Source organism: Triturus cristatus, chromosome 7, assembly GCF_964204655.1.
Source record: "Triturus cristatus chromosome 7, aTriCri1.1, whole genome shotgun sequence".
Taxonomy (NCBI): Eukaryota; Metazoa; Chordata; class Amphibia; order Caudata; family Salamandridae; genus Triturus; species Triturus cristatus.
In genome coordinates, this window is record NC_140590.1 from 1,391,160,765 (window position 1) to 1,391,232,853 (window position 72,089).

Sequence of the window (72,089 nt, forward strand, 5' to 3'; positions counted from 1 at the left end):
ATGAGTGCAAGTGCCCACCGCCTGCAAACACCAGCACAAATTAAGCACTTCGTGAGCAGTTTAACTCCGGTTGTATTTAATCAGTGTGGATTATGTGAGAAATCAGCCTACCAAAGGTGTTGTTTTCCTATACCTCAATACATTTGAGAGGATTTATGGTTATGCTAAAGTCAAGTTTAAAAGGAGAAAATGATCATAATCCCAAGTGAAAGTTTTTTTCTGGTTTAAATTCTTGCCACTCTAGCTCAAAATGAGTTTTTCACTTAGGGCCTTATTGCGAGTTTGGCAGCTCGTGGACCGCCATCACAGCAGTGGCGGTCTGACGGCTATGAGCCATCCGCCGTATTATGAGTTGGGCAGATTGGCTTTGCAAAGACCGTGGTTGGATCGACGGCACAGCCGAACACTGGGGTCGCAGTTGGGGGAAGGCAGACTGCATTGGATGGTACAGAGCGCAAAACACTGACATCCGTACTACGAGTTTACTGCCTGATGAGCCAGCTGGTGCGGTCAGACAACCGCTTAAAGATCAGCGGATATTAAAAATTTGGAGTGCATATTTGCCCCTTTACAAATCTTCCAAGCAGATTTTGACGTGGCTCCCTTTCTCCAGGTCCCTCCTACACAGGAGCTTATTCACCCTGAGGAAGACAACCCTATCTTCAGCGAAATGCAGATAAGTGCTTTAGTAACATGTACCTATTACTGGGACTGCCCACATATGGGTCGGACTCCAGCAATGAGTAGGTGGTATTTTTACACATATATTATGCACATGTGTGCATTCGACACATATGCAGTCAGAATGTACACACAGGCATCAACATATATGGAAATACATTGCCCATTGCTGCAAGACCACCACGATCACACAGCTGGCCTCTTGGAAAACTCGTAATACGGTGGTCGAAGGCCACAGGTGCAGCGTTCTCCTAGCGGTTGAGGTCCTTCAGCGGTCAGATTGCCGAACTAGTAATAAGGTGCTTAATGTGACTCATTTTAATTCTTTGCTTCTATCAGTTGCCAAAATCTCGTAAAGGTGTCATGGCCTACCTCTAAGCCTTTTGGGAGTATAGTAGTCTTTTTTCTTATCTCCGAGGCTCCCTCCTCACAAAAATGCTGTTGCTAAGATTCCTAGATGTCTCTCTTAGGGAAAGAATAACTTGGCAATGGAAGACCATGGTTAGTACTATAATGGCTGTGAAGTCTTCAGCAGACAATTTTTCTCATAAATTTTTAGTCACTTATATTTAGTGCTCCAGTTTTTATATTCAGGTTTTCTACATTTTCTTCTGTATTTATTCATATGTGTTTTTGCTAATCTTATCATTGTTTAACTATATTTAATTTGTGATTTGAAAAAAGAAGGTCCAGCTAATATACTTCCACACTTATTTAATCTATAATTGCATTCAAACTTGGATGCCTTTTGGGATTTAGCATAGTAATAAGAAGTCAAATAAAATACACTGTTAGATACTCTTTACAAGGATATGGGAAATCATAATTGTCAGGACTGAAAGCCACTCAATAGAAAATCTAGATTCTGTATTTTGTTGCTTGACTAATTATGCATTGAATAAATGAAACACCAATACAATTTGTCAACCTTCAGGAAATTATGCATTGAATAAGTATTACAAATACAAAGCTTATATCCTAGTAGATGATCGAACATTACATAATATAGACTAAAGGTCTCCTGTATGTGGCGAGCATGGCAAAAGCAGAGGGGAAATGGTGTCACTATATGAAGGTATTATAGAGAAAAAAGAAATACTTTTAAAACATTTTTTAGCAAAAATAAATACAGACAGGGAAATACATTGGTTTCCATCTGAATTTTTGTATCAAATTAATAAAGCCCAAAAATTAGAATCTTATTTACATATAATTTACTTGTATTACACTTTAATTTGGGTATAGAATAATCCTCACATTTACTGTCTTGTTTACAGATCATACGGGATGCTAGCCATGAAGAGTGCTTCGCTTTGAATGGGAAGGTCACACAATAAGAGGAATGGTAAATCCATCCAGTTCTAAGGTTCATCTTGTATTGTACTCTGAGATGCAATCAAATAAACAACATTCTACAAACACAAAAGATACACAGCCGACTGATAAAGCGCACATCAATATCAAAGTCCCATATTAGTACGTTTCCTGTGCCAGGCAACTCCGAGATCTGCTGTGTTTGGATCCCACTGGAAAACCAGAGAAAACAAATGGAAAGAAGTGGAGGTGGCACCAGGTATGAAGTCACAGTCACGTGAAAATGGATTGGTTCACTGTGGTACTTTATTCTCCTTCATATAACATGTAAAAACAGCCAACGCGTTTCGTTCCGTTTAAAGGAACTTCATCAGGGCAGAAAGTAAATCCAAAGGTGAACGCTCTGTGTAAGTTTTTTCGTAAATATCTGAAGAAAATAAAGATCCGGAATGGCAAAGGTCCAAAGAAGCTTCTCCTTTGGACTGTGGGTGCCTAATCTGTGATCGTGAGGCGTCAATCGTAACGCCGTCAACATATTAGACTTCGTCAACCTTTGACACTTATTTTTTTCTGGATAACGTACAGAGAAGCTTTCGAACACAAGGTCGCTTTCGGAATTACATTTCTGATTGACCTTTGCCATTCCGGATCTTTATTTTCTTCAGATATTTACGAAAAAACTTACACAGAGCGTTCACCTTTGGATTTACTTTCTGCCCTGATGAAGTTCCTTTAAACGGAACGAAACGCGTTGGCTGTTTTTACATGTTATATGAAGGAGAATAAAGTACCACAGTGAACCAATCCATTTTCACGTGACTGTGACTTCATACCTGGTGCCACCTCCACTTCTTTCCAAATAAACAACATTCTTTGAGCCAAGCCTATATGTATTCTGCACCGTCTGCCACTTCTTCTTTCATGCTGGAGGGGAGGGATTAGCAGAGACTAATTCCCATCGTAATATACAGGTCGGATTCCTTTCCGATTGCCTCATTACTAGGCCTGGGCGAAGCACTACGCTACGCTCGCGTAGTTTGCGAAGTTCGCGCTACTTCGCACTACGCGAACTGCACGTAGCACAGTGCGAACACGCGTAGCGTAGTGTTGCGTAGTGCTGCGGTCATTTTTTGCTTGCTCGCGGTCCTCAACGTCAAGTTGGCGACCGCGAGCAAGCAAAATGACATCCTGGCGAGACTTTTTCCTTGTTCGCGATCGCGAGCATGGAAAATAAACCTCCCGGCGAGATTCCCAACGCGAGAAGGTCAGGTTTCTCATTGCGAGGGGTCGCGTATGCTCGCGACCGCTCGCGATGAGAAACTACCAGTTCGCGTTGAGAAAGCTGCAGCTCGAGGAAAAATCTACTCGAGCAGCAGAAAACTACAGCTCGCACTGTGCAAGATGCCATTTTCAATGATTGCACAGTGCCGGTTGCTTGTCCGCACTGTGCAATCATTGAAAACAACATCTTGCACAGTGCGAACATGTTACTTCGCAGTTCGCGAAGTGCTACGCGTAGCTCGCGTAGTGCGAACTTCACTTTGCGTAGCTTCGCAAAGTGCTACTTCGCGAACTACGCCCACCCTTACTCATTACAATGGAGGGGCTTGGAAAGGAATCTGACCGGTCATTCCGGCTGGCTTCCGACAGGCTTGGAGAGCCTGTCGACCAGTCGGAACGTGGCCTGTAATATCAAGGGTGTCTCTTTCCGCCCTTGGGATTACGATGTCAGGTTTCTGCAGCCTTTCTGTGTCGGCCTGTCCGACACAGAAAGGCTGTCAGAACTCGCATTTGGGGGGCACCAGCAGGGCCCCCTGGGGTGCATGGCCTCCAGTTGGAGGCCGAGGGGGCACCTATGGTGCCCCACTGTTGATCCCTGCACCCATGGTAGGGACATTGAGGTGCCTGCCATGGGGTGCAGGCATGAACTGCACCTTCCATTTTACAATGGGAGCATGCATTCTGGCTGGTTTACGGTCGTAATGCATGCTCCTATTGTAAAAAGTAGGAATGCGACAGAAGAGTGATCAGTCCCATCCTAATAGGCGAGTCAGGATGAGACGATGTCGGGTGGAGACAACTCCGCCCATCATTGTAATCAGCCCCTTTAATGGTACAATAGTCCCCTCTTAAACCCTCCCTTACAAAATTGACTATAGATGGTTAAGCTATTTAATATAATGAATTATGTATGAGGGATCAAGTATTGGGACAGAACTTTATTTGGATAGATGCGCTTTTGGGTTTACAAAAGTAAGGGCTTTAGTCTCGAGTGTGGTCCAAGGAGGCATATTTTTGATGACTAGGCATGCTTTTTAAAGTTTGTCTCAACTTTATAATTGATGATGGACTTTTGAATAGATGCTTAACAGGGTATTGCATAAGTGATACTGGTGAACTTTCCACTTGCACTGCACTATATCATTGTGTATGATATGTATTACGTGAGATATGTATTTGTGCTTTTTATGGTTTTTAACCAATATAAAATCATATCAACTGAAAAAAAATAAGTCCTGTACACTCTTGTCTCTCCTACTTGCAGCATTGTTGCTTTATGTGAAGGTTTACTGTGCTTTGCAAAATGTTGTTTTCTTGATCTCAATATTCTACCCCTATGCTATGTTATGTTAACAACGTGAAACCTTTATGAATTGCAGTTTTCTTAGTACTACAGGTGTGAATTTTGGAAAGGTACTGAGGTTTCAATTTTAGACTGGAATCTGATTTAGCTTTTGATAATGTTTTGTCAGTAGTGTGAATCGGCTTGGCCAATGTGTCAAATTAAATGAGCTGTGGGTGAAGGTTCTTGATGTTTGAAGCGCAAGCCTGGAGGGCTGTAGCAAATCTTTTGCACATCTTCTACGTTTATAGAGCAGACATTGGCCAGAAGGTATATTTGCGTATGTAAAGTTAATGTTGGCGTGATGATGGGTACCATCATAGTCAGTTAGTGACGTATTTCAGTTGTGCCCATGGTGTTTTAATAATTCTGCCACAATGTATTCTGATGTAGAATAGTTTGTGATTTATCGAGGTGGAATGTATTATTTTGAACACAGTGATATCCGACTGTGGGCCTCATTATGATGGTGGTCGGACCAGCGATAGCCCTTCGTTCCGACTGCTGGATTACAATTACGGCGGTCAGATCCACAGTGGTCAGAGGGAAGACTGCTGCCTCCACCAGGATCAGAGATCCTAACGGGGCGACAGTTGGAATCGTATCCCCGAATGGCAGTGGGCCGAAGCAGGCACCGCCTTTGCTATTACGATATCTCTTTACGACAGGCTTTTCATGGCGGGAAGACTGCCATGAAAAGGCCGTAAGAAAGGGATATGGGGCCCCCAATCAGGGCACCTGTCCATCGTGAGCCACTGTAAGATGGCCCTGGGGGCACAAGTAGTTCCCCCACTCATCTCTATGCACAGTGTATTATGCACAACATGGTGCATGGAACACGGTCCATAGACGTACAGGAGGTGCTCCGTACCACGGCAGCATGTGCTGCAGCCGCAGCACAAGCTGCCATGACATGGAGCACTTTTCAACCACCAGCACAGCGGTCATATTGAAATGCGGCTGTCGGACCGCTACCTGCTAGTTAGGCAGTCTACAGACAGCCGTAATAGCAGGTGGTAGTCTGACCGATTGCTATCAAAAGCAGCTACTATGTTGGGTGTGTATCTTGTGGAGAGTGCCTGTGAGTGATCTATGGACTTCTGAGATACCCAGCTATAAGTATGCCACACCAGCGTTGGTGGTATATAGTATGGTATTTGGACAAAATAGGATAACATAGATGAGTAGTGATAGTAGTGTGTTGGAAAAGTTTCCAGGGTAGATTCCGATCCACAGGTAAACTCTTAAGAGCAGATTTAGCAAGGGCAAAGCAGAATATGCAAAGTGCACACTAGCTAGTTTGCGAACCATACTTTGTTTTGATATAAGACTGACGTGTACTCTATGTGATAGCAAAATGGATATTCATAGAGGGTCATAAAAACTAGCCACCTCATGAATATTAATTAGGCAGGTCACTTATTAATACTCTCTATGAATGGCTGAAAATTAAATGAAACTCTCAATGAATGTCTGCAAATGAAGGGATGGAGGCCTGAGAATGACAGCATACCTCCTTCTCTACATTCACTTTTCCAGCATATCAACATTTGTTTTTGCAATCTGCCCATGTCCCTTAAAGGGACAGGTGTTGCTTTACATTTTTTTTGCCATGCTTAGAATGTATTGGGAGTTAGGATGCATTTGTCCCCTGGATCACTAGCTGCTCCCCAGTGGAATCCTGGCAAGATCCTCAGAGGGAAAGCTGTCCTATGAAGACAGCTTTCCCTTTGTTAACTGGTAACCAATACTAATCTGGTGTCAATACCTAATCAATAGATTGCAACTGCATCTGTGGTCATAAACCATTGATACATCTCATTGCAGCTTTCAAATGGAAAATGTAAACACCTTTCATGTCCTCCTACATGCAGTTGAGAAAGGGTTGTAAAACCCATTTTGTGAATCAGGATGACTTACTGACTTACTAAGGAGCTTTCAAAAGGTGTTTTGTAGTTGCAAAACCTGTGGTTTTGTGACTTGCAGGCTTGATGACCACAAAATAACTTTGTACATCCGGCCTTTAGTGCTATTAATGAGTTCTCCCTTAAATGAGGTATATGGAAAGAAGAGTTACTCATTTCCTAGGCATATTATTTGCAGGGCTTCATTCCGGTAAAGTTAGCAGATTACTCAGATATCAAGAAATGCTTTTATCTGAGGATTAACATATGAGTGTATTCCACTCACACTTGATTTTTGAGGAACATAGAGAGAAACTTGCTTCTTATGGAAGTAGAAGTTACTCTTGTCAAGAATGATTTTCAAAGATAATATTAAGTTACTTATTTCTTGGGGAAAGTATTTGTAAAGCATGCCCACATGATAATATCTGTCCCTATCCTGAAGGTTCCTTTCTTTCCCTAGTTCTAGATCCCACTGTCCCTTTTACTTTGGATGGTTTTGATGATCTATGGGCGGTCCTTGAAAATTTGAAAGGCATCTTAAACTCCTTAGGGAAACATGGGCAACTGTATCAGGGAACCAGAGGAGCCAGTGTAATTGGGTTGAAACAAGGGGTCTCAATTTAATTTCACCTGTTGTAGAGAAAATAGAGAACATTCTTAGCATTTTATCCTTGAAAGGTTGTGCTTATCACTCCCTGAACATTACTAGATCCTGTCAAAACCAATCTTCTCTTTAGTTGCATAGCAAGGATGCCATGGATGCCTTACATCCCTGTATGTTCATTCCACTGCAGCTGCTTCCCTATTGATAGCTATAGCCCTGTCTCTTATAGCATAGGAAGACCCAGTTCTGACATTGCAAACCATTCTGTAACAGGGTCGAGTCAAGAGGGCTGGGGTCTCCTGCCAAGGAAGCACAGACAATGGATATCTAGTTGGACTTGACATCTGCTGCAGCTCCCTACGTCTCAGTATGGTGTGCTCTTACTGAGATAAAGGGACTGTACATGCCCCCAAGCTTTGGAAAACATATTTAAAATAGATGCCATCATAGTAAGCCAATAAAATGGTAACAGACCTGCTCCTAGTTAGTGTCCACTTACTGTGTAGACCTGGTGCGGAAAATGAAATAACAGCGGGCACAATGGAGCCGCAGAAAGCATGAGTTGCCCACGTACTAGCAAGAACATTTATTTATTGCATTGCAGCATAGTTAGTTATATAGATGTTGCATGTTAGAGGCCATTTGCACTGTCTTCCCTCTTCCATTGCACATTTAGGGCCTACTTTAGACTTTGGTACATGGTTGTATGTATGTCAGGACCACAAAGAAAAATACCCTGTTGCCCTGACAGACATGCTGTCTACCAAATGTAGAGATGTACACCAGCCATGGGACCATCTCTTAACATTGATAGGAGCTGCTGTGACAGCGGTTCCTGTCAGTGTTGTAAAATGTTTGATGGACGTCTCTGTAATCGGGTGGGCGGATTTTGAGTTTCGCAGAGAGAGTTCTCTGTTGCCACTGCAGTGGAGTACTCTTTCTGCCAAACTCCAAATCAGCCCCTTTGTTGTTTTGCCTCAAGACACTCTCGCATCTTTCTGTGACTACTTTGATTCCTATCTGTTGAATCAAAGTCACTTTCCTCAGCATGACAAACATGCCTAGGAACCTCAAGCTCCTGGTGTGGTTCCTTCCTACACTAGCCCTAGCGTTGTTGGTATTCCTACATTCTTTTTGTGTGTCTCTTTTCCTGGTCTCTCCAATTTACAGCTCGTTTGCTTCTCAAAAGAAAATGCTTTCACTGTGTGCTCAACGGACTGAAAAACTGACTATTTTTCAGATGTAGAAAAACCTGGCAGGTCCACTGTTTCTGTGGGTAGCTCATGTTTAGGTGAGAGATCATCCTTTAGCTCAGAGGTTAAAAAAAGGAAATAATTTGGTATATGTTAGATCAGGCATCTTTGGCATGTTTTTCCCCTGTCTTTTTTTTGCTTCTGACCTCCTGTTGTTGACTGTGGGCTGCATTCCGTCTTTGCTGGTTTTAGATCTCTGCCGAACTTTACCATTGTTGCTTAGTGCTAAAGTGCAGGTGCTTCCTGTGTATTTTGTGATTATGATTGGCTATCCCTGATTGGCATATTTGATTTACTAGTAAGACCCTAGTAAGTGCCCAGGGCCTGCAATTCAAATGCTACTAGTAGCCCTACAGCCCTGATTGTGCCACCCACATGAGTAGCTCTGCATCAATGTCTCAGACCTGCCATTGCAGTGTCTATGTGGGCAGTTTCAAACTGCCATGTTGACCTGGTGCCCAAACCTCCCCTTTTACTACATGTAAGGCATCCCTACGTTAAGCCAAAGGTAGCCCCATGGGCAGGGTGCAGTGTATTTGAAAGGTAGGACATGTATTGGTGTGGTTTACATGCTCTGATAGTGAAATTCTGCTAATTTCATTTGTCCCTATTGCAAGGACTATCTCTCTCATAGATATCACTGGAGTTGCCTTGTAAACTCTTAGAAGTGTAACAAGTAATTGGGAAGAGATAGAGATTTGGAGTGTGTGGTCCCTGAACTCAAACTCACCATTCACAAATACATATTGTAGAGAAGTTGGTTATTAAATTGCATATTTAAAAATGCCACTTTTAGAAAGTTGGCATTTTCTTGCTTTACCACTCTGCCTGCCTGTGGAATCGACATCTGAGGGAAGGTGACAATTGAGTTGTTTCTGCATTCACTCTTGACAGTCACACAAAGGGCGCTGAGGTGTGCCCTGCATATCCTGATGGCCCATCACCAGGTTGATGGGTCTTCCTGAGTTAGAGTGCTGGGAGGATTTGTCACTGACACCTGAATCGGGCTGTTACTGTTCTCACACAAAGCTATCTCAACCCCCCTGTGGTGTGTCTGGAGCCAGGTCAGGGAAAGGCAGGGTCTTGTGCACTACAAAGACTTTCCTTTGAAGTTTGTTTACTTCAAAGGCAGAAACTGGTATAAGTACTAGACCTGTGACACCATACCTTCAAAACACTTCTGGAGTAAAAGAGGATTCTGCCAAGAAGAACAGCTGGAGAAGCGGTAGGAGGAGAACTGCCACTCTGCTTGTTGCCTTGTTGTGCAGGCCTACTGCTTACTGCTTCTGTCTTGGGCAGTGAAAGGTCTGGGCTTTGCTTTCTCTAGTCTGCCTGCCAAAGTTTTCCAAGGGCTTGTGTGTGCTTGGCTCCTGTTAAAAAGTCTCAGGGCCATCAAAAAATTAATCTGCCGCCCCTGAACACCTCTGCTATGAGTTCTGACCTTCCAAGTGCTGCCAATTCCAGTTCTGGCCCCCTGGAGGTAGCTTTGCTGCAAATGACTGAAGAAAATCCATTTATCGACCTTCAGGCCTGTTTTTCCCACCACAGCAAAGCAGTGTTGTTGAGAACCCAATGCATCTCTGCGATGCGACCGAAGAATCGACACAGTGCCTGTTGTGTGGCTAAAAGATTGTCGCAGCCCGAGTCCCAAGCACTGTGTCACGGACTTCTGTGGCACACTCTCTGACTACGACGCAGGCCCTGCTGTGTGGCTGAGGAAATCAACGCATCACTTGCTTGTGGCTGGAAAATTGACGCAGAGCTGTAGTAACGAAGTCCAGATATGTAGCGGATGTTCAGTAGATTAATTGAAGTAGATTACAGGATACACAGCTAAGTCCAGTACAGACCCCACCAGGAGCAGCCAGCATACTTCTCAGCCCTTCTTAAGTGTAGCTTCTGACTCCCAACATTCTGTAATACATCATCCTTGGAACATTCCACTGGCAGAGCATAAGGTGACATGAATAACAATAAAGTCAGGATACAACATATCTCCTTTTCTTCTATATAAAAAAACAATAATGAAGTTGAACAGAAAGAAAAAACAAAATTTAAGATAGACAAAGAGGAAGTCAGAAACATCACAAACCAAAAAGAGAAGAGAGCAACAAAGAGAGAACACGAAGATACATAGGGGAAAAAACAGAGAAGGAACAGGTGAGCAAAACAGATAAATATGAACCATCCTCCCTTCTATAAATAACAATATAATAGAAAAGAGGAACACAGCGAAAGAAAACAACAAGAAAGAGGACAACGCAAAAGCACCAATGACTATCCCCTGAACATGTCACCTGGCCAGGCAGACATGCAAGGAGGTAAGGCATACCAGCACAACAGCACTAGGGTGAAACCAGATTGAGAACAAAGAAAACTGACAGCAAGAGAAAAGTTCAGAATCCACAGATGACAAAAGAGTAATAGACATCAGGAGGAAAACTGAAAAGAAGCAAGAAACAGGGAAGCTAAGAGAAAACAAAATGAGATCACTCAAACTTCTCTGCTAAAGTTGAATTGATCAAATAATGTAAACAATATTGCACAGGAAAAATTGACAGTCTACAGCAATCGGGTATAACGTTGAGAAAAATATCAAGTGGGAATGAGACACAAGCAAAACACCCTATATAAAGGAAAAGGTGTACAGAAATATGCCAATAAGGAACTAAAACCAATAAATGAACTAGAAGGTTGAGTTAATGGAACTGAAACCAATACTGTACACCTCGCGTAGAGGTCACATGTTGTGCACGGTAATGATGGGATTGTAACCCATATGACACACCTCGCGTAAAGGCCACATGTTGTGCACCGTAGCAGTGGGACTATAACCCATGCGACACACCTCGTATAGATGTCAATTGTTGTGCACTGTAGTGATGGGACTGTAACTCATACGACACCACTAGAGTAGAGGTCATTCGCAGTGCACCATAGAGATGGGACTGAAACCCAAACAACACACCTCATGTAGAGATAAAATGTTGTGTACCGTAGAGATGGGACAGACTCACCCTTTGGACCATAACTCGTGTAATGTACTAAACAAAACAGTCCATATAGGGACAACATTGGGCTGTGAAATGTTGTAGTGGGAATAAAACCCAAACTAAACACCCTGTAAAGGGTAAAAACAAAACCAGAATCTACCTCAAAATGTAAGGGAGATTATGTACAGCTATATGAGTATAAACCCTTAACATGCAGATTACTGAGTAGGTTCTGTAAATGAGGAATAAAATAAATATTGTCGAGATGTGTACTGAATGAAACCACCCCTGTATGCCACTCTTCACCCGAGGTGAACAATGTACGAACAACAAATAGCAAATCTACCACATATGCTGTATATCATGAGCAAGACAGATAAGCACAAAATCTGCCACATATTAAAAACAACAGCAGAAAATAAACTTTGCACTGAGGATAGAGACGGACTCCTTGTAAAAGGATAACCAACCAGTGTCCTCAAACTTCGATGCGAAGTGCCTCCAGTCATCAGATATAGTAGTATGACCTCAAAATGCACTCGGGAAGAAGAGGTCGTTAAAACCAGCAGAAACTTGAAAAACAAAAAAAACCTGTGGATACAGTATGAGAGATGTACAATGCGATATTTACAGACTGCAACAGGTTCAGGCCGGTCCCTTCACAACTCCTTTGAATGTCAATAAAACTTTATTGAACTTGCGGTTGGCAAAAGTTAGAAAACTATGCAGATAGAGTTTACAGAGCTCCTCCAAACTAAAGATGGCGTCACGCAAATTGACGTCGTGCCGGACGGCTAGCGGCATAACCATGCACCATAAATGTCCCCACCAGCAGGAGGCCTCAAGAGGGAATACACGTCATAAAGGATCCACTGGATGCATGGCAGAGCAGAAGAAATGCGGTATGGCAGCACACGATCAGTGAGAGCGTGCCGTGCACCACACGTGCCATGATTTGAAAGATGCATGGCGATACAACTGCCACAAAGAAGGCAAAGGTACGCCCAAAAGGTAAACTAAGTCAAAATAGTACTCACTGCTAGTTTTCCGAACAGAACCATAGGTCCCTCTCCTCAGAAACACAGGCAAAGACTCACAGGCACCTGTGTGGAAAGATCTCTGTGAGATCTTCAGGTCTAACCATGGAGGAAACTGTCTCTCAAAGTGGCAGGCCTCTGTGAGCTCTTTAGATTTAAACACGGACGAAACTGTCTCTCGAAGTGGCGGTTTTGTGCGAGCTGTTAAGGCGCACACCTCGGGAGGTTGTCAGGATCCTTTGAAGGTGCAGATGCACCACATGAACAAGATGAGCAAAATACCTGATGATGTGGCTGGAGCAGACTTACATATAACAGTGATACCTTTATAGGAGCAAGTACAGACAAGGGCATAGTTCTTGTAGACTTGTGCCAGAACACTTTGAGTGGAACAGACATCCAGATAGCAGTGACACCTTGGCTGGCACACAGACACAATAGCACACATCTTCCTCAGACAGTGCAGACGTCGATATGTGGCAGGTGAACACAATACATCAGGCTTACCCTCACTTAAAGCGCAGCACTGATAATGTGGTCCAAGGAATAACATTGACAGGAAACCGTTGTTGTTCTTTGCTTGAGTAGGTAATTCCAGTAGATGTGGCCACAAAGAAATAGGACAGCACTTTTGAATGGGGCCTGTCCGATGTATGGACAACTGGTGGGGATACGAGCTGTGCTGTTGGAGTTAGTCTTCTCTTGAGTTTCTGGTTCTTGTTTCTTTTCAAACATCTGTGACCTCTGTGAGAATATCATCTTTGTAGAGCAAGTAGCACGAGGGTCAGTTACCAGATCGTTGCCAATAAAATGTAGTAACGAAGTCCAGACGTGTAGAGGATGTTCAGTAGATTTATTGAAGTAGATTACAGGATACACAGTTAAGTCCAGTACAGACCCAACCAGGAGCAGCCAGCATGCTGCTCAGCCCTTCTCAACTGTTACTTCTGACTCCCAACATTCTGTAATACATCATCCTTGGAACATTCCACTGGCAGAGCATAAGGTGACATCAATAACATTAAAGCCAGGATACAATAAGCGCCTGTTTCGCCTCATCGACCCTGCTCGTCTGCATTTTCGATGCATGACACCTGTGCGCCAAGTTCTTCATTGACTTGACCCAGCCGTAAGGAACTGAGGCAGCGTGTCTGCAAACCGATGCATCACCTCCCCGTACAGTAAGGAACTGGTGCTTCACCTCCCCGGGCACTAAGAAACCGATGCATCGCCTTCCCTGGAAGTAAGGAACCGACGCATTGCTGTGCCTTTCCGGTGCATCACCTTCCCAGCGCCTGATTTCTTCTTTGATTCTGACACATCCCAACTACTTTGTGACACAAGCATTGGCATAGCCAATAGGTCTCGCTTTTGGGACCTTATAAATGTTTAGCCATGCAACGGTTGATGTTGTTGCACCAAGGATATTGTGCTGCATAACTAAATACTTATAAGGTCACAAAAGTGAGACCTATTGGCTATGCCAATGCATAAGGATTCTGTTGCTGGGTGCCTGACTGCTCTTTGCCAGGATAGGCGGGCCATGACAACACCACGAATGATACCTTTTTACAGATTCTTATCATGTTCCCCCCCCAAAAAAAAAATTATGGGAGTTTTCTTCATTCTGCCACACACAAACTTCTCAATGTCAATGCTTGCTCTAAGTCTCTCCTCCCTGCGTTCTTCTGAGCGTGAGTTTACCAAGCATGTGGCTTTTCCAGAGGTTCAGAAGCACTATAGATTCCAGGCAAATGTTTTGAAGGGTAATGAAACCATGGGCGTTGTTTGTAGTCTTTGACTCATAGGGTAATAGATAACAGCTTTACAAAGTACAGCCCACCGAGTAAGGGTTGCTGGTGAATTGTCGATCCTTCACTTAAGTCCATAGGTATCTTGACCCTAAAAAGTCTGTAGACATCTTGAGTAATTCCAGTGTAAAGGAAAATGTAAAACAGTAACAAGTCCTGTTTAAAGATTAGGATAGTGTGTACTCGTAGTCCTCTGAATAATCAAGTGGAACAAAGAAGAATAATTGGCCCGATAGTATAATGTGACAAATTCTGTTGAAAGAACGTGAGAGCGTGGTCTCATTACCCTTAGAATAATGAAATGCAATTAGGAAGAATGATCCATAAATGTGCAACATCTAGAGTAAAGCTTGCTACACCACCATGCAAGTGTTGAATAGAAACACCAATATCAAAGCGTGTGCCTCATTTGTCCGAAGCTCAATCGAAATTAAGCGTGTGAAAGCCATGCGTGAAATTAATATGATATTCAATCGTGTTTTGTGTCATAATACCGTATGCTTACTTTTCTATCCCCTGTGCTCATTATCCAGCTTGCCAAAAGTTTTACATTTTCGGATGTGTAAAATGAGTTCTCTTATGAAGGTTCCTCACTTTTCCCAAAGTAAAACCCATTTAACGCCTGCATTAATTGATGGTCAGTTGTAAATAAATTACACCTTAGGAGCACATTACTTTGTTTCACTGCATACCTGCAAACCAAACTGGTGACAAAAGAGCCATGCTTTTTGATTGTTAATTATTATTTGCGATCATCAATCACTGTAGGCCATTAAACTGGTATCAAACTAAACGAGGAAGGAGCAGTATTTGTTTGAAGCTTGCAGAATTTTCAAGCTGAAGCTTATCAAGCAACAAAAGAGGCCATTTATGAGTCAAGAGCTCAGTCATTTTGTTTGATTCACTGTAAAAGAATCTGACTTCTGCTATCCCACATAATCTCACCCAAACACTTTACCAGGACCGAACTACTTGGGAGTCCAATTGGTTAACCGAGAGAAACTACTGAAACGCTGCTGACATTAATCTTATTTGCTACATGCTAGGCGCTGGCCCAATTAGTCTACCAAACTGGACCGGTGTAGGACCATGCAAGGAAGAAACAAGGCAAACAGCGTACACATGGCACATGAAGGAAAACAAACCCTACCACAAGCATGAACCAGAAAATAAAGCTACGGGAGGAAAGTGCCTGCTTCTCATCTCAGTACATTACAAACAAGCAACTTGCCCCCAGCCTGTTCATCTTCTATTCATATTTATTTTGTACAATCGTGAAGGCAGAGGTCAGTGAAGATAACAAGTCAAGGCTGATTAAACCGTGGAGCAGCTAAGTGACCTGATCCGAGCGACGTAAAGCGCGCTGCAGTCACAGGAAAGGGTGAATAAAGCAAAATACTGAGTGACATAAAGACAGGACTAAATGTTCAGAAGAATGTAGTGTTTTCTGTGTCAGCCATTACAAAAAGGTCTCATTTGGAAAGAAGGCATCCCTGTTTGTCCACCCACGTGGCTTTTCGGTGCCAACATTGAGTTTGCGGTGTACATTTGAAAGGGGTGCTTTGAAACTTGAAAATGTGCAGCCACGTTTCCATAAACCAGTCCCAAAAGTTTAGGAACGAAACCATAGCGTGACTCATGAAAGCCATGTAGCCTTTGACATATGCAAGCTGCAAATGCACGTTGTAGGGAAACCCTTCAAAATCTCATGCATGCTTAATGAGGAAGAGAGGGGAGGCAGGTTGTGTGTGTGGATAACGAGAGAGTTAATGAGCCATGACGAGCAGATGATGGCTGCGCGCGTGCACATGCACGTAACCACAAGCGCTAGGCCAGCAAAATCTGCGGTAGCACTTTTAAAAGCCCACTTCTAAATGTCTCGCAGGGCAGCGCATGCGCTGGCACAGGCGAGACCTAAAAAAGGGACATATCCATAGTTTCCTATGGACTAACCTATTTTGAACCTTTTAAAAGTGATATCTTTGCTTGTCTATGTTGGATTTTTGTTGTTTTTATCTGGTTTTACTCAAATAAATATTGGTTATTTTTGTAAACTCATACAAATGCTTCACACAAGGCCTCTGATATAAGCCTGAGTGCTCATCCCAAGCTACCAAGGGGTGAGCAGGGATATCTGGGGTGTGTAACTCCCTTACCCTGACTAGTATTAAGGTCCTACTTGGACAGGGACTAAGCCACTGCCAACTAGAGACTTCCATTTCTAACAGTAGGTCCATCATAACACAGTACTTGCTCTACATTGTGGGATTCTAAAATATTTTGTGATCTTTTCTCCACTGGCAATAGAACTCAGGAGAATATTTATGATATTGTCAAGCAATATGACTGCCTTGCTGTGTTGTGTAACAGAGAAAGGACAGGAATGTGCCATATTTAAAAGGCTATGGCGCATTCTCCTGCACCTTACCCTGTGGTAGTGCCGTTTTGGCTGCATAGCGTCAATGCAGGCAAGCTAGTACCATGGTGCAAGTGTGCCTGTGTTGCATGTAGGATTGTTTTTGTGCAGGAAGGGGGACTTTTCTGCACAGAAAACATCCTGACAGGCATATTCCTCTATCTATGTGTGCTGCAGAATGCAGCACACATAGACAGAGGAAATAACAAGGAGAAATATAGATATTTCTCCTCGTTGCTCCTCCCCTGGGAAGACGTATCTTTTTGGTGCAGTTCTGGTCAATCTGATAATTCGTCAAAAACCATGGGAGTTGAGTGGGAACACCCACGCAACGCCCATGGAACGCCTCCCTAGCGCAGAGTAAGGCAACGCAGAAATACGCGCTGCTTGCTTTACTCGAGATTGATGAAGCAACTGGGGTCGTAAATATGGCCCCGATGTGCTCTCTTTTAAAGGCTTTTTGATCTTTCTCACAATTATGTTTAGTATTGAATCATTTTTTCATGTCAGAAGTTAGAACATTAGATACTGATAGTATGTTTTACCTCTACAGTGACATTTTTGAATTTAAGAACATAAATGCTGCCTATTCATGTTGATGGTCCAGCATTTCCTTTAGAGCCTACACTGTGCATGGTTTGGTGTTCCAAAGAGTATGAAAATCGTACACGAAGGGACTGATGTCTTACACTTCCCTGCCTTTCCTTTCAGGATTTCTAGGATGTTTCAATATATCTTTACAGCAAGCGACCTGTCTAGTGTTTCATTGTTAAAAGATCTTTTATTACACACCTTCACTTCATAATTCTTTTCTCCTTGTTTGAGTGCTTTGAAGCAACATGTTATGAGGCTTTTGTCTTGCCATAAAACCTATCTTTGCATTTTTAGTGTCAAGAAAACGCTTTAGTTTATTAGAGTGAAGGAGGAAAATATGTTCAATATACTGTTGAAATTGTTTTCTCCATTCATTGTTTTTGTTTCATTACTGTAGCATCTGCATCACCCTCTTCCATATTAAGAAGAGGTTTGGAATTGTGATGTGTCGTTTATTATCCTTTTGGAGTTGCTAGTGGTGTGGCTTTTCATTTTAGGACTTTGCATTCACTTCTTGAAGTGGGCAAACTAGAACTTGCCAGCCGAACAGCAGATTCCTAGAGATGCTGGTGGCTTCTCATTGGTGTTTGAGTCTCCCTTCCCACTGGCATTTTGTCCCGATGGTTCAGCACTTTATTTCACACTAATTAAGAAAGCCAACATTATTTGCTTTTATCATTACAAGCACAATGAATACAAATCTGACCATCACAACAACTGTGCTTCAGAAAAATAATGCAAACTACATATTGATATGCAAGTTATTTGCTTGTACATCACCTTTTTATATGTAACACAGCCTCTGTTCCCACAGAGCCCTTTTAAAAAAAAAAAATAAGTATGATTTATAAAAGTTTCAAAAAGAAAAAAACATCTATTACATCATTAGCCAGACCAAAAATCAGAACAGCAGCAGTGAGAAGTTTGAGGTCTTTCTTTCCTGGCATAAAAGAAGAAGCAGAGGTGAGGCTGAAAATTATGGCGCAATAAGGTGCCCACATACTGGCCAAGAGGCACACATGCACGGTCTGAAATAAGTTGTGTCATCAATACCACCAATTCCTCAGTTTCTTCTTTTGTGCCAGTCGAAAGAGACGTCAAACAAACCTGTTGGTCCTTGGGTTCTTTTCATACCCTGATGCTGCACAAGTTTTCTTTTCTCTTTGAAAGTTGAAGAAAACACCTTCATCGGTCAGGATTCCTTGGCAAGTGCATGCCATATTGGATAGGTGAATAGGAGTCTGTGCTTTATTCCAGCATTCTTATTTCACAATAGAAGGATGGTGGATAAGGAAAGTAAAACCTTGTCATTCGAGGTAAATCTCAAAGAAGTTGATAGCTGAAGGTTTGAGTAAACGTTTGCTGTACAAATGTTATGTTATGTTAATAAAATTTGTAGAGCGCAACGGTTACCCTAGGGTGTCCTGGCGCTATGAATTGCCTAGCCGTAAGAGGGAGGAAATCATTGGGTAAAGAGCCAAGTCTTCAAACCCTTCGTAAAAAAGAGAAGACTGGAAGCATTCCTCAAATAGAAAGGCAGATCATTCCAGGCCAAGAATGCACATGCCGTAAAGCTCCTGCCGCCCCAGCTGGCCTTTTTAACAAAGGGCGTCAGGACTTTTTTCGCTCCAGAGGACCGAAGGGTCCTACTAGGAACATACCATCTGAGTTTGTCCTGCAGGTATTGTGGACCTATCCCATTGAGGGCCTTAAAGACTGTACAAAGGGCCTTAAGCATACCCTATGCTTCACAGGAAGCCAGTGTAGCCTGGTTAATTCTTTTTTTACCGAAACAAATTTCAGAATACCAGATAGCAGCCTATCAGCTGCATTTTGAGCCATCTGCAACCTGTTGACCAGATGTTTACGGGCATTCAAAAGAATGCCATTACAGTAATCCAATCTTGAATTGCTGGCCAGGATACACTGCTTGTGTCGAAAGCTCTGCAAAGATAACAAAAGAACTAGTATTAAGACTACTTTGATGATTGCTCAGAGTGGCTTTAAAGTCTTACGCATCAGTCAAAAGCTTTGTGTGACTCCTCACCCAAACCTTTAAAAAAACGTTTTGAAATATACGGCCTGGCCAGATTCCTGAGGTCTCAATGTGAGCTGATTTTACTTGGAGCACACTCTGCTGAGCCAGAGAAGATGGAAGGAGTTTATTTTTCTATGCGGCTAAGCACTCGATAAGTGTTCAAGTGTAAGTAAGGATACTCAAGGGTCTTAAGAATTACTGTAGGCAGGATTATAATCACCCATTTTTGGAGCTCTTCTGGTTTAAGACTGACGGATGTGTTTGCTGTTACATCACATGGTTTGGTAGCTTTGTGACTTGTATTTTAATAATCAGTGGTGGATCTCCTCCCCTGTTCCTAGTATTCAGTTCAGGACTTTAACTCACCTGACCTGAAGCTGGATCTGGTGGCTTACTGGACTAATGCCTCCACTGAAAGGGCCTGTGTTCGACCTCATGGACACAGGTTCAAATCGTGGTGGGTTCACTCAGCCTTTCATCCTTCTGAGGTTGATCAAATGAGTGCCGTTATGTAAAAATCAACATTTGTTATTCACCACCAAGATACCCACAGGTGAACGTGCTCTTTACAAATACACGTTATGTTATAATCTTTCTTGTCCGGCTTATTTAGTCACTGACCTGAATTCTATTGGAAGAAATGTAAGGTTGGGCAGCTTTTAGCAGTTGCTGTTTGGTTTTGAGTAACTGGGGTAAAGATATTTGGGACTGAGGTGGCAACATGTACAGAGGCTCTGAAATAACATGTATATATTTATTTTCTTTTAGTTCACGGCCACCTTTGTCCTTGCTAGAACCATTACTTGACCTTATTAGCCAATAAAAAAGTTCCATTCTTCTGTATTTCAGAAACACGAAGAAGAATGGCTGTTCATCAGCTCTTGGCAAAGATGGGAAAGCAAAACAAAAGATGAATGCAATGGCCGTGTGGGGCTTCTGTTCTTCAGAGAAATTTTGTGAATTGGGAGTAATCAGGAATTGAGAACATAAACTAGGGTCATTGACTAAAACTCAGATGCATATAGTTTTCTGTGTTACAATACACATGCAATTATGGCCAACATGATAAATCAAGAGCAGAAGGTTTGGGCTAGTTTGATCTTAGATCAGGGGCCTAGCCGTCCCATGAGACGATGGCTTCTCAGCTAAATGTTAGTTTTCCAGCCTCCTCTTTATTTATCAACCTTTTGTCTCCTCATTGCTCCTTCTCCTCTCACTTTTACGGTTGAGGCTGATCCGGGTTCAGTATATTTGAGTGTGGTTGAGGAGTATGTGTGTGTGAATGCAAGTAGTCGTTCACAAGCTTTTCAACTCACATCAGAAACACACGTGGTCAGATCATCTTATTTGTCGACTGCACTTGACAATACACTTTTCTACTTGTGCATAAAGGTTTCATTAGTAGAGCATCATATGTTGATGGTCTGTATCCCTATGTTAAATAATTTGAGTATATGATCTGTGAAGATGGAACTTATATGTGGATGCAGAGTTGACACTAAAACAAGGAGGGCAATGTGATGAAAGGACCTTCCGGGAGACCTGTTTGCAGACTTCTGCAGAAATATTTGAAAAAGGTAAAAAAAAAATATTGCTGGTAGACAAGTTCAGGTGAGAGACAGAGTCAACAGTAGCAGTCCATCATCCACTCAACTTAATATAGAGCAGCCTGAACCGGCGCGGTCAGTTACAGATAACCACATTGTTCCTGATAAGAGCACATTGAGATGACTAGAGATGGTTACCTTATTGAATTCCAAAGAGAAAATTGCAATTCTGAAGGTGGGGCTAAACAAGGAAACGGGTGCCCTCCACACAGAAAGCAGTGCTATACGCAAGTCAATATCATACTAGCGGTTGCTTTAACCAACCTGTCTCAGAGTAATCAAACTCATTCACATCTTCATGGCAGGCAATTTCAGACTCAATGTCCCAATCAGAATGCTGCATTGGAATAATCCCTTTCACTGAGAAAAGCAATGATAAAGACAGCAGGGGGGACCCTCCTCTACAGCAAGGACCATCCCACTGAAATCTTCAGAACAATTGTGGGTGCTAAAAGTGAACAACCATCAGTTCTGTCCTCTGCCTTCTTATGTTAGTAAGAGAAACCCAAATGTGAAGCTTAAAGACCAAATGACAATTATGCAAGACAGCAGAAATCCAGGCATGATCCCGAACAATGGAAAATTGCTGTCCAAAACATCTCCTAATTGACAAAACGGAAACATTGGCACAAATTCGCAAAAGCATACCTGAGGTCTAAGACCTGCAAATCCATAAAAGTCAAGATCAGTGAGTGGTATTGTAGGCAACAGAGGGAGGAGTTCCTATCCTACTTTGGTGACTTTTGTAGTTCACCTTGCAATGATTGTGGTTGTTGCCTGGATGGGGCTCCCACCCCTCCCAACTAACAACCCAATTTCTTAAAGAAAGTACTGGCTCACTAATGACAACGATGACTTAAAGCATTAAGGGTCTCATGTAGGTAACATACTATTTACCGATTCATAAATACCGAATTTTACCGATTCGGTATTTATGAATCGGTAAATAGTATGTAGGTAAATAATCAGTAATTATTACCGATTCGGTAAATATCGGTAATTATGAATCGGTATTTATCGAATCGGTAATAATGCATCCCTTCCCATTCATTCCTATGGGCCTGAAGGCCCATAGGAATGAATGGGAAGCCAGTTACTATTACCGATTCGGTAAATACCGAATCTGTAATAGGGGAGGCATTATCATGGGTGGCAGGGTGTCACATTGACACCCTGTTGCACCCCTGATTCGTGCATGTGTGCACATGTGGCGCACATACATGCCCTAAGGGCATGTATTTCTGCCACATGGCACTTTACAAATAGCACAAAAATGCTTTTTGTAAGGTATTCGTCATTTACCATCAACTTGTAGTTGGTGGTAAATAACGAATCCAGACACCAATAATGCACTCACTTGACTGCCCCCTATATTGCATTTCTGGATTCGGTATTTACCGAATCGGTATTTTACCGATTTCTTAAAATTCCGATTCGGTAAATACCGAATCCAGAAATCAGCCACCTACATCTCAAGTGCCTCAATACCGGTCGGTAACGGGATATTTACCGATTTTTGGCCGTTACCGACCGGTAGTAAGGTACCTACATGAGGCCCTAAGTCACAGACGGACATAGCTAAGGCAGGGCACCATGACCAGTAAGGTGGGTCTGTGGATTTTGATACACCATCGCAAAACATAGAACAGTCAAACTAGATAAACCAGAGGAAGTGGTACAATGGCAATGTGCTTACTGTTGTCCACTATTATGCCGCTATTGGAAGCAGCATGCCATCAAAGTACCAGCAACACATAATAAGCAGCACCACAAAAAAAGCTGCAAACATGACACGCCTGCAAAGAAGGTGAGCTGGTTCAGACAATTCTAAAGTTCCCAGGTGAAAGTAGAGTAGCGAAATCTGGGAGCAAAACCTTCTGGTTTGCTGTAGCTGCTGTCATGCTCATCTGCATAGTTTCATTTTTGTTCTCCCACTTTTGCAGACAGGGTTATTCCGAATCTATTGGTATATGAATTTGTAGTTACATATTCCACAACTATGCTTATTGTTTTTAAAACATCATTGACTGCTTAGTAATGTGCAAAAATGTAAAAAGGTGTTCAAAAGGGGCCTGAATAACACTGGGAAAATATTCTTTTTGCTACTGGAGCCGTGTGTGTACTCGCGTCACACAACAGGAGCTTATCATACATATAACATTGCCAGAAGTCCGAGAAGCTAACATTTAATTTCTCTCTGATGCAAGTCCCATCCCAAGAGGAAGGACTTTTGATAATGGGGATCAATTCTAAGGAGCTGCTGAACTGCAGCTATTTTAAGGCTTTCCTCGCTGCTACTCAGGACAAGGGGCAGCCCTGAAATATGTGGGGAAAAGTCTAGTGGTGGGCGTAACTTGCATAATTTTGGGTAGTATAATTCCACATCATTGCATTCCAAATGTACGCTTATTTGAAAATAAACACTTCTTTTAATGACGGGTGCAATCGAGGAACTTGCCCTTTGTGAAAAAAGGTGAAGATCCCGGACTTCTGAAGAGAAGTTTCACCTTACCTGATCAGTTTCCTGAAACCTGATGCACTACCTGACTTGGTTACGGCATCATCTCTTTCCCTCATTGTTGGAAGAACTTCAATTGGACTTCCAGCTTCTGGGAAATGAGAGATATGCAGCACCACTCAAGAGGCTGCTGAGTGACATGTTTGTAGCCCTGCGCTCAGCAGCAGCAGCAGGAACATTCATGCTCTGCTTATACTCACTTTTTTGCAACATTTTTAAAAAAAAACAACTTTGGTAGGTTCTTCTTCAAAAGCTGGTGATTTTTTTTTAAAAAGTTTGATTTTGCAAGATCTAGTACTTCACAGTTTTGTTATTAATACTCAGCCTCCAGAACACAGGAGACATTATATGACCCCCACATCGCCAAAACCAACCTCCGCGAAGGAATGAAAGCCGCCGCCGAGTGGATGAAGAACAGCCGACTGAAGCTAAACTCGAACAAGACAGAAGTCCTCATCCACGGATCCACCCCCTCTGTCTGGGACGACTCCTGGTGGCCAACGCACTGGGAACAGCTCCAACACCCACCGACCACGCACGCAACCTAGGGTTCATCCTCGACTCTACCCTGTCCATGACACAGCAGGTCAACGCTGTCTCATCCTCTTGCTTCAACACCCTCCGCATGCTCCGTAAGATCTACAGGTGGATCCCCACCGAAACAAGAAGAACGGTCACCCAGGCCCTCGTCAGCAGCAGGTTGGACTACGGAAACGCCCTCTACGCAGGAGCCTCGGCCAAACTCTTGAAACGACTTCAACGCATTCAAAACGCCTCTGCACGCCTGATCCTCGACATCCCTCGCCGCAGCCACATCACACCCAACCTAAGAGACCTGCACTGGCTCCCCGTCAACAAGAGGATCACCTTCAAGTTTCTCACCCACGCACACAAGGCACTCCACAACACCGCACCAGCATACCTCAACAGACGACTCAGCTTCTACACCCCCAACCGCCAGCTCCGCTCCGCCGACCTCACTCTCGCCACAGTCCCCCACATCCGAAGAGCTACCTCCGGTGGCAGATCGTTCTCCCACCTCGCCGCCAAGACCTGGAACACCCTCCCCATCCTCCTATGGCAGACCCAGGACCTGCTGACCTTCAGAAGACTCCTCAAGACCTGGCTATTCAAGCAGTAGCAGCATTCCCCCCCCCCCGCGCCTTGAGACCCTCACGGGTAAGTAGTGCGCCTTACAAATGTTCTGATTGATTGATATGACTTCAAGCATGGTTAGCTTGCATTGTCTTGTGAGAGAGAGACAACGGATTTCTTCTTTCAGCCTGGCATAAACAGTTAATGACTCCAGAGCAAAAACTGTCACGCTATTACAGAAATGAAACATGCTGCAGTGAACCAGAGTGGCTAGACACACAGCTTTATTGGATAGGTAGATATTTTTATTTAAGTGATTTTTTTTTTTTAAACTTGTCTTTATTTGTGACATTGCAGAGATCACATTGCATGTTTGCCATATACATGGTACAGTGTGTCGTTGGCAGACCATTGTTAACAAGTTGCAGCTTGGCAATCCCTTAAGCTTTCCATATGTCCCACTCATTGTTCCATCGCTGGGCATATTATGGCCAACATGGTGCTTAAAAAAAACTCTCTTCCTACCGGATCAATGCGTGCAACAATACTTATCGGTGTTCTTAACAAGAAGAATGGAAAAAAGAATAATAAAAAGCAAGGAACAGAACCTTGGCAGCGACCGGTGACAGAACCCATCTCCTAGGTAGAATATATCAATCATCTAGGGCATGACCATCAAACATATTTGTGTTACAGGACGGTCGGGGGAACACCCACCTCTGTTCTCCAGTAGGTTATTGTTTTTCCCCCATTTTATTTATTTTACACGCAGATTTTAAATGATTTTAAGATTGAGAATCGTCTACCTTTATATAAGAAGGAACGAAAGGAAACAAGTGCCATGGAATGCAGGATTAGTGATCTAAGCTGCTTGACCACACAGGCTTCTCTCTATTGTCTAAGAGAGTCAAGACAGGATTCAACTGTGTTACCATATCTTTCAGAGTTGCCTAACCCTTCCATGCGAAATGTGTTACTATAGCCTTATAGCCCGCTGTAGCGGGCTATACCAGCTATTAACCTCTTGAGTGCCCATGACGAGATGGTCTCGTCATGGGCCGCGGTTGCGCTGTGCCCATGACGAGACTATCTCGTCATGAACCCCGCCCGCTAATGAAAGGGCCGGCACAGGGCGGGGAAAGGGCGGGGCACTCAAGGGGTTAAAGGCCCGCTGCAGCGTTAAAGGCCGAAGGCGAAGGACTTTAACAAGGAAGTGGGACTTTAATAGCCAGTATAGCCCTGCTACGAAGGGCAATAAGGCTATTACAACATTCTGCCACTAGAGGGCAGAATGTTCTAACAAATTAAACAAAGGCTTCAGGTAGCGCGAGAGGATTGAAATCCCCTCAGGCTCCCTGAAACCTTTGTTCACAGCCACAAAGAAGCATTGGAATGTTGGAGCTCCGGGCTTATAGCAGCCATTATAAGCCCGGAGCACTCCACTGTTTTCATTGGAGCTTCCAACATTCCAATGTTCTAATGAAATTTCGAATAGGCTTAAATTCAGTATATGCCACTGAGATAGAAAGCAGGTTCTCCAGAATGGAGACAAGAATTGTGGTTGTGGGCTCAGGGTGTGCTGTTCTAGTGCACATTTGACAATGGGTTGGTTATATTTTATATCACTAAGGCACTAATTTTTAAAACCAGTTCTTGTTAAATTGAGGATGAAGGCCACAATGGATGCAACTAGATTTTTTCAAGCAATGTAATTATTTTAATGTAATATATGAGTTGGGCAGGTTTTTATTGGAGTAATGACATAGGAATATTTATGTGATTTTGTTGTTAATGTAAATTAAATAACATTTTGTTGTTTAAAATACCATGGTTGGGATAAACATATTTTTACTACTAAAGGGCTGATTTCGATCTTGTCCGGAAAGCATTCCGACTGAATTGGTTCCGGAATGCTTTCCGTACTCGTATCGGCGGTGTCCGACTGAGCGATTTGGATGCACTCAGATACGATTCGGTCGGACTCCCATTAACTTCAATGGGAGCCTGTGTTCCGAACGAGAACACATGCTTCCATTGAAGAAAGGGGTGGCTGGGGAAAATCGTGCACCCTGTGGCAGGCCCCCCATGGTGCCTGCCACACACCATGGTCTGAAAGGGGAGCCCCATGGGTAACCCCACTGGCCCCATTCGGAAAGCCCCGGGTGAAGGGTGACCCTGCTTCGGGCCCCAAAGACAGATTCTGACAGCCATTTTGTTCCGGGCAAACCGAATCGGAACAGCTGTCCGAATCGGTCATTGAAATTGGTCGCTCAGAAAACCTGTCCATAGAGCTGTAGGAATTAGCTCCAAAAGGCTCAACCTATATGAATAACTTTCTGAACCGATTCGGTCAGCCCTAACTTTTTATGGGCATCGTAATCGGCTGTTCGGAACTGGGTACGATTCGGTCGGAAACAAGGGCTCTGTGTTGGATTTAGCAAACCTGAATTCGATTCGGAGCCCTTCCCAACGGGATCGGAATCTGTCCCTAAGTCTCAGAGTCGTGTCCCACTGGATGAAGTCGCTCATCTGGACTTCATAGGAAAAGTCTCCCTGATCCTTAGAGTTTAGGAGATAGCAGAGTTTAAAGACTAAACTGGAACTGAAACCGACTGCAAGTTACCCACTGACCAGTGTGAAGTGATTGGTCTAGTGAGTGCCACAGGTCCCATTTGTACATCTGACATCTAAAGATTTGAACCAAGTAAAAGTTATATAGGTCCTTAAAAGTTGGGATTCTTTAGACTACTGCTGTGTGTGCTAGTCTATTTCCAGTTCCAGTAGTCCTTTGTCTGTGTTATGCCTTTGAAGAACAAGTCTCTCATTGAGCTGTGCTTGATCCTCATTTGTCACCAGTGAGTGAAGCTATGGCAGACCTTTTAATTGAACAGGGGAACTTTGACTTCCGCAGTTCCCCTAAGAATCCTAAATTTGTCAATGAAATATACAAATGCTGATACTTATGTGTAGTCACCTGGAGCTTCCCCCTTGATCAGTCAACAGAGATCATCCGAAGGTAACCAAAAAGCTCTTGGATGACAACAAATTAATGTCAGAAAACAAGGCGCCTTTGGTGGTTGGTCCAAAGAACAATGGTAATTGTGGTTGGGGGGTTTTGCCTCAAGGCAACAAAGGGCCTCTGGCACCTTGGTCTTAAGAAGGACTGCAACTGCATCTGGCAGTGTCATCTCCTTTCCTACAAGATTTCCACTGCGATCAGGGTTGTGATCTTTATTTGGGTGGTCAACTTGAGCTTCAAGCAAGATACAATAGAGAAGGCCCTCATTTTCTGGCATGAACAAGCAAAATGCAGTCTCACACTTCCCTCTGACTTTGTGGCCCTACCTTTCCAGATTCAGAAGAGGAGATCTAGGTACAGCAACAGGACCCAAAGATATCAGTGGAGTTAGCAGGGCAGAGGTAGAGTCAAAGCAGTTTTTTAGTCCCTGGATTGTGTATGCTTTGAGGGGCAGAATCCCAGCACTTGGGTGTCAGAAGAAGACAAACCACACCTCTGACTACCTTGCTTTAATGAGACATTGCAGGGACTCTAACAGACAATGGGACACCTGTGAATGTAATCTCGAACCAGCCAGGCCATACCAAAATTGGTGTTAAATGCAGCCTTGCAAAAGTGCCAGGAAATTGTAACCTACCGGTCCCACAGTCAATTTATTATATTTTGCACTGGTTGTCCATTCTTATATCTTTTCCCATGCGATGGAGTATTTTGAGTCTGCTGCACTTCTGGGTTTTACATTGGAATTTTACCCTATTTGCTCCTATCAGTTCTATATTGACCACTGGGTGCCGATACTAATTTTAACACTCTCTTTTTCAGGTTTTTATCAGCGATTCTTCCTTCAACCTCAGATTTGTTACTGTTGACTGATTTTAATATAGCAGCTGATTTCCCATCACATGCAGGGACAGGAGGTTTCTTGTTAACTTGTGAACTAGAGGGCCTTAATCAATTTGTAAAGTAATTCACCATGTTAAAGGTCATACCCCTGACCTTTTATTTTCAAATAGAGCAAACATTGTAATAACTCAATGTCTACCAATGCTCTGAATAGATCATTGCATAATTCAATTTACCTGGGAACTTTGGACTCTATCAATTAGTTAAGCACATGGTCAAACATTTAAAACATGTGCTTGTCATAAGGTTAAGCGTAATTCACTTTCAGCATCCCTAGATGCTGGCACATCTAACTCTGATTTTAATTGGTCTGAAGTGGCTGCACTAAACTAAACAATTGGTAGGGGGATAACCAAAGCCCTTTAATGCTGTAGCTCCACTTACAAGCAGGGTAAGCCATCAGCATTGTGGTTTTCAGACAACCTCCTACAATTAAAAAACAGAATGCATAAAACTTGAATAGTGTGGTGCAAGTAATGTAATGTGGGGACTGTAATGTGGAGAAAAAAGTTCTACATCTAACAGCACTTCGTTCGTATAGAAAACAGATTAGGTGTACCAAAACAAGTTATCTTACTTGTCCAATTCAGGATTGCACAAATTCCACAAAAGATTTTTTTAAATTGTTAATTCGTTTATTACCCCAGTTTTCCAACTTTAAACATTTCCAATCCTCAAGAAAAGTGTAATAATTTAGCCTTATTATTCTACAAGAAAATTGATCAGATCTTTTCTAACTTTGATAAGTCATCTAACCAAGATCTCTCCAAAAGGGAAGGTGGAGATCGTTTTAAATTAACATCTACTGAACTATTATCTAACTTTAAGAACCTCTGCTCTCAGTAATATTCATGTGACTTGTCTGGTGAATATCCTATACTTGGCTGTTGAAAAATTTGTTTTGGCTTTTACCATGCAATGAAATATTTCAGTGACTAAATCGACAGTTCCAACACGTTGGGAAAACACTAACATATCAACAATTTTAAAAAAAACTTTCAGCTGGCCTTTCAGTTCTTGCAAACTTCTCCTAGTATCACTTGTAGATGCCAACCAAGATTTAAAAAAAGAATGTAAATAATATTTTATCCTGCTTTTTAGGATCACAGCTCATCTTCGAACCCAGCTCACCTGCGATTCAGAGTCTTGCACAGCTCTGACTCAGTTCTTGTATCTGTGGTAGACACGATGTGGTGGGTCATTGATCAAGATGGTTGTAAGCCCTTATTCTTTTGGATCTATTGGCTACCTAGATGCTTTTTCTCACTAGGGCCTGTTATCGAAAATGCAGGGGATTGATGACATACATGTTTTTTAACATTGGCTGTCTTCCTGCCTTCATTGCCAAACACAAAGAGCTAAAATGGCCTCATTCTTTTTTGATGTTTTAGCAGTTTAATTTGGAGCTTCTTGGGGTCATCATTAAGCCTGACTTAAAAAAAATATTTATTTAGTTACATAGGCTCTACTCATTTGGTTTTGCGTGTATTTTTTCATGGCATGTGCTGATCATACACATCTCATCATTCATCCGGATGGCAGCCACAGGTAAATGGATGCATAGTAATGCACTGAGATTAAATTCTGATAAACCCGAGGTACTAGTTTTTGGCCACAATGGCAAAATCTGATCTGATACTTTGGACCTACAAATCTTCCCCCTCACCGACCATCACCCACAAAAGAGGTCTAAATGCACGTGTCTATGTGGATGACAGGTTCTCTTTGTCTCATCACAATACTAATACAGTATCCAGATGTTTGCTACAGCTCAAAATGCTAAATAAGATCTCCCCATTTTACTTTGGGAAAACTGCAAGATTACCTCTCATGCTTTAATGCTACCTAGGACTGATTTACGTAATAGCCTATATTTGGGTGTTGCTACGTTTTTAATTGCTAATTGCAATTACTACAAAATATTGCTATTTGTCCATCTCAGAGAATGAACTTATGTCTTTCAAAAGGCGGGTTCTTCAGTGGACCACGTGGGAAGGAGAATTCCCTTTGAATCCACCAGTTTGGTCCACCATGTGGTGTATACGGTGGCTCCTTTATATTTGTGTGCGAAATTTCGGAAATATTCTCCTAATCGCGCTCTTCGGTACATTCAGCGAGACAATCTGATATTTTAAAGTTACAGTTTGTGGAGGTGTGCATTTAGTTACCTGGCAGCCAAACACTGGAATACTCTTACTTATACTGTAACAACCCAATAGAGAGTTACCGTTGGAAGGGAGTCAAAAAAGACATTATTCAGTTCTGGACATTTATAAAATACAGGGCCATATGTACAAGGTATTATGTGGCACAGGGCTTCACAAGGTCACTTGCCTACACGCGTCACTTTGCAAATATGGCGCAACGTGGTGCTAGTTTTGCCTGGTCCATTCTTGAGGGGTGCCAGGGTGTCAGAGCAGTTTGAGATCCATCGGTGGCAGTTGCGCGCTGTGATGTCATCGTCTGTAAGTGTTGGCGGAGTATGATGTACCCAGGGTGTGCGTTCCCACGTGACAAGGCCTCATAGGAGTGGCGCAGTGAAATCCCTCAGATTTCACTGCGACAATAGAAGGACAGCACTTCATCAGTACCTTACGCCTGCCTGAAGGCTGGCGTAAGGGTGACGCAGTGCCACAGGTCTAGGCTGGCCTTATTGCTGGAGTTGCGTCATGCTTGTGACACAACTGCAGCAATGCGTGATTTTAGAGCGCAGACAGATACGTCAGGATTTCAGACGTATCTGTCATTACTTGTGTCATGGAGCGCTGTCCAGTGAATACTGCGCATCCATGGTGTCGCAAGAAGGGCGTAGTGAAAAGTGTTGCAACACTGTCTTGTCGCAGCACTGCAACACTTTTCATGGCTGAGGCCCAGGAATGCGCACTATCTTATTGATGGTACACATTCCTGCCCTGTAGTTTTGTAGCAGGGCAGCGCTGCAACATTACTTGCAGTGCTGTCCAGCACCAAAACCTGCTGGAAAGAGGCCCCAAGTGTAATCTCCATTTGTAAGACCATCTATTTTCTTGTCTTAAAAAACTGCCTCTAACTGCAGTTAGAGCCAGTTTTTTGGGTCCCCCAAAGGTCAGGAATCCCCTTGTAAATATCGCAAAGTGGGGTTAGATTCAGTTTTTGCATGTTTCCCTTGCATGTCATTATCGGTAAAAGAAGTGGTGATCTTTAGGATGGACGTTTTCGCCGGAAAGCTGCTGCTAACAGAGGTTAGCAACAGCTTGTCCATATGGCGATAAAATATCGTCGGAAAAGTGCCGCTAAGGCGGTTTTAGCCCCTTGTACATATGCCCCACAGTACTTTTATTACAAAATATATTTCATTGTTCTCACAAATGTTGCATTTGACTCTACTTTTTTCATAAAAGTATAAAAGAATGAAAAAATGGAAGAGCAAACGACCAGCACGAGTTTCATGTTGTTCTCTCAACCTCTCTTCTTCAGGGCTTCAATTTGATTTTCAGTTTGGTGTTTGTGCTCATTTTTTAAAGGAATCCTGTTTGAAGGTTTGATCCTAACATTTCCACAGTGGAACTAAATTCTATTTTGTGTGGCACCCAACATATTTTGCTTTAAAGTGCTTCATTTACAATCCGCTTTGTTCTGAATTCTTAATAGGCGCCCTTTCAGAATTAAGAACATTTGTGCTTTTATAAGTCCCTTTACCATAAAATGACATCACAGAATGAGTCCACTCTACCTTCAGAAGCCTCTCAGGCACCACATTCTGAGAACAACGCTTCCGTCAAGCACTCCCTTCCTTTCTACAATCGTACTACTACTCTTTTCATAGCTGGACTGTGAAAAGATCATTCTCTGATCTTTGTCCTCAAGGTTGAAGTGTTCTTCTTCTCAGCACATATTCATTTACAAGTCCCCTTCAGTTTAATTGCCACCCGTACACACTCCTGTTCTAAGTTCAGTCTCAGGCCTTAGCATTCTTATTTTGCGTATTTTAGGAAACTAGGTAACAGCGGTCTCCACAGTGATTTGAAATAAATAAATAAAGTAATACATAAACAAACACACAGTAAACAAATGAATGAATAAATAAATAAAGTAATACATAAACAAACGCATACTAAACAAATGAATGAATAAATAATTAAATAAATAAAGTAATACATAAACAAACGCATACTAAACTAATGAATGAATGAATAAATAATTAAAGTAATACATAAACAAACGCATACCAAACAAATGAATGAATAAATAAATACTTAAATAATTAAAGTAATACATAAACAAACACATACTAAAGAAATGAATGACTAAATAAATAAATAAATAAAGTAATACATAAACAAACACATAAACAAATGAATAAATAATTAAACAAATAAATACTGTAATAAATAAACAAACACATACATAAGCAAATGAATAAACAGATAAATACATTTCCGCCAAAGATCTCTGATGCAGTCTTCACAGAAGAAATAGAATGTTAATTTTCTGGTGTACACTTTCTCACTAAACTTTGATGACTTCTGAGACCATTTGCGGCCCTGATCCGAAGAATCTTTATACCGCTGGTCGTGAAGTGCATTTGTGTTTAACGTGGCCGGGCTGGTAGTGGCACGCAGAAAAAAACATACCAAATTTTATGAGGCATTTAAACATGGCAGCACTGTCAAGAGCCCCTTTTATCTTTCCTGATGTGATATGTGAGAGAAAGGCTGAATTCATGTTTTCCAGCATCGTGTTTCTGTATGAAACAAGCTCGAAATAGCTTCCCCTGGCTCACATTGGTAACCACAATATCACATAGTGTCCTTTGCATGACATGCAAAGCCTTACTCCAACAGCGACCAATTGATATATTCTTACACCCATTTACACAGCGAGAGACTAGGCAACTGCACAAGAGCGCTGTACAATAACAACATTAAAAGTAGTGAAAAAAAAGAAGAAAATAGAATTAAAAATATAAACATCAAAATAAATACGAATTAAACGTCCAATATTCGACAAAACAAGAGAATAAAAATAACTTTCAGCTGTTAACTGAACGCCTAGGTCTCATTATACATGCCAATTTACTTCAGACGGCCATTTAATAGTAGTTATTGGCACCATCTCAAATATTTCCATGTCTCCATGTATTGTATTGTATTGTAATTGCATTTATATATTTCTTACTACCCCTGATGTCGTGTTGAAGCGCTTTTTCGGTGTGTAGCACGCTACTTCAGAACATTAAAGGATTAGTGGTGAATTAGTGTAGTAAAAATATGAGAGTAATTTGAGTGGTGGATATGTTAGTCAGTTATTTGGATTATAAAGGATAGCGGAAGGATAAAGAAGGGAAAAAAGGTTTGCGTTTATATAGCGAGTGCTACCCCTGATGGGGGGGTTGAAGTGTTTCTTCGGCGAGTAGCATGTGAAATATTAGGGAAAATTAGGAATTGACAGATGAACCAAGACCATAATCATTAATCCCTGTGGTATCTCCTCATTTCGAAGGGGACTCTCAGTAACGCCCCCTGGTGGTTACTGATTCTCTCAGTATTGGTAGCTCTAGAGAACCTGGTAATGATGATCTCTGGATTTAGCAAGGATACCTGGGGTAACAAATTCCAAAACGTATCCTACCCCGAGGAAACAACTGGGAAAATGTTTTAAGTCCATGGAACAAGGAGACCACAAAACACAGAATAAATTGTCTCAGAGCAGCCCGCATCCCACCATCCTCATAGGCCAATCAATCCAGTTTCAACAAGGCCTGTGCCTAAAAAGAGAGCCAATAGTGTGTGTGCAATAATTTGGTCCCCTGGAATACAGAGCATTTCAGGGTCTCTCTTGACATGGATCAAAATGTGGATCCTTCTTGAAATCCTTTCATTGCAAAATCCCAAAATTCTACCAAAACAATCTCTCATCTTTCGATGAAACTCTGGAAGAAACAGCTAAGAAATATTAGACACCCCTTCTTGGACCATCTCCACTTAATGTAATGTGATGAACCAACTTGGATTTTTTTAATCTTCCCCAACTTGTCGAGCCTTATTTAAAGGTTTTCAGTCCATTCGCGCAACCACCAGTGTAGCAGAGGCCCCACCTGCACCACATTGGAAGTGGATAGGCTTTCATGTGTAGAATTCTCTGCATCGGAAGGAGGACTTTTATCTCCTGACGCAGCATCAGTCTACATGGTGGAATTCACATCAGGGAGGAAATATCTGGGGCGCCTGGCCAACTGTGGTGGCACAGTGGGATTGTCAAGTATATCTGAAAGGTGTGCAGTTCCTAAGTGTAAGTGGGAGTGTTCAAGTCTGTGAAGAAGTGCTCTCACACACCCCGAAGGATGTCATAAATGTGCGTACCAGAATTGAACACCCTAAGTAGTACCCACATCTAAAATATCCATAGTGTACTGGTGTAAAGATTGCTCCTTGTACCGGAGGGACATTTTCAGCTGTTTCTGTATGACACCTCCTTGCACACGGCAGTCTAACGCAGAATCAACACCATGAGAAATAGTGGCAACCTAGCACCTAAATCAGACAGACATCTCGTCAGCAAGTGGCACAGCTGCAATGGTTGTCTTCCTCGTATTAACACCAGGGGTGGCTCCACCACGGGGAACACTGATCGAATCAAGAGGAAGTATGCAGATGGGGGTGGGACAATGTCATCTTTTGGCGCATTTCCTGTTGCTACCCACCTCTAAATCAGGTCCTTGCTTCTCTGTTACCCTTTTCTGATTGGGATGCTATTGGTTCCTGGTGATACCACCATTTTGATGAGTGCCACTAACAGACAGATGCATCGAGGGCATGAAAGTAAGGAAAAAGAAATTCAAACAGCCTTTCTATTCAAATGTTCTTTTGGTCGCATAACTTTTTGCCTTGCTGAATGTATTATTTACTGAAGTGTTTGAAACATTATTGCAAACAGCAATGCCGGATGACTGTAGAACTGTATGGTTTATAAACAAACAGTGGCAGAGCACATTTTTTATTTGCTCGTCTCGCAGTTATGGACTTTGAGATTGCAAAACTTGCAAAACTAATAACTGTGGTCTGTAAGTGTATAAAACAAACTCTAACCCGACTCACTCCTTATTACAAAATACAAAACTGTGCTAATGTTAGGTGTATGGGCCATCATTGCATCATTCCGAGTGTTTTTCTTCTTGCTTGATTTATATCAGTCAACATACCTTTAAAATGATACAAATAGACACATTTTAAGAATGATTTATCTTTTTTACAGAGCAGTGGCATGTCATTAATTCTCTCTCCCTCTTCTGAGTTTCTCTTTCATTCTCTGGTCAAAGCCTGTTGCTAAACAAGCATTGGCAAAGACAATAGATCGCGCTTATACAAGTGCTGTAGGTTTTGCCAATGTGTTCTCAGCCATGTTATACACCAACCTGGATACTGTTCAGTATGGCTAAATGTTAGTGGAATAGAGGAGAGTGGCATGGAGTAGAGTGGAGTGGCCCAGAGTGTTGTGGAGGTGCATAAAGTAGAGTGGATTGTCATGCAGTGAAGTGGAGTGTCGTGGAGTTGCACAGAGTGGAGAAGCATAGAGTGTTGTTTTGAGAAGTTGACCTGGTATATGATGTCCACTAATTAAAGTGGGCACCTTGCACCAGTCCAAACAACCCTTATGGTGATTTAAGAGGTCAAAGATAACATTATGAAAGCTATCCAAGTGGTAGCTGTGGAGAGCAGCCTTCAGGCTTAGTCTTGAAGGAATATTAAGCAGCTTGTTTTACCAGAATGCAATCTTATTGTATTGGTTAAATGAAAGGAGAACCACACAGTGGTTATAAGAATATATATTTATTATTATAACACCTTAAATACCTCACAGTATCTGCTACACACAGATAAACACAAAGCACACAATACTTTAGCACAGAAACAATCGTAAGTAGCACTAATACACAGTGGGCTTCAGGGGGAGACCAAACCATATACTAAAAAGGTGTCATAAGAACCACAACTCAAGTCAAGACAGTGTCTAGAGTGTGTAGATTTGCTGGGACCCCAAGGAACCACCCAAGGTGAGTGAGTAGGGACCCCACAGAGGACGGGTGCAGTGTGAGAACACGACCGAGTGCTACGTATAAGTCAATGGGAGAGCCGCGGTTGTTAAAGGACCCTTCCCAGTGGATTATGAGGAAACCCTTTGGAACATAGAAGGTTGGAGAGCCACCCCACCTGTGGATACCAAAGTACCAGAGTTATCTATCCCAGAGAAGCCGGGTGCATAGGTCTGAAATGGTGTCGGAAACCGCCGTCGTTCTCAATGGGAGTCTTCAAAGAAATGCCACTGCTGGAAAGAGAAAAAGATTCCGGAGGAATCCACAGCTGGATTCTTGGTGGAAGGAACCTGAAAGCAGAGGGGACAGAGTCTGGGTCACTCGGGATGAATGCCCACTGATGTCGGTTGCTTCTGGTGCGAAAAAGGAGACCTTGACTCTTCAGCTGCAGGGAACAGGAGATGTCAAGGATGACCAAGAGCGGGATACAAGCTGTCCCATGAAGGATGTTGAGTGCTCAGGGGCCGGTGTCTGGTGGGAGCACCAACAAGCCTTGGTAAAGGCAACCCACGAAGAAGGTCAAGAAAGGTCACGGTCTGGACCAGCAAGGATCAGGGGACTCACCATAGCAAGTGGAGTCATGGCAGGCATGGAGCAACCAGTGGAGCCTAAGAAAATCAGGATTGTCCCTCAAATGGACCCACAGACCAAAGGAACAGGAGTCGGAAGGGGACCTCTAGCAGTTTCACAAACATCAGATTTCAGGGCCCAGAGCGCAAGGAGGCCAAAGTCCTTGGTAGGAAATGTGCGCAGAGGTTGGGGCTATTGACAGCCCAATGCACAAAGTTGGGAAACACCAACAAGCATATGCAATTGCAAAAATATGTGGTGCACAGGGGTTTGGGTTATGCAGTCCCCACAAAGGATACTGGCCTCCACTTGGTGAGAGGGCTGCTCAACCTCAAGGAACATAGGAACCCACCTCCTGTGTTGCTGGAGCCTTCGGAGTCTGCAGGAGCTCAGGATCAGCAGATCAGTCAGTTGCGTTACGGTGAATCCGAATGCAGGAGAGAGACTCCTTCACCCCAAGGGAGATACTTCAGTTGTCCTTGATGCTCCACAGGTCCTGTACGGAGCCTGTATGATGCACAAGCACAGACAATGCTTTGGATGGAGCAGGAGACGAAGTCGGGCCTAGTTGAAGTCCAGCGAAGTCCAGAGTGTCCAGATGGTCGAAGGTCAGTGGTTTCTTGTTCAGAATCTTGTCCATGTCAAATCTTGGGTCCTACAGCCAGGTAAGCCCTTTTTTACCCACCGGAGCGGGTTGGACAGATTCAGGGGACCCTTCCAGTGGAGGGTCAAGACAAGGGGGTGGTTACACCCATGTCCTTTGTCCAGTTTCGTGCCAGAGCAGGAGCCAACGGCTCCCAGAACTGGTTTGAGCTGGACTATGCACAGGGACACCAAATGTGCCCCTCATGCAGACTTTCAGGCACTTTGGATGTGCACCCACCCAGCTCCAATACACAAAATCCTGTCTGGGAGGTGGTCACACCTTCCTGTGACAGGATGCCTATTGTGCTGCCTTCCCCTGCTCAAGCTGGGCTCAGCAGCGGGAGGGCAGAAATGTGTCTCTCGTCGGCAGCATCCATTTTGTGATATATGGGTCGAGAAGGCTGATGCCAGGAAGACCAGGGATCCACAAAGCTTGCTTCTGAGGGGTGGAATCATACCTCCCACACCTGTTACCACTGTGGAGGTATGATTCTAAGGTGTTTGATACCAAACACGACATGTTTTGTTTGAGCCATGTTTGAGATAGCATTTACCGCAAGGTTATCATGCACCGCTAGCTATATGTCTGGCTGAGTCACAGCCAACCAGAGACAATGGCTTCTGAATGCTGCAGAGGGGCTCTGCTCATGCAGGGGCACCCTCTCACTTTAAACCCAGCACCCTGCCTTCAGGATTGTTAAGGCCTGCTATAGGGGTGACATATAGGTTTTAAAGTGTAGTGACCTATAGATATAGTGAACCTATATCTATCGTAATTGGTGCTAGCACAGGCTGCAATGGTAGATCTGTAGTTCCATTTTACATGGCCTTTCATGGGTGGCTTAATACATGCAGGTGAGTGTCTGAAAAGTTTCAGAGCTCTGTCCATCATCTCATTGTGTTTGCTTTGTTCGCCCTAAGTTGGCAGGGTATGCCCAGACGTGGGTCCCTTGCTCACTTTGTCACTAGATTCACGCTAGCCTGGCTGATGAGGGCTGTTAGCCCAAAACCGGTCCCAGGATGCTTGTTTCCATTCCAGGGAAGACATGGCTTGGTAGTTCAGGCTGGACTGTTCCCATGAGGCACAGGGTCAAGACTGATTTGCATATAGCTGTGTCTGAACTGGGGTGGTGAAGTGAGCTAAAGAACGATGATGGATTCAACCCAGATCTGTGACTGGGGGTGAGTGTCTGAAAAGTTTCAGTACTCCGTCCATCATCTCCTTGTATTTGCTTTGTTCAGTAGTATAATACATGCTTCAGTCCATGGGAGGCCTCTGGGGTACCTATGCCCTGGGTACATGTGTACCATATTCTAGGGACTTATAAGGGTACCCCAGTATCCAATCTGGAGTGTACCTAAGTACATGACATAACACTTTAGGGGGAAAGCAGATAGACTGGGGTCCGGATTAGCAGGAGCCTAGTCAGACTAGTCAAAAACAGGGTAACATGATGAAAAAAGTGGGGGTAACCATATGAAACAGATCCTACTTTCCTACAGTTGTGAAGTGCTGTGGATGGAGTAGAATGTTGTAGAGTGGAAGGGCATAGAGTGGAGAAGAGTGTCATAGAGTTTAGTGGTGTAGAGTGGATTAGAGTGTCATAGACTGGAGTAGAATGTTATAGAGTGGAATGGCATTGAGTGTCGTAGAGTCGAGGGGCATAGATTGTAGTAACATGGAGTGGCATAGAAGGAGTTGCGTAGAGTAGAGTGGCATAGAATAAAGTAGGTTGTCGCAGAGTGGAGTGGCATAGTATGTGGTAGTGTAGTAGACTGGAATGGAGCAGTCTAGAGTGTTGTAGGGTGGAGTAGCGTGTCGCAGATTGCTGTAGAGTGGAGGTGTGTAGGGTGTCATTGAGTGGAGTAGAGTGTTGTAGATTGGAGTGGTTTAGAGTGGAGTGGCGTAATGTGGAATATGCATGGTGTGGTACTGCACTGCCATTACAGACAACACATTTTCAATGGAAATGACCATTACATTTGTACAACAGTTTTACTGCTAAAACTATACAGCATGTAAATGATAATGTGAGGGAATGGCATCACCTAGTGTATTGATTTGTTGTGATTGTATTAATATGTTTGTTTCCACCACACTTCAGAATTGCAAAAAATGTGCTTCATTTATGCTTTCCTACTTGTGATATATTCGAAAAATTGGCACACTTCATTTACCGGCATCTACATTTTGTTGTGTGCTCAAAATAAAGCCTTGCCTTTCACAACCCAGTCAGATTGTTGCATAAATCCCCTCACTTTGAAGTCAGAGAAAGAAGAGTAAACACCATGCTTCCTCTGAAGAGTGGCGTAGAGTGTCATGGACTGGAGTGGCAGAGAGTGGAGTGGAGTGGAGTCGTGTGGCATACAGTTGAGTGCATAGAGGAGAGTGTCATGGAGTGGCATAGAGTGTCATGGATTAGAGTGGAGGGGCGTAGAGTGGACTAGAGTAAAGTGTTGTAGAGAAGAGTAAAGTGTCCTAGAGTGGAGTAGTGTGTCAGAGTGAAGTGAAGTGAAGTGGAGTTTCGTAGAGTGGAGTGGCATAGAGCGGAGTGGCACAGAGTGGCGTAGAGGGGAGTGGAGTAAAGCGTTGTATAGTGGAGTAAAGTGTCATAGTGTGGAGTAGAGTGTTGCAGAGTGTTGCAGAGTGTCGTAGAGTGGAGTGGCTTAAAGTGGAGTGGCACACAGTGGAGTAGCACACAGTGAAGTGGCAGACAGTGTCATGGAGGGTCATAGAGTGAAGTGTGGTGGAGGGTCATAGTGTGTGGTGGATTGGCATGGAGTGGAGTAGAGTAGTGTGGAGTGGTGTAGAGTTGAGTAAAGTGTCATGGAGTGGAGTAGAGTGTTGTAGAGTGGAATAGTGGAATGGTGTAAAGTGGCGTAGAGTGTAGTGTCCTAGAGTGTTGTGTTGTAGAGTGGATGGGCATAGAATGTTGTGTTGTAAAGTCGAGAGGCAGAGAGTAGAGGGGCATAGAGTGCAGGGGGATAGAGTGAAGGGGTGTACATTGGAGTGGCATTGAGTGGAGTGGCGTAAAGTAGAGTAGCATAGAGTGGAGTGATGTAGAGTGGAATGTCATAGAGGGTCATGAGGGGTCACAGAGTGTCTTGGAATGGCATATAGTGGAGTGGAGTGGTGCAGAATTGAGTTGAGAGTCGCGGAGGGAAGTCGAGTGCTGTAGAGTGGAGTGGCATAAAGTGTCATGTCATAGAGTTGAGGGTCATAGAGTGGAGTAGAGTGGCATAAAGTGGAGTAGAGTGGCATAGAATGGAGTAGAGTGGCATAGAGTGGAGTGGCGTAGAGTGGAGTAGAGTGTCAGAGTGGAGTGATGTAGAGTGGAGAAGTGTAGAGCCTCGTAGAATAGAGTGGAGTAAAGTGCAGTAGAGTGGAGTGCTGTAGAGCGTAGCGGAATGCCATGGAGTAGAGTGGAGTAGTGTAGCATAGAGTGAATTACCATGTCATAGAGTGGAGTGTCAAAGCGTGGAGTGGCATAGAGTGGAGTAGATTGGCAGAGAGTGTCATAGATTGGAGTGGCGTAGAGTTGCATGGTGTTGTAGAGTGGAGTGTCGTAGAGTGGATGGGTATAGAATGTTTTGTCATCAAGTGGAGGGGCATGGAGTGGAGTGGCATAGAGTACATGGGGCTAGAGTGAAGGGGCATAGATTAGAAGGGGCATAGAGTGGAGTGGCGCAAAGTAGTGTAGCATAGAGTGGAGTGACATAGATTGGAATGGCGTAGAGTGTCATGAAGGGTCATAGAGTGTCTTGGAATGGCATATAGTGGAGTGGTGCAGAGTTGAGTAGAGTGTCATGGAGTGAAGTAGAGTGCTGTAGGGTGGAGTGGCATAAAGTGTCATGTCATAGAGTGGTGGGACAAAGAGTGGAGTAGAGTGGCATAAAGTGGAGGACAGTGACATAGAATGGAGTAGAGTGACATTTTATGGAGTAGAGTGTCAGAGTGGAGTGATGTAGAGTGGAGGAGCGTAGAGTGGCGTAGCATAGAGTGGAGTAAAGTGCCATAGAGTGTAGTGCTATAGAATGTAGTGGAATGTCGTGGAGTAGAGTGGAGAACTGTAGCATAGAGTGAATTACCGTGTCATAGAGTGGAGTGGCAAAGCGTGGAGTGGCATAGAGTGGAGTAGATTGGCAGAGAGTGTCATAGATTGGAGTGGCGTAGAGCTGCATGGTGTTGTAGAGTGGAGTGTCAGAAAGTGAAAAGGCATAGTTCTGTGGAGTGTTGTAGAGTAAAATGGACTGTCATGGGGGGATGTAGAGTAGAGGTTTGTGGAGTGGAGTACAGTGGCCTAGAGTGATGTGGCACAGAGTGGAGGGCGTAGAGTGGAGTAAAGTGGAATAGAGTTTAATGGAATCCAGCATCATGAATTGTAGTGTCATCGGGTGAAGTGTCAAGTGGAGTATAGTGGCATAGAGTGAAGTGACGTAGAGTGCAGTGCCACAGAGTGTTGCAGAGTAGAGTATAGTGGCGTAGAGTGCAGTGGTGCAGAGTAGACTGGCTTAGAGTGCAGTGGTGTAGAGTGCATTTGTTTTGAGTAAAGAGGTGTAGAATGCATTGGCATAGAGTGCAGTGACACAGAGTGTTGTGACGTAGAGTGCAGTGGCGTAGAATTCAGTGGCATAGAGTAGAGTGGTGCAGAATAGAGTGGCATTGGTGTAGAGTAGAATGGCATAGAGTGCTGTGCCAGAGGATCAAGTGGTGCAGAGTAGATTAGAGTGGATTGGTCTAGAGTGCTGTGGCGTAGAGTACAGTGGTATAGAGTGGAGTGATGCAGAGTAGGTTGGCATAGAGTGTAGTGGCGTACAGTGCATTGGTGTAGAGTGTAGTAGAGTGGTGTAGAGTAGTGCTGAGTAGAGTGCAGTGGCATAGAGTACAGTGGCATAGAGTACAGTGGTATAGAGTGCAGTGGAGTAGGATAGAGTTCAGTGGCTGAGAGTGCAGGGTTGAAGAGTAGCTTGTTGTAGAGTGAAGTGGTGTAGAGTAGAGTGGCATAGCATTCACAGGCATAACATATAGTGTCATAGAGTAGAGTGGCATCGAGAGAGGTACATAGAGTGCAGTGGTTCAGAGTAGAATAGAGTGGTGCAAAGTGCTGTGACGTAGAGTGCAATAGTGTACAGTAGAGTGGCATAGTGTGAAATGGCATAGAGTACAGTGGTGCATAGTAGAATAGAGTGGCGCAGAGTGTAATGGTGTTGAGTGTTATGGTGTAGAGTGGCATAGATTTCAGTGGTGAAGAGTAGAGTGCTGCAGAGTAGAATACAGTAGTGTAGAGTGCATTGGTGCAGAGTAGATTGCCATAGTGTGCAGTGGGGTAGAGTGCATTGATTTTGGCTAAAAGTGGTGTAGAGTGCATTGGCGTAGAGTACAGTGGCATAAAGCTCAGTGTTTATAGCAGAGTGGTGTACAGTGCAATGGTGTAGAGTAGAGTAGTGCAGTGTAGAGTGGAGAAGAGAGGAGTGGTGCACCATTGATTCCAGTGGCATAGAGTGGAGTGGCACCGAGTAGAGTAGAGTGGCATAGAGGGTGGTTGCATAGAGTGTGTAGCCTAAAATAGAATGTTTCAGAGTAGAGTGAAGCGACGTAGAGTAGAGTAGAGTGGTGCAGGGTAGAATGGAATGGGGCAGAGTAAATTGCAGTGCGTAGAGTGGCAAAGAGTGCAGTCTCATAGAGTGACATAGAGTGCAGTGGCATAGAGTAGAGTGGCATAGAGTAGAGAAGTGTAGACTGCAATGGTGCAGAGTAGATTGTCGTAGTGTGTAGTAGCTTAACGTACATTGATTTCGACTAAAAGAATCATAGAGTGCATTGGCGTAGAGTGCATTGGCGTAGAGTGCAGTGGCATAGAGCACAGTGGTTAGAGTAGATTTGCATAGAGTGCAGTGCAGTGGCAGCCACCATAAACAAAGGGTGGTGGGGCAGGTGGAAGGAATGTGGAGGGGGACCACAGGGGGGTGTTAGTAATAATATATATATAAAAAAAGAACTTAGCTGAAGCCACCGTCCGACTCCCGTGTCTGTGGGGTTTCTCCAGCATGTCTGTTCAATGCAGCCGGGCTGGAGAAACTTTAGTTTGCATGTGTGTTTGGTCAGCCTAAGAAGGCTTGCCAAACACATATGTGCACTTAGGAAGTGCACATAACATTCCTCCCCTGTTTGGCCGGCTTGAGAAGGCTGGCCAAACACATATGTGCACATAACATTCCTCTCCCCATCCCATGCCTCGGCCGCCCCTCCCTACAGAACTGGCTCAGAGCCAGCAAATGAAAAATAAATAAAATGATGCTAGAACATCGTTTTATTTTTAATTTGCTGGCTCTGACCACATTCTAAGCCACTCTTCTCTACACCACTCTACTCTACACCACCGCACATTAGCGGCTGAGCCGCTAATGTGCAGTGGTGTAGAGTAGAGTGGTGTAGAGGAGAGTAGAGTGGTTTAGAGTGTAGTGGCATAGAGTGCAGTGGCGCAAAGTAGATTGTTTCAGAGTAGAGCGAAGTGGCGTAGGGTGGAGTGGTGCAGGGTAGAGTGCAGTGCATAGAGAGGCTTAGAGGTCCGTGGCTTAGAATGGCATAGAATGCAGTGGCATAGAGTAGAGTGGCATAGACTGCAGTGGCACAAAGTAGATTGGTAAAGTGTGCAGTGGCTTAGAGTACATTGATGTTGACTTAAAGTGGTGCAGAGTTCATTGGCATAGAGTGCAGTGTCATAGAGCACAGTGGTTAGAGTAAAGTGGTGCAGTGTGCAATGGTGTAGAGTACAGTGGTGCAGATGAGAGTAGTGTGGCATAGAGTGGAGTGCCAGAGAGTGGAGTAGAGTGGTTACGAGTGTGGTGGCATAGAGTGCAGTGGTGTAAAGTAGATTGCTTCAGAGTAGAGTGGAGTAGTGCTGGTAGGACGGAGTGATGTAGAGAGTCTTAGAGTGCAGTGGCATATAGTGCAGTGGCATAAGTTAGAGTGGTGTAGAGTGGATTGGCATAGAGTGCAGTGCCACAGAATGCATTGTTGCATAGTAGAGCAGAGAGGCATAGGCTGCATTAGCATAGAGTAGCACAATGCAAAGTAGAGTAGAGAGTTGCAGAGTGCAGTAGCATACAGTGGAGTGGTACAGTGTAGAGTGCAGTGACGCACACTAGAGTGGCATGGAGTACAGTAGTGCAAAGTAGAGTGCAGTGGGGTGGAGTGGCGCAGAGTAGAATGGAGTGGGGTAAAGTGGATAATGCATGGTGTGGTAGCACCCTGCCATTACAGACAATGTTTTCTCAGTTGAAATGACCATTACATTTTCACAGGCATACAGTTTCACTGATCAATCCATACAGCACACAAATGATAATGTGTGGAAATGTCATCGCCTAATGTATTGATATGTTTAGATCGTTTTAAAATATTTGTTTCCTCCACACTTAAGAATAACCAGACAATACACTTCATTTGTGCTTTCCATTATCAAATATCCACACAGCTCTCTTACAGACATTTAAATGTTGTTGTACACTAGAAAATAATATTGTAAAGACTTCCTCCAGCATGCCCCTAGTACCCAGCAGGGTTGTCACATAAATCCTCTCATTTTGAAGTCAGAGAAAGAAAAGTAAACAAAAAGCTCTCTGAGAAGACAGAGCCTGACATTTGACCTCTGTCTCTGAATGCACAGCAAGTGTGACATGATAAGAACAAGATTTAAAGACCTGCTTACAGAAAGGAACACTGGTGGAAAAATACAGGGGCCATAGTAAACAGGTTATATTCCACGGGAGGGACAAACTCAAGCTGGACACCCTAAAACAAATAAAGCCAGCAAATAGAAAGCAGGCAAATGTGAGTTGCGAACTACAAAACCAATGGTAAGCAATGTGTGGAGTGCATTGCCAGGGAAGCTTTCCAAATCTACCCAAAATGCACTAGGCAAACCAGACAGCTCCACTGTCTGATAGGTTTCAACCTTAAAATAAGTATGGTTCCCAAAAACCGAATGCTGGCGCCCAGCGCTTGCATTCATCAGCATAGATCACATATTATTATGGTACAAATGTTCTTTTACAGCGTGCACTATGCAGCAAGACCCACAAAAATATTTATTCTCCTGGAGTTTATTGCACGGTGAGAAATAAACATTGTGTAATCATCTAATGCATTTTAAGACTCATAAAAGTATTAACATATGGGTTGTTTCGTCTCTGATCTATTGCACAAGTTTTGAAACATGTGCTCAACATAGACATTTCCCGAATGGGACTCGTGGCTCATGCACGCTGTCTTGGGCTGCCTTCACATCAGCCTGAAACACCCAGGGAATTAATGAATAATACACACCCCAGAATGACCTCAGAAGAGATTATGAAATCAGATGTGGAAGAGAGAAGGAAGGGGCCCAGAGATACCACAAAAGAGGGTTGAGCAAACCCAAGGAACAGCCAATTTCATCTTTTGACCTTTCCCAGCAGTGCCGCTGCTTTATGTACATGGAACTAGAGAGAAATGGAGACACACTGGAAAAGGAGATTGTTTTCATGGCCATCACAAACATCACACAAGGCAAGAAATAGGCCTCCGGCTGTGAAATATGCCTATTGCCCAGAATATAGATATATTATTTAAAGTGAGTTGTTGTACTAGCACAAAGAATGCCATATGAAAGACAGATGAGACACAGCATGCAATTTTACTACATTATGCTGGATAGGGTACAGCCTGTGACACTGCGATCAGATTCCATCAGAATACCGTCTTACGTAAGATCTCATGGCATTGAGGGCTAAAATATCAACACGGTGAATATATATAGGGAAGCATAGGTTTACATTACTTGACTCCATGTGTATGTACCTTGATGATATATAAACTTCCAGGTACGTGGTTGAGAAGTTCCGAATAGTACAACAATACTTACCGATATATACTTACCTTCTCGATATTTTGGTCCTCATTAGTTTGCCCACAATATTATAGTAGCACGCGGTTCCTGCAGTCGATATTCTGACATACTAACATAGCTTCGGGTGTTTCATTTTTTGCCTGATGCTCTTGTAGTTCCATCGGGTATTGCACTGTCTTGTGTTCCTTGATGGCCACCAAGCCCACTCTAAATCTACACTGAGCCAATGTTTATGGTTCCATCAGAAGGCTGATGTCTGTCAAATCTACTTTTCAGTTATGGAAGGACATGACACTGTCATCCGTAACACATCCGAGTACCTAACTGAAGATGCACAATGGAAGATGCACAATGGGGAAACCAAAACTTGCTCAATTGAATCCTTGAAAAGCCTTTGGTTATGAATGCATTGCTGGAATGGTGGCTAAGATTATGCAGTAAACTGGAATGAGAACGGAAAGGGTATATGTACCATTTTAGGAGATGTAGGTGCAACAAAAAGGTCACACATTCGAATTCCAGTTGACTCGCCAATTCCTCCAGAGGACGTCCACAACTGAAGGTCCAGTGATTTGAATCAAAGTCTCCTCTGCTATCAGCAACTGAGGAAGATTCCTTGTGTGATATGTGCCATACAAAAGTCATAATCTAATGACCTTGCAGAAGACTGGGATTGCACTGGATTTGGGAATGCTGTCAGATTTTAATCTCAATGACTCTAATCTTCAAATCTGCAAGAATGGCTCCCTCTTGTATATTCCGTGTCTCTCTTAGATTCACTTAAAAGGTTGAATTAGCACCAGGGTCCAGATGCACAAAATTTGGGGATAGCGATTCCCAAATTGTGATTTTCTGCTAATCGTATAACTGTTCAGTCTCAATTAGCAATTCCTAGTGGGCTGCAAATCGACTAACCTCACGAATATTAATGAGGTAGAGTGCAGTTTGGACCTATTAGGAACCACAGCAATCACAGGTCAGCAGACTACCCTACCTGTGATTGCTTTTTAGTAAAGAAAACTTTTTTATTTGAAATGCAGCCTGTTTTCCGTAAAGGAAAATAGGATGCGCTTCATAACAAAAAATTTAAATTTTAAGTGTCATTTTATGAGAGCCAGTAGTGGTCTCTGGAACCACTGCCTGCTCTAAAAAAATAAAAATGTTAACATTCTCTTTTGGGAATGGTTACCATTTCCTTTGAACTGTGTAAAAAGTTAATGTTTTGCAACCGTAATTCAGTCACAAAACATTAACACATAACACTGCAAATCGGTATTTGGAATTGGACTCCCTAAATACGCCACTTCCAAATACTGAATTGAAAACCCAAATTGTGATTCGGTAATAAGACACCGAATCACAATTTGGCTTTTGTACATGAAAACATGCTTTTATGCTTTCACAAATGGCTTGATGTGCACCAAACTGCCCGATTCACAGAAATGGGCAGTTTTTGACCTCTAGAAAAGTTTGTGCATGAGACACCAGATTCGGAGAAGTGGAAGACCGAGGCGTTAGCCTCCTTGGCTTAACAACACGGTCCACCACTTCTGAAACGCAAGGCTGCACCATATTTACAAGAATGTGGTGCAGCCTTGCATTTCCCCCTGCGATGGCGCTAAGTTAAGCAACTTAGCCCCAACACAGGCACCCTTGCACGGGTGTCTGCGTGCAGGGGGGTGTTGTTTTTGTGTAGGAAAGTGTCCCTTCCAGCACATAAACAGTCCTAAAATGCCATTTTGTCACTTTCATGTGTGCTGCTTCATGCAGCACACATGAAAGTGGCAAAATGGCATTTTATAAAGGTTTGTTTATGTGCAGGAAGGGATGCCTTCCTGCACATACACAAACCATGACATTTAGCATTTTCCATATGTGCTGCACAAGGCAGCACACATGGAAAAAGCAAAAACGCAGAGAATTAATGCATTTCTCCTCGTTTCGTCAACTTAAGAGCAGGTTTTCCCCGGCCTTAATTTTGGCGCTGCCCTTGTACATAAGGGGCTGTGTCCAAATGAATGAGTGTTGCGGTGGAACGCCCACCGCAACACCCACTGCCCAGCCCTGTCATGCTAACCATAGCTTGAAAGGGGGCCTTATGTACAAGGCAGCGTTAAGCAACGTCAAGTGGCCTAACGCTGCCTTGTACATGAGGCGCAGCTCCTATCGCCACCACAACGTCGGTAAAAGTGACGTTGTGGTGGCGATAGGGGCTTGTACATATGCCCCAGAGAGTGCAGTAAATTGCTTGAAGTCAGGTGTTTTCATCAGTTTCTCCCCATCCTTTAGCAGGGCTGTTGGAGCATTCACAAAGTTCTGCTGCCATCGCCTTCAGGCCCCTGCTCACTGGTGTCTCCATTCCATTGAGAAATCCCTTGACATCACCCACTGTGTCATCCTTCTATACACCACATATACCTGATGAAATGGTAAATATGTTTTATAACTTTTTGCTTTGAATGTGTGACTTTCTTTTGTGAAGTGTTACTAGCCTTTAAAAGTACACTTTCCAAGATCAAATGAATCACCTGATGGAACGGTTGACACAAAGGATTCTCAAGGGTTGCCAGAAAAAATGTGGTTCAATGTTTATCAGCCACTCAGCTCCAAGTCTGAGTTTGATCTGTCACAGCAGACAGAGCTAAATTAAAATACTATTGTTTGCTTAACCAAAGTGATTTTCGGAACCTTACCAGACGATTTTCTTGGGATCCATCTTTTTGATTTAAGATAAAACCGCATCTAGAGAACTATTGTTCTGTTGCATTGTTTGTTCCCATTTCTGGGGCAGATTTATGTTCCCTGGCGCATCCCTGCAAATCAGCATGGATGCGCCAGGGAAGATGCGTCACGCAAGTTTGCCCTTGCGCCACCGCAGATGCGCTGCATTTACAATGCAGCGCATCGTGGCGCAAGGACAAGCAGATGCGTGACGCATCTGATGGCGGAAGGTTGGCGCATTGCTGGAGTTGCGTCGCAAGCGCGACGCAGCTCCAGCAAGGCTCGGGGGTGCCCTATTGTTACAATGCTGCGTCAATTCTTACGCCTGCTTCAAGCAGGCGCAGGGTTTTGACGCAGCATGGCCGGAAAAGTGACTGAGTGAAATCTTGTAGATTCCACTCAGACACTTTTCGGAGGCATTCCTGCGCCGGAACGCCCCCCCCTGTGCAGGTACGCCCACATGTGGCGCAAGCTTTACAACGTGACTCATCTCCCTAGATGCGTCACGTTGTAAATGGGGCGCAACATGGCGCAGGGTTTACGCCGCCGCTGCATCACAAAAGTGATGCAACGGCGGCGTAAAAGTGGCGCAAGTCCGTTATAAATCTGCCCCTTAGTCTTTAGCAAAACAAGAACCCCTAGTTTATCTTCGGAATAAGTCCTACTTTAATGGCTTGATTACAAAATAATCTATAACTTCTGGTCCTTGCATGAAATTAAGTTTTCACAGACATCGAGATTACGAGTAGTGTGATAAATTATTGAACTGTCATAGATTCCCTTTGATATTTTTTGCCAGGAACAACCTGAATAGCATTGGAAAAGTCAAAATGTGGGTACAAAAAATGTTGTTTCTGCATGTTATGCCTCATTCCCAGGGCTGAAACCATTAGGTGATAAATAGAGCACCTGGTAAATTTCTCACCATGGGGTGACGGTATTTACCAGATGCTGTTCAATCTACCCTAGGGGCATATTATCAAGACAGGCGATAAAATTATCGCCGCTTTAGCGGCAGAAAACTGCCGCTAAAATGGCGATAATGGGCTTGATAATATGCTCTATGGAATTCCAATTGAAGCCCATGTTAGATGTGAAGGACACCTTCAGCCAGCCGCGTCTCGCGCTCGTTTGCTTTGGGCACAGGCTCCCAGAATGCCTTGAAGCCAATCCTGAAGCTGCTCTCACATGAGAGCAGCTTTAGGATTGGCCTGAGTACCCTCAATCAGCACTCCGGGACAGACTGGGAGTCTGTGCCTGCTCTCTCTAACCCTAGCAATGCAGCTGGGATTGAAGAGAGGTTCACGGCGCATGATGATTTGGTTAAAATTCATAACTAACCATGAGCGGCTCCTCCTTAATGGCGGAGGAGCGTTGCCTTATTGGTCAGTCAGTCAGCGGTCTAGTTAAAAATAAAATGGCTGGTGACTGTTAGAAATGGGGGTCTCTTATTGGCAACGGTTTGCACTTTTGTCCAAATAGGGACCCTTCTTCCTAGTCAGGAAAAGGGAGCTACACTCCTAAAATAACCACTGCTACCGCCCTTGGTAGCTTGGCACGAGCAGTCAGGCTTATCTTAGGGGCAGTGTGTAAAGCATTTGTGCATAACCAACAGTAATACAGTGTAAGCACTACAAAAGGACACCACACCAGTTAAGAAAAATATCCAATATTTTTTTATACTTAAGAGAAGACCAAAAACGATAAAAATCTACAATACAGTACTTAAAAATCTTCAGTTATCAAAATATGCTTGAAAAACAGTTCCTTGATGTCGATAGCTCCGTCCGGGGCTATCACGGCGTCGTGAGCAAACAAATCCAAACAGTTCTGGCTGACCGTGGCGTTGCGGGCCAGCTACGGTGTCGGGAAGACCCGCAAATAGTACCTTTTAGAAATGCAGGGCGTCAGTGACCTCTCGTTGAGCTTCTGAAAGCACAGCGTCCGTGCGTGTCGGTTCCGGAGGTGAGGCAGGAGTTGTCGGGGCACTTGAAGTCACACGCGTTGCAGGTAGCACTCCTCTCTGTTGAAGTCAGGAGCGCTAGTGTTGGCAGGCGTCGGCAGGTGTCGGGTGCTGCAGTGCGAGGTGCAGCAGTGCGGCGTGCAGAGCCCTCAGGTCACAGTGTGAGAAGCGGTTCGTGGTGGTGTCAGATGGCGTCGTCAGTGAACCAGGGTCGCGGTGCAAAGTGAATGCGGTCTTCGTCACGGTGCTGGCAGGTCGCGGTGCAAGCAGCGGCGTCATCGTTGCTGAAGCGCTGTCGTCGGCTGATGAACTGGAGTCGATAGCGCTGGCATCGGTAGGCCAAGGCTGCGGTGCGGGATGAGAGCGATGCGTTGTGTAACTTTACGAGCGGGGCCCTCAAACCACAGTGCAAGCAGCGGCGTAGATTTCGACGTGGAGCGACGTTGACGGGGATACCAAGGCGTTGTCGTGAAGTGAGGTGGTGCAGAGTGCGGTGCCCACAGGTTGAAGTGCAAGCAGTGGCTTTGCGTTGCGGCGGTACCCTCTGTGGTGCCGTCAGGACACGGAGTCGGCAGCGGCGTTGTCAATGTCGTCTGGTTGCTTTTTCTTCTGTTGCAGCACAAAACACACATTTACCAGTGCTGAGGGGAGAAGAGCTTGAAGTCTTTGTTGTTCCTGAGACTTCTTGAACAGGGGGCAAGCTCTACCTCAAGCCCTTGGAAAAACTCACAAAAGTAGATTGCTGAAAGTTCAGTCTAGTCCTTTCACTGCCCAAGACAGAAGCAGCCACTGCAAATGCAGACACAGCAAAGCACTCAGCAAAGTGGTAGTTCCTCCTCATAGCTTCTCCTGCTCTTCTTCTTGGCACTCTTCTTGGTCCAAAAAGAGTTCTAAAGTTCAGGGGTCTAGGCCCCAATATTTAAATCCCAAAATCCTTTGATCTCTTAGGCAGAGAGTATCTGTGCCCAGCAGAACCAGTTCTTCCTTCTCTGGTGTGGCTCCCTGGCAGGATGTGGAGATGGCATTATCAGAGGCAGACCAGGCTCATTCAGGTGCAAGGAAATCTCCGCCCCCTACTCTAAATGCAGCCCAGGTCTATTCAGCCCTTTCCTGACCCACCTAGACTATACGGGGCGACTTCTGCTCCCCAGCCCCTGTCATCCAAAACCCGGACAGTCAATCCACAAACCCAGCAGAGGCACACTGGCTGGTTAGGCAAGAAAATACCTACTTTCTAAAAGTGGTATTCTTAAACACAGAATGTAAAAATCACCTTTACTAAAAGATGCATATTTAGATTCTGAGTTCAGGCATACTAAACTTTATTTTCCCACCTAGTTCCCAGGGCCAGTTATGTTTATAAGATGTTATAAACAAACTCCTCATTCTGTCTTATGGGGAACAGGTAGCATTGCAATAGTGAACAATGAAATTGGAAGTAAATCACTATCAGGACATGCCACACACACCAGGGCATGTCCTACCTTTCACATACTCTGCACCCTGCCCACAAAGGGTACCTTGGGCCTACCTTAGGGGTGACTGACAAGTAAGAAAAGGGAAGGTTAGGGCCTGGAAAGTGGGTGCACTTGCCAAGATGACATGGCAGTACCAGACTGCACACAGGCTCTGCAATGGCAGGCTGGAGTTACATTTATGGGCTGTTTGGGTGGGTGGCACAATACAGCGCTGCAGCCCACCAACAGCATTTGATTTACAGGCCCTGGCCCACGCACTGTACTTTACTAGGGACTGACATATAAATCAAACAGGCCAATCATGGAAACACCAATCCACAACATAGTTTATCACAGGAGCACTTGCACTTTACCACTGATCAGCAGTGAGAAAAGTGCACAGAAACACAAAGCCAGCCCAAACAGAGTCAAAACCGGGAGGTCAGGAAGCAAAAACTCAGGGGAAACACGCCAAAAGATGTAAAGTCAAACAGCGGCTGATTGAGCCAATGCCAGCAGTGCAGAGAGGGTGGGGATGGGCATAGCAGGGGGAATTCGTAGGCGCACTGTAAGTGCGCACGTCTGTTAGGCCGGTTGTCTTAGGCTGGCCAAACAGACATGGGCACTTAGGTTTCTTCAGCCCACCTCTGTTGCACAGCCAGGTGGGAGAAAGGTCACAGGAGCCTACGCAATGTCTTAGCGGCAAAACACGCCACTCAAACCAATCCTGGTGATGCTCTCATAGCATGAGAGCAGGGTCTGGGTTGGGTGGGGGACCTGTGCCCCAGTGCATGCTGGGACTCGAGGTGAGACGGAAAAAAGGACCGAGGCGGCCGCGTACTCAGGTAAGTTTATTAAAATTATTATTCCCCCGTCACCAACCCCACTTCAGTATTGTAGCAGCTGCCACAGTACCTAACTTGAAATTGCAAGATACATCACATCTACAAAATTAAAACACATTTATCTTTTAACATTGCGAAATGCTGCAAGAATGTGCGATTCAGGAAAAGCCCTGTACCTCCAAGGAATCTGAGGGGATTGATTGCAGGGTCACCTTTTTTAATTTGTTTATTTTATTTTATTTTATGCGTTTTTATATAGCGTGGACTTTACCCGAAGGTGTCAGAGCGCTTCACAATAACAGGACACGTTACATGAGGAGAAAATTACAAGAGGGCATGTTACAAAAGCAAACGTTACGTTACGTTACATGAGGCAAAAGTGACAATTGTGCAAATAACAAAAGCAAACAAGGTACAAGAAGAGGAGCACACGATACGTTACAAGAGGAAAAAGTGACAAGTGTGCATGTTACATAAGCATGCAAGATACAAGTGGAGGTATAATACTGCAATAAGTGGCAGTCACTCAAAACACAAGAACACACTAGGAAGGCACTTCTATAGGCATGGAGTACAGAATTTCCTATAGTGAAAGAACTTCCTTGAGGGAATAGAGAGGGCGCGAATTTCGCCTGATCCTTTATATGAGTAACACATAACGGGAAACAGCAGAGACCAAACTTTGCCTCACATCAGATTTTAAAATTCGAAGGGCCTCTGCATGTTGCCTGACACCTCTATGTAATTTCCCTACCTCAAAACAACTAGGAGTGCTCCAATAATCCTGTGCTGATCAATTACCATACACCACAGCATTTCTAATTCCAGAGACATGATTACCAATGTTGTGTTCATGCACCTCAAATCAAGAAGGCTGTTGCAGCATTCGTTTTGAGTTTTGTTCACAGCTTTAGGGCTCACGAGTGCTGGTGGCTCATAATGCTTGGATTAACTGCCCCATTCAGAGGTAGCGGTGCAACCAAACATTATTTTAACTTTGACCAGAAGATTGAGACATGGGAGAAGACGATGCTGTGATCAGGAGGTGTTGGTCAATACTGTCTTTACAGTAGATTCGATTCACTTTGACATTTGTATTGTTTAAGTGACTTAAATGGCCTCACATCAGTCTACTTTTCACCAGTGTTTCCCCTTTCCTGTTCAAATATTTTATTATATTTCACTTTATTTTTCTTTTAGAGTGCAATGACACACACTAACTAGAAACATGTTAACTGATATTTGGGAAGAGGTCATTCACTGGATAACGTAACAAATCTGATTGTGCAGCATTGGTTGAAGCTTATCACGTCCATTGCAACTCCCGGTCCCGCAGAGTGTCAGTGTCCTGATTGGGGCTCTAAACGCCAACCACAAGTGGTGTAGGGTGGAGCTTTGTACTACTACCCATGGAGTCGAAGCAGCAACAGCTGTAAGCCCATTGCACATGTTGATCTCTAAGGACTGAATATTACCAACATTTTGAACCCACTACCCCTTGGAGGCCAACGAGCACATCCAGAGGGGTGAGTTTCTGAGACCGTGTGTACTTGTTGGATTAAAGGGAGAGGAGTACACTTAGGGCCAAATGTACGACGTGCAAAATAGCGCTTCGCAAATTGCGAGTCTTTTGCGACTCGCAATTTGCGAGGCGCTATTTGGCATGTACAACAGTGTGTTTACACTGTTTGTGATTCCCAATGGGGTCGCAAATTGCAAGGCTCATGAATATTAATGAGCCTCTCGCAATTTGCAAGCCCATTGGGAATGACAGGCCATCCCAGGGATGGTGGCCTGATGGGCTCAGCAGACCACCATGTCTGGAACTGCTTTTAAATAAAGCAGCTTTTATTTTTTAATGCAGCCCGTTTTCCTTAAAGGAAAAAGGGATGCATTAAAAAAAAAAGAAAAGTTTTCGTTTATTTTTTTAAGGGCAGGTAATGGCCCCTGAGAACACTGCCTGGCCAAAAAAAATATTTTTGGAGCCAGTCCCCTGGGGACCCCTTCCCAATTGCGACTCCATTACCATCCTCTTGAAGAGGGCGGTAATTTGCAAGTGTTTTGCGACCGCAATTGGGGTCGCAAAACATTCATACATGGCTCTGCGGTCGCCATTAGGAAGGGAATGCCCCTTCCTAATAGCGAGTCGCAAAACCTATTTAGCGAGTCGCAAATTATTTGCAACTTGCTAAATAGGCTTTGACATGGCCCGCAGTGATTTTGCATGCTCAAACAAGTTGCAAACCCGTGTGCGCATGCAAAATCACGTCGTACACCTGGCTCTTAGTTTTTCCCTCTCATAACAGGTACACAGATAAAGTTTGAAAAGCTGGTGGATTGGTAAATACATGTAACAGATGCAGCAACTGCATAGAGTAGTATCTATACACATGTAGGGATGCAGATAGTAACTGGCAATCTCATCATTTTGCAGATGATCCTTGAACAAAAACTCCTTCCGAGCTCGGAGGAGTTAATAGATTCCATCTTGTGAATTCCCACCCACCAAGGATGAGTACCCCAAGAGTTTGGCGGCTCACACATTGTACATTTTTTGTTCCACACCATACTAATAGGGATTTATTTTTCCTTTGAATAGGCTGTCGCACTTCCTTCTTTTGTCCTGAAGAAGACCCTACTTGATGTATCTACAAACACATATATACAGGGTCAAAATGTCAACGTACAACCATCTCATGTCCTGACTCACTATAGCAATTATTTAAAAAAAATAGGACTAGCTAATGTGAAAGACCTGAAAAGGACAGAGAATTTATGTTATTGTCTTACTAAGTGTTTGAATTTGAAAAGTCACCCATTTGCACTATATGTCACAACAGTCACCCATTGAATTGTTTGTGTATTTGTTATTGTGTTTTCTTTGTCAGACAGCCCCCATTGGTATTATCATTTTGTATAAAATTGTTTACACAATAAGTGAGAAAAATAGAGAAACAAAACAAATAATCTAAGAAATATATATATTTTTGATAAAAACTTACTGAGGTGTGGTACATTTATAAAAGTCTAGAGACAAAATCACTATTGATTGTGAAAGAAATAATCAGGTTCTGAACCAGTAACCCGTGGTACTTTCCCAACTGAACCACTTTTAGCTTTATAATCTCAATAACCAACCTTTATCAACTGGGTTAACCACTAACCTTGGGTTCCGGAGTAGCATGCTACTCTCTGTAAAGTGCTTCAGTGCCTCAGCAGGGGCAGTAAGCACTAAATGCAATTACAAACACAATTACAACACCCTGTAGCCTCTGCCACTGAACCCCTGCTAACCCCACTAGCTATGGCCTCCTGCTATAACAGCCACCACTCAGGGAAAGATTCACCCCTGCACCACTCTGCATTCTTAAAGGAGTTCCTGAGAACTTGGATCTCAAGTGTTTAGCTTTGTGATGGTTACAGATCACCCGTTACTCACCACCCTTGCCAAATAGGTACAATGTTGTGATTCAATGGAGTGCTCCTAAGCTAGAGAGGCCATGGGGGATCTAAGATGAGGCAAGAGTGATGGTTTATGATCAGGCAAAATGAACTACATATTATGCTTAGGGGAATATTTATTATAGGTTTTATGGCAACGTGAACCACGCAGGGCAACGCAGGGCAGCACACAACCTACAATGAGATCTATCAAGCCATGCAAGGGCAGCCTGTGTGGCTTGGTCAATCTAGTACAATGCAAGGCAGCACAAGTCGTTGCTTTGCGTTACACTGTGTAGTATGGGCATTACATGGGTGGAGTGTGGGTGTTCCCATGCATCCACCAGTGTATTGTGACGAATTCCCAGATTTACCAAGAGTGGTAGGCCTGGGTATGAGTCAGAATTGTAAGCCTCCCCACCAGAGGTGCAATGAAAAGACATTTTCTTATTTCTCCTCAGTTTCCTCTTCCCAGGTGTGATGTATTCTGCAGCATACTTAGAAAGATTAAAATGGCTCTTAGGATTATTATTTTTCAGGAAGGTGCCCCTTCATGCGCAAAAACATACTTAAAACGCAGACACCATTGCACAATGGTGCAAGGGTGCCTCTGTTGGTGCTAGGCAGCACATTGTGCTCTAGAGCAGGGAACAGACAGCAATGTGCAGTACAATGTTAAATACAGCACATTCCTTCCCTTTCCCTTTCACACAGCACAGCAAAGTGGCATGCTGCACTGCATTGCGTGATTTGTTAATATATATGCCCCTGAGTGTCTTAACTTTATGGTGCAGCTCTGCACACATAGCAATGCATTGTGAAAAGCATTCCCATTTTTGAGTCATTGAATTAGCAAATTCAACTCAAGGTCTAACTTCAGGTCACCCCAAACATTGCTCAAAGCTCTACCCTGGAACATCTTGCAGCTGGCTTAAGTATTGAAGTCATATTTGCGAGAGAGATTGGTAAGTAGCTTAAAGGTTTGCTTCCTTTGCCAACTAGGGGCCTGATTATGATGTCAGCAGATCGCCGCGGTTTTGGGACCGACGACTTCTGGTTGGTGGTCCCGACACCACTATTACAATGTGACCACACGTGGTGCTGTTGCATACTAAATGGGAGCTTGTGCTGTGGCCATAAACTGGCTGTAGCACAAGCTCCCATAGAGAAATGGGAAATTCTGGCAATCCCTGTAGCGTGTGGTACAGTGAAGAGATTCACAGGGGGGCACCAGCGGGCCTTCAACCGGAGGCAGTGGAGGAATGGGGGCCCTGCTAGAGGCCCTCAAAATCGCTTGCTAAAAGCCAATCCATGATGGAAAGGCCGACATGGATTGGTTGTCGGAAAAAAAGACTTTGTAATCCCGACGGCGGAGTCGAGCTTGCTCCGCTGACATTGAAGGGAATACCGTTCGGCTCCTTTTCCGATGGGCACACAGAGCCTGTCGGAATAGGTGCGAAATCCCCTTGTGGTTTTCCCTCTGACCGGCGTGATCAAAATACGGCAGTCAGAAGGAAAACTCTGGATGTCTGATGGAGAGCCTCCGGATGCTGGTCAGAGGGTCTCCACCGACAACCAAATCGGGCCCAGAATTGTCTCTACATAATTACTATTCTGATGGGAGAGACATGAATAATATGGACCCCTCTGAAATGCAGAGCATACATCTTTAATGACTATCCACTAGTTGCTTGATTCGCAGCACAGGACTGCAACCTGCTATCTTAACCAGGTCACCATTATTGATGCAGAACTCTTTGAATGTGGCGGAGGGAGCTCTTGCTCTGCTCCGACATATGGAGAACGGAAATGATTGGTGATCCCTTCATACTGCTTTGAAATTTTGGGAATTATGCATTGCTTTTGCAAATCTATACAACCCACTTTTTATTTACCAGTGTTTATCAACTCATTGATCAAAAAAGGGGTTTATTTTGTGCAATTACACAATTGAGTGATGTAATGCTATTGGCTCGTTGTTCTTATCCTAGTGTAAAATCGAATGATTCTCAAATATGTGACCAGATTTACTAAGATTTTGCATTGAGGTTACGTCACTTGGTGCAGCCCCGGCTCAAAATCTGTTTTGGGATTAACAACGTCATGCATATCCCGAGTAGCTTGGTTTTGCAGAGCTTTGTGGAAAAAAAAAATAACACAACACAGCCCATAACGATGCCTTTCATTACCTTGCATCAGGTAGACGTTGCATGTGTGGTGCATGGGGGTTCCTGTGCACCCACCCATGTATTTTGACACGAACCCATGTTTACAAATACTTGTAAACATGGGTTTGCGCCTAACTGGTACGCATATCACAGGCTGGTGTAACAAGGAGAAATATATTTATTTCTCCTAGTTTTTTCCTCTTTGCATCTGTGCTACAGAATGCAAAGAGGAAATATACTCAAAGGATAGGTTTTATGACAGAAGTTATTCCTTCCTGCACAAACGTTATCCTGACCATAATGCAGGCACCCTTGCAATATGACACAATGATGCCTGTGTTGGTGTTAGACAGTCACAAGTGTGCCAGCCCTAGGTTAGAGCAGAAATGTGCCATGTCTTTGAAAATATGGTGCAGTTCTGCTCACTCCCTTTTACGCAATGCAACTTCACTTACGGCTCTGCGTCGTGTGAAGTGTTAGTAAATATGCCCGGATTAACAATGTATGGGAGAGGTCGCTCGTAACCAGATTTCAGTTGGGCACCATTAGGTGTGATCTCTGTTTCTCACTGGGCCAGTATGATCCAAATAGCATTTTCATGTACCCCTGTGATGATATTTCTCCCCAGACTTTGAAGAACTTTAACTTGCTTTGCAAATTTTATGAACCTTTTAGGCGAAGATTTGTATCACCTATTTTTAAAAAGCAGGGGTTCTCACAGTGTAGACCAGCTGTCTCTTGCTGTGGGTAATCTTCTTAAATATGCGAAATGTTGGTGCAATTCTGTGAATTTTTTATGTTTTATGAGTTTACAAGTCTGTTTTTTTAGTCTATTACAATTTGATCGTATATTTAATGTAATATATTTTGTCTGTTCTTTCATGGTTATTCTCAAATAACCAAATATGGATAAAGATTGACTGATTGATTCATACACCATAGTGTTTTGTGTATTTCACAGAATTTTTCTCCTATTGGAGAGAATTCAATAGAACCGTCTGTTGGAATCTTTGAAAGCGATGTATGCTACAGCCGCATAATGTTTTCTGATCACAAGTGGCTTCCACTGTGATTTAGGTTCAAATTTGTTTCTATTGTTGCAAAAATAGGCGGGTACAAAGCCAGCCAACGAGAGCATCACAACGTTAATGATGACCTTTCTCACTAAGAAATGCAACCGTTTACCTATTACAACTAGCCCCCTCACACGCTACCCCCCCTCCCCAGGACACTCACAGCTATATTAGAACATAAAGTAATAGCTGCAGAGAAATTAGGTATGTAAGTGGGTCCCTCAATTCCGGTGTTGATAGTGGCTTGGTCAATTGGAGCAGTCTCAGATAACGGGGACATGTCATCTCCCTGAATTCCTGGGAGAGGAGTGTTATATATGGTTGCCACAAATCTTGCTAAGAATCCCCTTGTGTTGTAAGTGTCAATGACATTTTCTCCATTCCCAGTGTATGCCAAATACCATGTGCGTCGGCAACCTCTCTGTCCCCAGAGTGCCAGAATTGTCTGGTGACCTGCCCCAACCACTAATCTGATGTGAAGGCCCTTGGTTATCGTGACAGAGCTTGTGATGGAATTGATAAGTCTTGTAAGTAGGTGGGCCAATAATTCACAAAAGGTCTTGTAGAAAAGCGCTGGAATCTGTCTGGACCCAGGGATTTCACAAGTTTTTGCTTTGAAATGACAGTTATGACTTCTTTTATAGAAATCGGACACTCAAGCGCTGCTACTTGGTCCTCAGTCAAGCTGGTCATATTGACTTGTTGCAGGTAAAGGCCTAGGTTGGCTACAGGTAGGGTGTGCTCCGAATAGAGAGCTTTGTAATAACCCCTAAAGCTAGAAGTGATGACACCAACCACCTCAATTATTACACCTCAATCAGTGTCTAGGGAGTCAATGCCCGTGGCCTGTCCCTGTGCTCAGAGTTTGTTAGATTATAACCTCTCACATCTATTCCCCCCCACCATAGAGAGTACTCTTCTCTATTGAGGTTCAATCCTACCAGCTGTGTCCTAGTGGCTTCCAATTGAAGTCAAACGCTGGGGGCCCCAGTGGGATGGTGAATATGCTCCGGCTTAGGCACCTGTTGATGTAGGTGTTCTATTTTGTCTCCCCTCATTTTATGATCTGCTGCCAATATGGCAATAACTTCACCTCTAATAACAGATTTCTGTGCATTTCACGCCAATAACACAGGAACTCAGAGCTATCATTAATTCTAAGGTAATCAGTGATTGCTTTCTGTATTTGCTGGACTACAGCTCGCCTCTGTAGGAGGGTCTCTCTCAAGCACCATGGCTGGGGACTGTCATCGAGCTGTGGAATCCGTAAATCTATGGATACAGCAGAATGGTCTGACAGGGACCGTGGTGCTATTTCCACCGATATAACCATTGTCTACAGTTCCCGTTAGCCTAAAAAGTGACCAAGAAGGGAGTAGGATTTATGTGTGTGAATAAAAGGTGTAATCCCGTGTTTGTGGTTGACGCTTCCTCCACAAATCTTTTAAATCCATCTCTTGGAGCCAACGGGCGCAATCAGACGATATTGCTCCTGAACCCCCTTCTTAATGGACCGAGCGATCTAGGTCATTATGAAAAACCAAATTAAGATCGACCCTGATTAGAACTAATCGATCCTGTGCAGTCATGGTCTCTGCTTTTGACTGTATACAATGCTCCTGTTAATCATAGGGGGTATGTGTGAAACCCAGAATCAATTTGTGTGGACCCAACTGTACTCAGTGGACAAGTAAGCAGCTTCTTATTTCTGTGAGTTTAGGACCCAATTACCCCCCAAAAGAGTGTGAGATCAAGATTGCCACTCCAGCTGTTATACGTGCCATGGAAGAAAAGTATTGTTGAGGAAAGGCCTTGGACAAAAGTCGATGCCAATCGCTCACAATCAGATGAGTTTCCTGGAGGAGGCAAATGTCAGTGTTTGATTGTTCAAAAATAGGAGATAACTGCCCGCCTCTTAATGGAATTGTTGAGCCGCCTTCACATTTGAAAGGACAACCCTGAGGGTGCTATGTGGCATGGGTATGGAGTATGTATAGTTTCGGTGAGCCCTGGATGCCAAGGCCGCTTGATCGATCTCTTTGGGATGTGTATTGGAAAAGCCACCCTCAGGTGTTAGGAAGATGATTTGTAATACCAATGTTGTGTATGTGAGCACCCCTTTAAAACAAAACCCAACATGAACCAAAACATAATCAATGTCCCTGGAATGTGGAAGTCACTGCACCGCGGCAGTGGCAATCCAGTGGAAATTACATGAATGGGGATCATGGCAGAAGTACCTCTAGAAACAGACTCCCCCTCCTCCCCCTCCCCTGCGAACACCTCCAATTCTAAAGTGTTATGACAACTGTCCTGGCAGTATCAGAAATGTCCTGGGTCATTGATTCTCTAGTCACTTTTTCCAGGACAGCCCTTCTGTCCTGGGCAATGGTAGCAGAGTCAGGCTTAAGGACTCCAGATTGATATACATTTCACTGCCAATGTGCCCACCTGTTGGCTCTCCACTCCTTAGCAGCCGGATGTGGGGCAGCACTTTCAGAGTTCTCAATCTGCAGTAGTTTGCAGGCCGCCACTTGAGAGCGAATTTGAATGATGTTTTCCTTCCCAGGTGGCCCCAAGAGTATGTGAAATTCTTTTCATGGAGGAAAGTAGTCACCATAAAAATGTCTGCCTTTTCTGAAGCGTTATGGCAGAGAAGTCCTGGAACAGCTGCAGAACTTGGGCCCTGAATTGTACTGGATTCTCTGGCCTTGATTAGGATCTGTTCTTTCAGAGGAAAATCATGAAAACATGTTAAAATGTCAACTGTGAGGTAGTCCCCTGGCCACGAGAGGCCAACCCTGTGTACTCTAAGTTTATGTCCAAGGCTTGCGTGTCTTCCAGAATGTCGGCGAAGAGGGCAGTCACATAGGTTTGGATATCCTCTCCTTTTACTGCTATAGGGGCCTCCCGGATCCTTATATTGTTTCACCGGGATCTGTTTTCTAAATCCCTTGTGTGGGCCTGGAGGTCAAACTGCTGATCAGTGAGGGCGTATAATTTCTTGCTGTAATTGTTAAATCTCTTCATCGCTGGTTATTTCATGATCCTCCAGGGTATTGATTATGTCCCCATTTTCGGTCACTTCTGTCTTGACAGCTTGTAATTTGTGCGAGAGGCCTTTCTTGACCATCTGGAGATCTTCTTTCAAAGAAGAGAATAACGCTTCTAAATATGAGCGAGTGCTGGTGCCTGAATGTCATCACTTTTGGGGATGGGGCTCAGCTGGTTGCAGAAGGACAGTCCACAAACGAAGAGCCACCTTGCTTTGTAAACATATCCTTGAGTGTGCGATCTTTTTTGCTATGTACCATCATCATTTTGGAGGCCTGGTTTGCTGGGGAACTCAATAGTGATGGGCTCCAGTAGACCAGCTGAAATCTCGGAAGCATCCAATGAGGGTGAGGTAGCGTCTAGATGAAAGCTGGCAACCAGCCCAGAGGGGGCAGTCGCTCTCTGGTCGCTATCCACTAGGTTTGCGTGGGAGTGTCCCGTACAGCAGGGGGACCTCGACCGTCCAGCCCCAGGGCTGCTCCAAGACCACGCCACACCAGGCCCGTATATTTGACAGTCACCATAGGGGACCAAACAACAGTCATCTGTCTTCCTATGTTTTCCCATCGTCATCCTCCTGGGGCAGCCAGTTCCTCAGAGAACCATCACTCGCTCTCTTCGTCTCAGCAACAGGATCAGAGCTGTGTATGAATTTAGGGGCCAAACCCACACCAAACTCTGCCCTCGGGCCACAGCACTCGGGTGCTGTAGGTTATAGTAATGCAACCAGCAGGCACCCCCAGTCTATAGACCCACTTCGCCGTGATGTAAGCGTGAGGGGCCCCAGTCCCAGGACATCCACTGACCCTGGGGTCACCCCCTCCAGCGAGAAAATGAGGATGATCGCGTACCCCAGCCAGATCTTGACGCTCTCATCTGGTCGTCGCTGAAGTGATCACCACCGCAGTCCGGTCTCAGGCTGCCTCTCTGACCGCCGACAATGCCTCCCCTTCGTGAAGAGCTCAGTTTCCTCGTGTCGCCACTCAGGCCTCACGGTTGTCGTTGGGAGCCAGCAGCCTTTGATGTGAGGGTATGCCTCCGGATCCCCCAACCTCCTCCTGCATCGGAAAGGGCTGCTTGATTCAGGGCCTTGATCTGACTCCAGGCCCACTCCAGACACTTCCAGGGCCCCGTCCGGTCAGCTCAGCACTCAGGCGTGATCTTTTCTTTCACAGGCGGCCCAGGCAAGGTGTCAAGACTCACTGGCAGGACACTGATCAATAGTCAAAGGCTGCAGGCCGCTCCTCACTTCTAGGGAGTCATTAGGCCAAAACCGCTCCACTTCCCAATGCCAGCAGACTATAGCAGTCACCATCTTGTCCCCCCATTTCGTCACAGGCCCTAGAGCACTTAGTGGTCTCAAGCAGGCCAAACGCTGTCAGTCAGCGCCCCCGGTATGGAAGCGAGGTCCTGCAGGCCCGCAACACCTACGGAGAGCACACAGGCCCTGGGAGCACCTCTAGTACCCCACTGCTAAGCGGTACACCCCTCCGGCTACCCTCAGCATTCGGTCGCTGCCACAATATGGTATAGGAGCAGGAAGCCAGGCCTCCTGTCGCTGATACTCAGGGCGGGAGAGAATCCTTGTACTTATAGAGCTCAGCAGGGCATCGAGAGCCCTTGATGCCGGGGATGCAGGGGGTCTGCCGGAGGCCGGGTCGGAAGCACAGCAAGGCATTTCCTAATAGTCAACCATCTTGGCCATGCCCATTCCACTGTGATTTATAGTGACAATTGTACTTGATGTATGTATGCCCTTGCATTCAGTTTTCACATAAGTTACCAGCTATGTGCATTTCGCATAATATGTATAATAAAATGTATTTTTGTAAATTTCTACACCTAATACGATAGGAAAAAGTTCAGTTTTGTGTACTGATATATATCTTTTTGCACTGCACCAACACTGCCATGTGGGTGATGCCTGTCAGAATTTATTTAACGTAAAATGCTTTGCTGCTAGATGAAAACACTCAAACATGGCAACTCCATCGGACATCTGCTCTAGAATAATTCATTTTGCCCTCACTTACCTTCCCTTGAAATCAAACCCAGGTTTATTTGGTGGCTGTGCTCCAGACAGGGTTTGAAGTTCATGCCTCAGATGTTTACTTTGATAAGGATACAACGGGTGACCCACTGTGTACATAAAGAACTGGCTTTGGCTTGGCGCAATAGGTGGAAAGACCATATAAGCTGTGATATACTTTTGCACACCTGCCAAGACATGTTCCCTTTGCTCGAGATCCAGCAGTTGGAGGACCTCAGACGCCCTTTGACAGACTGCTGTGAACTTCAAGCAGAAATTAGATCTTTTCTGCCAAAATTATTCTTATTTATGTTTTTTGCAGAGTGCCACTTCATTTCGTTATAGTACAAATAGTTTTTGCAGAAACTGCCATGGTCGTTTGCCAAAGATGCAGAGCTGTTCACAGCATCCCACTGGTGGCCTTCTTAGGAGATCCCCTTTCAGACCCCCGGCGACTCTCGCCCCTGGAGTTACCAATACGTGTGGCATCGGTAACTCGATGGGGCAGAGTTACGGGTGATTACAAGGGGGACCCTGAGGGCCGACTTATAAATGAGGATTTGATGGGGAAATCATTAATTCTGGTCCCAAATCCCCTGCCAGTTCCTAATTCTTCCCAGATATTTCCACGGACTGCTGCCTTCAACAGGTGGGAAATCTGGGTGAAACACCACAGATCTGCAAAGTTACAGCGGATCTTCTAATCCTGATTCAAATGGAAAGTCTAGTACTGGCCGAATATAATCTATGGGGGCCATTGAAATGAGGCCCTAATAGGGAGTGGGGCAATTGGGAAAAACTAAGCAAGAGCAGCAGCTCCCATTCTTCCAATAGCACACAAGAATGTGAGAGAGGTGAATTTAGATTACAGTCCTATGTCAGATCCCAATAATGAATCCATTATTTTGTTAGCTCTTGTAGTTTTCCTTTGCATCAGAAGGAAGAACTACATGTCCCAGAATACAGCTAAGCAAACAGAACAATTTTTCTAGGTATGGTATTCTTAACTCTGTGGTTATGTTGTAAACACTGTTGCTATATATCATGTTTCCGATTGTATTATTTATTGTATGAAATTTGTACTTTTTATGATTTTAATTAATCGAATAAAGTGTTTTCTGACTGACTGACTGAGAACAATTTTACATCTGTCCCGTAGGCTTCTTTAAACATGCATAAAGGTATGTAAAATCAGTCCCGAAAATTTGTTTGTGGTCATACAAGAAAATTTGGAGGTATTATTTCACTCTTTCACCATTGATTGATGTAGTTCACTATTGGGGTTGCACTCCTGCAGTTTACAAGGTGTAACTGCTCCCAACACACCTAGGATACTCAGCGGTCCCTGTGAGTGGCTCCTCGTCACAGGACAAGCAGCACCGTGATTGAGGATGCTGCTGTCTGGGAGCGACTAATGACCAAAAGGGAGTGCTTGGAAGATGAATGCCCTGCTAATTTGCTGAAAGGTCAAACTCTTGGCCTATGTATTTTTAAGGCTTTTCCCAAAATAGAGGTTGATAGTTCATCTTCTTAGTCAAGGGTCAAAAGTCTAGAGGTCATTATTGATGTTTCTCTGTCCATGGTTCCTTAGATTAATGTTGACCAATCAGGCACTGAGTACTTCCAAATCCCAGTAGAGTGCACTCACCCCTTGAGTTCATGCTGCAAAAATCTGTTTTCACATTTGCGCCAGGAAAGATGCGTCACGCAAGTTTACCCTTGCCCCACCACAGATGCGCCGCATTTACAATGCAGTGCATCGTGGCGCAAGGATAAACAGATGCGTGACGCATCTGATGGCGTAAGGGCGGCGCATTGCTGGAGTCGTGTCGCAAGCACGACGCAACTCCAGCAATGTTTAGGGGCTGCCCATACCTAACATGCTGCGTCATGCCTTACGCCTGCTTCAAGCAGGCGCAAGGTTTTGACGCAGCAGCGTCGGAAAAGTGACTGAGTGAAATCTTGTAGATTTCACTGCGTCACTTTTCCGAGGCTTTTTCCGATGGAACGCCCACCCTGCATACATTAAACCTGACGCAGGTTTAATGTGGCGCAGGGCTTTACACCGTGACGCATCTCCATAGATGCGTCACGATGTAAATAGGGCGCAACGTGGAGCAGGGTTTACGCCGCCGTTGCGTCACAAAAGTGACGCAACGGCGGCGTAAAAGTGGCGCAAGTCTAACATAAATCTGCCCCCAAGGATCAAGTGATGTTGCACTGATGTGTTATATTTTTAAAGGCACTCACCCTACTAGGACTAGACAGATGTAAATCACGAGGCCCGATAAAATAGTCAGCACTGGTCCCTTGCAATTTTGTATTACGCCCATGAAATTAGCTGAATTCCTAATATTGGTGAAATAGTGTGAATTTTATGGGTGCCAAAATGTGCATAACTTTTTTCCATGGAGTCAAATCCAAGCAGAATATGTTATTTAGGAGACATTTTATTCTCAAGCCAGGCTGCTTATTGGCATCTCGAGTGACTTTTGGACAAGCAAGCTATTTCCTAACTTGCACTGTTCACACAAAATACCGCATGTTGAATTTTGCAAAATGTTGCATTGCATTTAATGGAATCACACGCCCTGGTGTTTACTCCTTACACCAATCATAACATAGCATCAAAACAGCTGCTGCTTTGAACATCACAGAACCATATTTTTTATGTTGTTCCAATGCACAGTGTGGCCCTATTATATAGGTGCACTTAAAGCACACACGTTTTTAGCAAATTTTTAATATTTTTATTAGACAGAAAAATGTCTTCTATTTCTATTATGACACAATCATCGGTGTTAGGGGACTCGAACTGCCTACCGCAGAAAGTCACTAAAACATCCAGCATAAGCGGCAGGGACACAGGGCTCGCGCCACCACACTGTTCAGAACTTTCACCTAGAACGATTTACATAGCACTAATGGCTGTCGAGAAATGAGGGCGTGGTAGTTGCACGTAGTTTAGACAAAGGAATAGTTGTTCTGTGGGTTATTTGCGTTAATTATGAGGTTAAATTAGGTGAAGACATACAATATTATATAGGCAATAGGTCGAACAGGCCTGGAACCTACATATTAATAACAGGATCGCACCGGGGAGTAAGCACCTTCTTCTTTAAAGTTGAAAAAGTGACTTTTCAATGCTGTTTTTGAATTTTCATAGAGACAGTATGGCCAAAGGGTGTGGTTGGGAGTTCCAATGCAGAGGCGGAAAGACTGGAGGCGGTGCATGGTGATTTAGGAGTAGCTGGAAAGCCATGATTGTTGAATTGTAGGTTTAAGCATGTGCGCATTGGGACAGCATGTGAGGGAGGTCATTTGGAGAAAGGCCAATTACTGCTTTGAAAACAGCAGTCAAAAAATTGTAAAAGGCCCAGTTTTTGGAAATGAGCCAGTTGGCTTGGCGGCGGCTTGGATATGTTTTTACCATATGACTCCTTCAATATATCCAGGCTCACTGGAAATATGCGGCAGGGGAGGACTACTTATGCAGCAGGGGTGGCTAAATTGTACAGCAAGCAATGGCAAAATATGCAGTGTAATGTGGCACATTTTGCGAAGGCATTAATTGATTGATTTATTCTACACATTAACTGTTTCTGGGCTAAAATTTTACCTCTTTAGTACCATTTTAACACCCAAATACAGTAATAAGCAACAGAAAGGTGACCAGTCAACAATTGTAAAGGTCTGGCAATTTTTTTTAATATCTTTTGGTCTGTTTGAACTGCAAATATCAAAATCTGCATATTATGCAGCAGATGATGGATTATGTGCCAAGTGCTGCAAATACATGATCAGGCAAAAAATGATGTGGCTGGAAAAAACTCATAATTCGAGTGGCCTGAATATATTATTTTGGTCATGCATACATAGAGGGGAGTTCTCAGCCAACTGAGGGAATTCCAGCCCTACCCAGTGCATGAGCTGTTATGGATCACATGCTAGGGAAAGTAAACCATACTGGTTGAGTGAGATTCCAACTGTACAAAAGTAGGTTTAGTCACTGCCCATCTTTTAGTGTGCCCTAGATGCAAGAGAGTACTGCTTTTTAGGCCTCACCTAGACAACACATGCGCTATCTCTTTGATAACTCCTGTTTTCTAACACTGGGCTTATAGGCCGCCTGCTGATTGCCATTGGTTGTCTACATAGTCACTCTCATTTGCAAGCTTCTTATTGGTCAGCTACCATAGGCTTCCTTTCTCTTTGTGTGCTTGTCCCTCCCCTGGAGTATGGAAGCATTACTTGTCCTTCTACTGCTAATATTTCAGCCACTTCTTTTTTCTTTGTGCTTAGGCACTCCACCAAAATGCATCTTTTTCTGCAGGCGCACTCGTGTACTTCTCTCCCCTTAGTGTTCCCTCCTCCTTCCTGTGTCCATGGTGCTTGTTCCCACCCATCATCCATGTTGCTTGCCCTCACTCGCCCTCCCTCGTCCATGTTGGCCGATCTAAGCTGCCCTGACTCACTCCTTCCAAGTTCAAGTTCAATAAAACTTTATTCGGCCATGTTCTGGCCATAAAAGTACATTTCGCATGGAAGAACACATACATTTTTGGATTTAAAACTACAAGATGAATGCGAATGTGGTTAAAAGCACAGATAAAATGGATTCATATAATAAAAAGATTTCCAGGTAAACCCTAGTCATTGCTGTTATCAACCCATATTTTTTCTTCTACGTATTGTCCCCGATAAGAAACTTGCAACCCAATAACAGATGAGTGGGGAGGAAAACATTTGCAGGTAAATCAGTGCTGGTCTTACTTGTGCAAAATAGCAATCTCTAAAAAGTGGTAAAATATGTTTTACTCGCAACCCAGTATAAAAACAACAGAAAAACATAAAGTGCAACAGATCTTGGTCAGGAAAAATTATCACATGCACATGGCTGGAGGGTTCCTGAATTTGAGAAACCTTTAGGTACAGTAAGGGACCAGTGGATACAATTAAATCTAAACCTGGATAAAAGAAAACGATGATGCAAGTTATTAACAAAAGGCCAAAAAGGTTGATTTAAAATCCCAGGACTTAAAATCATAAAATGTCTGCATGTAGGTTTCTTAAGTTCTTTTAATTTCTTATCCAGATTACTCCAAGTTAAGAATTGAGTTTTTATAGCTTTCACATCCTCGGGATGCAGCTTTCTTGGTTGATTAAATAGCTCTGGTTGTCCTAGAGCTGAAAACTGCCGAGAAACATATCTGCAACTCTGTCTAACTTCGTGCAGTCATCTAAAATATTTAGGTTTGGCTGATCTCTAGACCAAATTTTTAGTCACCATATCAAGGGCGCTGCAGCAATATTATCTGTAATGTGTCCCTGCCTTAATTCCTCATGTACCATAAAGGCTGGAATGCTGGAAGGAGCAGCTAAGAGTTGACGTAGGTGTTTATTTTCAACTCCTTGTAGCTCATTGCATTCCTTGTAGCCCCATACCACGCTACCATACACTGTCATGGAGACGCATTTCTCACTGTAAATCTGCAGCAGTGGTGGTATGGGTTTACTCCCTAATCTTCTAGCAAAATCCAGTGAGGCTCCTGTGGCTCTTGCTAAAGGGTTTTTCTTTAGTGCACGCTGTGCCACCCAAGTGCCATTTTCATCGAATAACACACCCAGGTATGGGTAAGTTGGTACATTGGTCAGCACTCCACCTTTACATGTAAGGGATTTTTTCTCCTGCTTTAGATTTCCCAATTGGAGCAACCCTTATACGTAAATGTGAATGTAGAATGTATTGCAATTCATTTGTTTCACCATAAAATAAAATACATGGTGATTTAGAAATTGGTTTGTTGCACAGCCTTGTTTTGAACATATGATTTATTAAGTATTATACGTAAATTTAGTGTTCCTTGGTATACTCGAGAGATGAATTACAGGTATACTGATGGTTATTGGATGTTTTTCTCTTCCAAATGAGGTTTAGGACCATTGTTTTTTGTACCAGATTGTACCCCGGTCCAAGACTATTTTGGGTGACCCCATTTTTGTAATGGCTACCTTAGATTACCAATTGACATTATGTGAGATTTAGTAAAATTGACCGCAAGGTCAAGAGCTACCATAAAATCACTAAAACTATTAACTAAAAATTTGAAAGCAATCAGAGTCCTGGCGAGTAAAACTGCATCACTCCTGCCATTGTTGTCCATGTTGCTTGCCCCCACTAGCCCTCCCTCCTTCCGTTGTTACTTTTCTCGAACATTCCACCAGCCAGCAATTTTTTTTTTAAAGTGCTATGATGCAGCCATCACTGGTGGCATCATGGTATTTTTTTTCATTGTATTTTGCTGTGACCCGTGCTGCTGTACAGCATGACCAAAAGACATTGACAAACCCAATAGCCCATTGATTTTACAGTGCTTGTTGGGTGTAGGTGTTACTCTGGAAGCAAAGTGTGATTTAAGGACTGCAAGTTTGAAATATACCTATTTGAGTAGGAAATGTATTGTTACATTTAGCTGTTGTTTGCTGTACTTTACACGGCGTAACTAGCCTAGGGGCATATCAACAACAACCGGCGATAATTATCGCTCAGCGCTCTTAGCGTGAGGATAATTATCGCCGGCTAGCGTGAATTTTTATCGCTGAGATAGCGTGCTATTAGCAACGCTTATCTCAATAGCGATAAAAATCTACACGCTAACAGGCTAACGTGAGATTATCGCTGGAAACCCAGCGATAATCACACGTTACCTTGTTGATAGGGACAGGCAAACTTAGCCATGATATCCTC